This window comes from Phalacrocorax aristotelis, chromosome 6 (assembly GCF_949628215.1).
Source record: "Phalacrocorax aristotelis chromosome 6, bGulAri2.1, whole genome shotgun sequence".
Classification (NCBI taxonomy): domain Eukaryota; kingdom Metazoa; phylum Chordata; class Aves; order Suliformes; family Phalacrocoracidae; genus Phalacrocorax; species Phalacrocorax aristotelis.
In genome coordinates this window covers 14082239-14154178 of record NC_134281.1, presented here as the reverse complement: position 1 = coordinate 14154178, position 71940 = coordinate 14082239, and the positions used below count along the sequence as shown (strand labels likewise).

The 71940-nt window shown below is 46.9% G+C and overlaps 1 protein-coding gene and 1 long non-coding RNA gene across 2 annotated transcripts; one reads left to right on the top strand and one right to left on the bottom strand.

Moving 5' to 3' along the window:
- Positions 1-32306: 32306 nt before the first annotated feature.
- On the bottom strand, positions 32307-68889 carry LOC142058333 (uncharacterized). The gene is made up of 3 exons (XR_012660914.1): positions 68634-68889; positions 36930-37094; positions 32307-33592 (listed from the first exon to the last, which is right to left on the bottom strand). It is a non-coding gene; the product is annotated as an uncharacterized LOC142058333 (long non-coding RNA).
- DNAJB8 (DnaJ heat shock protein family (Hsp40) member B8) lies at positions 53791-54462 on the top strand. The gene has a single exon (XM_075095479.1). It carries the CDS (start codon positions 53791-53793, stop codon positions 54460-54462), a length of 672 nt encoding a protein of 223 aa, XP_074951580.1.
- Positions 68890-71940: the final 3051 nt, after the last annotated feature.

Below are 71940 nucleotides of genomic sequence, written 5' to 3'. Positions count from 1 at the left end.
TTAGTGCAAACACCCATTAAAAAAAAAAAAAGGCAGTTTATAGCATACCGTGCAAGCTTCATTTAAAAAGAAACATGTTCCTTTTCAGACAGATTTAAAACTGGGTTATAAGTAAACTCAGCCACTCTTCCTCCATTTTTGAATAGCTGAGATGAGGAGAGAACAGGAGAACTAACATAACTTTAAAATAATTTAGAATTATCAAGCTATTTGCTTTGGTTGCACATTACACACCTATTCAGACTTTGATGAGGGCTTACCTTGGTGTTGCCTCTCCGCAGGCATTTTGCCAGGTCAGTTCAATTCGCTCGCAGAATCAGGGCCATAACCCTTCAGCTTGTCAGGACGGGTGCTGCAATCCCCCCATTGCTGAGAGCAGCGTGCCTCTTCTGAGCGAGGTCTTCATTGGGTCCTGCAACATGGATAACAAATAATCCCGTGTTTGTCAGGTGGCACTAATCTGTGAAAGATCAAGCCATCTCTCTGCACCGTGTCTATCGTGTTTGTCTCCAGACATTTTGCATAGTGGAAGAAAAACAAACACCAGGGAATGGAAATGGAGCAAGTGTGTAAAGTTCAAGACAAAGTGTAAGCACAGAGCAGATATCGAGGCAACAAACTGGGGTTTATGGTCCTTTCACCACCACCAAACACTGGGGGACAGGTTTTTTGTGAGGGGGAACCCTGACATTACTTGCCTTTGGTTCCCCTTGTTGGGATTATTGTTTTAAGCTGTGCTTAATTGTCATGTCTCCACGGCCACATCAAAAGCCAAGAAGATTAGGTTACAGGGAGTGTTTGATGTCAAAATACAAAATAAAGAAAAGGAAAGCTGAAAAGATACCATATTTTCTATGATGTCTAGTGAGGTTTTTGCCTCAAATGTATTTTTTTCTTCTTACTTTGCAAAGGTTGCACTTTTAGTGATGAGATTTCATTTACTTACTTCCAAATGACTCCACTGCTTTCCTGCAACAGCTTGAAAGGGTTAATATCCCCGCTTTGATGGCAAACATGGTATAATTAACCCAAACTTCTTAAGTATCCTGGTGACCTGTAGATGGCCACATGAGAATTTTATTTACTGACTTGCCAAACGTTTATTGCTTATAGCAGGACAAGTGGGAAGCAGGCATTAATTTTGATGCTGTTATCTGTGACTGTGTGTAAACTTCAGAGCAGAGAGTGCCTATATGTCAACTGCAATTAAACATTTCCCTATTTTTTTAAATGAATTTCATGTTGGTGGAGGGGGTTGGACCGCTAGATTTGCAAACTGAAATCCTGCCCATCCACAGAGCAGGCATGACACAGCCAGACACAGGACAACTTCCCCTTACCTGCAGGCTGCAAAAGAAAACAGTCTGGCGCCGTGGAGCATTTGATCCTTGACTTCTCCACAGAGACGGTCAAATCAGTACCTACTGTGGCAGGGCACAGAGGGAGATTTCATGGTGTGACATCTCCCCTTGGAAACCAGCCTGAAAAGCACCAAAACTGAAGCCAAAAGTGCCTATCAGGTGAATATGTTCATTTATCACCAACCTGGACTGGATTAGAATGCGTGACCTAGAAATAAAATGCTTTGTTTAGCCCAACTCCCTGGGCCATCTGGTCCTCACAAGTAAACATTTCTAAGTGAGATTAAGTGACTGTTCTTTAAGCACGGTGATATGAGTGCAAACCAGGCTGCTCTGGATCTAACAGATCAAACCTCAGCATCAGGGCAGCCGGCTGGTGCCGATTCAGAAACACCATTTGCTTGAACAGCTTTGGGTGCAGTTCTCCATGGTGTCAGCTTTCCAGTCAATCCTGATTCAGTCTGATGTGTCCCTGTCAGATTCAGAGCTCATCCTAAATCCAGGGCTCAGACTGCACCAAGGTGCTGCCAGGAGGTTGAGAGCCCCATCAGAGGAAACTTATGGAGGAGACTGCAGTAAGAACTACACTGCATTTGCAGTAAGAACGCAGTTGCATTTTTGAGCACCAAAAGCTAGGCTGAGAAAAATGCAATCACAGGATAGGAGATATAGCAGAAAAAACATCCAGCAGGTAGTGACACAATAGAGAACTAACCCCTCCTCCAGGGAAAAGGCTTCAACATACCACTGAGGGAGGGAACTGCTACTGTTTGGTCTATAAAAACTGAATCGGGGAAGTATAACGTTAACCCAGCCTATGCAGCAATGCAAGGGAGAAAACAGCCACCTGCCTGTAACCTGCTCCCGTGCTGCTCTCTATGGTTCTGCACTCTGGGCGGCAGGGAGTTATTTGGAGGAAAGTCGGCTCTGGCTCAGGAGGGTTGAAAGCATGTGTAAATCATTTGGAGTTGGGCCTATCAATGCCAAAGTGTGAACATGGACCCTTGTTTCTCCTGAACACTTCAGTGCTTCACTGAAATCTTTCCCAGTGCTTTTATTTTCCTCTGGAGCTTGATTCTGCTCCTGCCTGCTGTGTGTCAGGCTGAGAGGCCAAGGCAGATTTCTCTACCTGGGACACAAGAGCATTACTTTGGTAGTTTTGGCAGTGATTTTTTATCTCTGATTCTTTCATTCACTCCCACCTGCCCACACTGGCATTCTGGTAGCAGGTTATACTGCTAGAGTGATTTCAGGGTGTCCCTGGAAATCCCTACTGGATTTTGCTGCAAAACTCAGATTAATTTACTGTCTCCTGTTGCATTTCATCCTGTCAGCTAGTTTTTTTCTCTTTTGTAGACCCCTGTAAAATTTGGAAGCATAAGCACCCCATTTTGAGAGTTAATCTCTTAGAAGAGAACTAGATGAACAAAAAGAAACAGACTAAAACCATTCATGTAACTTTTGGGCACTCTGGGCTGTGCACTATTTTCCTTTATCCAAGCATAACTCCCATCAACACAGGGAAGATGTTCTTCATGATGAAGCACATCTCAGGAGACAGACCACTGCCTGACTGGTGTCAGGAGTCTCCCCAATCCCTCACACACACACACTTTCTGATAACAAGTAAAGTTACAGCACTCCATGCCTCAGTTTCCCCTTGCAAAACAGGCATTAAAAAGACACACTGTGCCCTATCACCTATGTACAAGCGTTGACTCGCTCGAGTCTAGCAGACTTCTGGGCAAGTTCGAACAAATGTCATTATGTGGTGTGTACTGATAGGAACCAGGAAAGGGCACAGCACCCTTCTGTCGAGGTTAGAGGCTCCTCCCTGCCTTCGCTGCTGAGCTGTTGCACTACCGTTAGCCTCTCTGTACAGCTGTCTGTGGCAAAAATGACACACTGGAGGAATTAGTCATTGGAGTGTATCACCTGGCTGCTCCCAACTGCTGCACACACAGAGCGCTGCACGCACGCACACACACACACGCACGCACTGCCTCCAGCCCCAGCCCATTGTGAAGCAGCCCTTTCTCCATCTCCCATGCTGCCAGCCCCTGACCTTCCTTTCACATGCTCTAATGGTCACTAGAAAACTGTGAGAGAACACAGTTGCAGTATTAAGTAGTCCTAATTTGTCTCCAGGCCTTTCCCCTCCTCCCCCCATCTCAGTCTCTTGTGACTTAACGTTTAAACCAGCTGAAGTTTACAACAAATCAAAGCCTCCCTATAGGCCCAGATTGTCTAAATACGGAAAACAGGAAGTGAGTAACCTTCAACGGGAAATTGTTCATCCGATGGAGGCCAAGACCCAAGGCCTGTCGCTTTTCAGTCCTGCCCCAGTAGAGGCAGACACAGTGTGTACCGAACGGACACTCAGCATTTCGCAGGAGGGAGTGGTTCAGGGAAACTTTTGCTTCTCTTGCAGTCACATTGCGGCTGCTTCAGGAAAGGAGATGGTGCTTGTGCCCATGCAGAACAGTAGATGGGCAGTTTGGGAGGATTATTTTTAAGAAGATTTGGGGTGGGATGGAGCAGCAAACAAAGGTTGGGGGAGAAAACAGACAAGATGCATTAATCCAAACTAAAACAGCCTCTTGCTTCCTATGAAGGTAAAGATGGCAAGTGAGTACTGCACCAGCACAGGGCTGCTTCCAGCACACAAGGGCGGGAAGAGATTTTTAGCAACAGTCCACTTGGTGGTGAAAAGGAGAACACTTCATTTCCTAGGCAGAGAGAATAATAATTTATTTTTGTAGAATAACTTGCCTGCTTCCCTCCGCCAGGAAAGATCCAAATTGTTTTACCGGCTGTTTATCTAAGACTTATATCATTCACTACTGAATTGCAACCATTACTGGGGTGGAACATAGCAGCTGTTTAACAACTCAAAGCAATGCCTCTTTTTTACGGAAGGTCACATTAAGATCCTCTCTAACTGAAGGTGAACTTGTTGTTACGTGCCGCATCCACTGGAATAAAGTTTTGCTCACAATTACACTTCTGCCAGAATCACAAAACCCCCAAAGGAACTGGCACGCACAAAGACATCCAAGCATGCCTGAGTCCTTCCACTCCAACTCTGGACAGGGCTAATGAACCACGTACAACAAAGTGGCCCCAGGCTCATAGATAACTTTCTTCTGACTCTCTTGGAGCCTGTACCTATGCTCATATGCCAGTTTTGCTCTGTGCAGCTCATGGGATAAGCACCAGCAACCAAGCCTATGGTCTCTGATTTGAGAAATGGACAGAGAAAAAAAAGGCACAGTCTGATTTGGAGTTTGGCACCACTGTCAAGGAGATGTGGGTCGGTTGGTCTTGTCCTGGTTCCTTGCCCCAGGGCTGGGAGTGCTACAGATGAAGGGCACTTCTGGGGCAGATGTGCACACATGGGACAGCCAGCCTCCAGAGGACATTCATGCAGAAGGCACAGCTGGAATTAGACCTGCCTGACTGGGATGCGATACCTCTGCAAAGACTGGGACTTGAGAGAAATGTATAGCAATGGGTAACCATTGGGTCTTTTGAGGAGGAAAAGTTAGAGATGAAGCTTCAGTAAGATTGCTTTGCTACAGCATTTCAAATATTGCCGTAAATTTGCCTTTTAAAAATACATTTTAAATACCTTTTTTAGACAGAAATATTTTCCCTCTTGTTCCTACAGTCTTTTTCTGCAATGATTTCCCCAGATTTCTCATGGTTTATATATGTGAGTAAAACTGGACTTGTGGCATTTGCTTCACAGAGATTTTCCCTCTTGCATAAAGATGAAGTTTAGTTGGTTGTTTTGCTAGCAAACCAGCTGGCTGGGAGAAAGATGCTCTCAATCAAAAGGCCTCACTGCCTCTCTGGGGAAAACTCTGTCTTTTTTCCCATCACAACAGGTTTCCTCTTTGTACTCTGGTAGGCAGGTGTTGTCCCACTGGGATGTGGAAAAGGGCAGACTCTGATCCCATTAAAGATAGCCCCATTGGTAATAGATCAGAGGGGCATCCCTAGGTTGTGGGAGAGTATGCCTGTCTTGCTTCACTGGCTGGTGAATAATAGAGCCGGCTCTCGGTGATACTTGCAGGTTTCTTAACAAGAGTCCTGTTCTCCAGAGGGACAATGAAAGGGAAAGGAACCCAGAGGGTGACGGTGGCTGTGTCTGGCATTGCCAGAAACCACACCCAGTCCTGCAAATGATGGGAACAGAGATGATTCTCCTAACCAGGAAAGATGCAAATAAATGCTCTCCTGCTGCAATATCTGCTTGCTTTACTCTCTTTCCCCATCACTTCCACAGCAGGCTGATTTCAAGGGATGTGGAAATGAATTTTGCTCCAGTGGAAGGCAAGACAGATGATCCCAGTGATGGAAATAGTACTGTAACTTCTGGTCTCTGCCACCCCTTAGTGCTTCCATCCTGAGGGTAACAGCAGCTCTGTTCTGACTCTCTGGGAAGAAAGATTGGATATGTGGGCTAACAGAGGTCAGGCAGCTCCAACCACATCCCTGGCCTGGAAGAGATGACTAGGGAATAAGGGTTGTGGCTTGCTCAGTGGAGCCTGTCTGCCTGCAGTCCAGACATAGCATGGAGTAGCTTTTCTTCTGCTGATTCTGTGCTCACAAGAACTGAGATAGTAGCAGGGATCTACAGTGCATTTCCTTCCTCTGTGCTTTCTAAACTGATCTAGGAGGCAAGTCCACTATGCCTAGGAGCTACAGATTCCTGAGATCTAGAATGGGGTCTACATCTGCTTACCTTAGATGCTTAGTGCCTGTGCTGTTCAGTTAAGGCAGATTTTATCTTCCTCGTATAGGGTTGTGGCAATCCATTAGCCTGTATTAGTACAGACCTTGGACATGGTCACATCCCAAGAATGGAAACTTGAAGCTGGATACATGCAGCAGCCAAAATATGCAGCTTTGACTGCAAACCATACCATAGGCATGCTCTTAAACTATGCACTAGCACTGTGGGCCAGAGGCTTGTCCAAATGAAGCAACAGCTCTTAGAGACATTGCAGCCAAGCACAGGCTCCTTGAATTTCTTTTACTTTAGTGATATCCCTTAGGCCAGCATCACTCCAGCTCCAGCCAAGCTCTCCATGAGGGACCCACGCCTGCTCAGCAAAGGCCCTGCATCCTCAAAAGAGTTAACCCTGAGCTCCTGACTCAATGCAAAGGAATGCAGCCACCTCAGGTAGAGTCTTACTGGGGCCAGCCTTGAACACCACCTTCATGGGAGTCTGCACAACTCCGAACTGAACAGTGGCTGCACTGGTTGTGCAGGAACTGACAAGAACAGAGATGGCAGCAGCATATTATACAGCTGGCTGTATTTTAACATGGTCTTTTTACTTTCTTTTCCTATATTATTCCTTAGAGCTACATGGAAATTCTGCCTCCTTTGGCCTACACACCCTGCACCAGATATCTTTTAATCTGCACCCTCTTTCTTAGTGCTATCTTTCCAATGTTTTACTCTCCCGTTTACATCCTTGCTGAATTTAGCTCTGTGGCTCACAAACCAGCCAGAGCCCTTTACTTCTGCTGCACTAGGGCTTGGGAAGACTGGTCATTCTCCTTGTGAAGCCACCACTGCGGGCCGCTCCTCCACACGATCCAGCCCTGCCACTGCTAGCCCTGCCTGAAATCACCGCCCCTGCTCAGCATTCCTGCAAGCTGCTTTCACTTTTAGCCCCAATGCTGAACAAACCCAGCTCTCTCTTCATGTATGTATGTATTTATACACAGACTCCTCACCACAGAAAGAGACCTATTTTGCAAGGTTTAATATGCTCTGAGTTCTGCTGTGGACTCTTCCTCTTTTGTCGCAGCTGTGGTTTTAGGGCAGGCTTTGTGGGTTTGAGAGAGTCCTTGGATGCCTTGGGAAACATTCTGCAAAAGCGGACTTTCTCTCCATGCTTTCTGCACTCCAGCCACCAGGTCCTGAAATCTCCATGCACAGGATTTCCCCTATTTAGATGAACAAAAAAATCTACTTGCCTTTCAGGCATAGTTTCTGATTAATACTACTCATTTGTGTTCACAGTATCAGGCAAAGAAACAGGAGGGCCAGTGGACTCCCTCCTAAATCAGCAGCAGCTCTAACTGAGCCACAACACTGCATTGGGATGCTCCAAATGGGCTAAGAAACACCACCTCACAGCCATGGCAGCCTTAGGGTGACTGGTGTAAGATGCTTTGGCACAGCTCTGGAGAGAATAAGATCTTACCTGCTATCCTTAATGTGTCTGTCCATGACACAGGAGAAACAATACTACCTACCTTGTAGAAAATAAGGGAGAGCCTGCAAGCACCAAATAACTGTGAAGCAGAAACACTCTCTGCCTCTCCTGTGCTTGTCCTAGTTATTTATGAGAGAAAGTAACTCTATTTTAGGATTAGCCTAACACACCTGGGTACCACTTGCTTCTTTAGTGGCTCCAGCTCACAGTTTTGTGACAAGCTGGGTGCTTGACAGCAATATCCCTTTGAAATGCCATGTATACTCTTTAGAGTTTGGAAAAGCCTTGCTCCAGCACAAGGTAATTGACAATATGTATGAAGACAAACTTTCTGGGGCTGGCTGGGGGCAAGAAGGGGACAGCTTGGGTGGAAAAAATGCTTCAACCACAGCACAAGGCATGCCTGTTTTCCTAACCAGCTGAACAGCAACTTGGTCCTGTAGAGTTAGACCAACCTTGAGGTGACTCTGACAGGCAAAGCACAAATGCTGGGAAAAAAGAAAAAAACTCTCAAAGCAACAGAAATGTCTCACACAGTTTAAAAGCACAGTTGTTCAGCCCTGCCTATTGGTATGGGAAGCGGGAGCTGTGGCTCCTCAACATGGAGCTGGCAGGCAGCATAGGAAAGGAGAGGGAGGCGAGATATGTGGCTGAGGAATTTGCAGCCTTCAAGTTCCCTCTCTCCCACCACCTCCTCTCGCAGGAAATGAAAGAAACCTCTTTTGTGGAAGGAGGATGGTAGGTGTGTATGCGTGAGTGTGTGTTGGGGAGCAGCCTGGCCTCGCGGGCTCCTTCCCGGAGTGCAAGCCTGTGTGCAGGGCTGTGTGTTTGCACGCATGCGTGTGCACAGTTATGCTGAAGCACTCAGGGCCTGCCCAGGGCAGTTTCTCAGAAGTCTCCTCATGCGTGTCTGAAAAGGTGGATCAGGCAACGGAAGCGGCGAAACCACCAGCATGCCCAGGCCCCAAATGACTGCCTTTTCACTTTTTTTTTTTCCTTTTTTCTGTAAAGCAGCACCCCCACTTCTTCCTCCTTCCCTCCCCAGCTCTGCCCTGCTGAACCACAGCACCCGAACAGCAGATCCTGAAACTGAAGGAGAGCAAAGGGTGCAAAAATGTCCGTGGTTGCTGCAAAGAGCGATGCTGGGGGCTGTCATGGTTTTAGCTGACTTCACCCCACAGGGGTGGGGGGAAGTGAGCGAGTGGCCGCGTGGTGTTTAGTTGCTGAACCACGACAGGGCCCAAGGGTGGGAAAACTGGCTGCGGCCATGGCCATCTGCAGCCACTGCTGCCCTTGCTCAGGCCTGAGCATAGACCGGAGTGGGCAGCCAGCTGCCAGCTCTGGCGGGACCTGCATGATGCTGGTGAGGGAGAACCTGAGGAGGGAAGGCAGCCCCATGCTGCCCCTCAGAAACTTCCTTCCTCCCTGCCACCATCCTGCTGTCCAAGGAGCACAGCCCTCACCTCCATGGGGGTCGAGGACTGGGGGAACATGGTGGGAAGGAGAAAGGGAGCTGGCAGTGGGGTAAAAATGGCCAAATCACAGTGAGCCAGATGCCCTTTGTCAGGGTGAGTGGCACGGGCTGCTGGGCTCAGGCAGCCCTATTGTCTCACAAAGATGGTGGCCAGGCCCTCACCGATGACCCTGGCAGCCTCCTGGGTGCTGACACCACACAGGACAAGTTCACCTGTGACTCTCCTCCAAGGGGGTCTCTTTTAGCCTCTGTTTCTACAATAACAGGCACAAAAGAATGGGCTGTTTATCACCATCCCCACTCACCAAATTACAAGGCATTCCTGCATGGCCCAGTGGCTGCTCCTCAAGGTACCCAGGCAGGGTTTGTGGGAGGAAGAGAAAAAGCATGGCTGGAGATTCCACTTCTGTTTACACCTCTTCATTAGCAGCAAAAGTTTCCTCTCACCATGCTTGCTCCTGAGGCAGGTGCTAACAACAGGCCAAGCAGCGAGAGGGTGGCCAAGACGCCATCCTTCTTACGCCTAAAATGGTGGTCAGGACAGACCGCCTCAGCCCTGCAATGGCAGACAGGTCTCCACTGTCCCCCATGGGCTCACATGGCCCCAGTCCACAACCACACAGCATTGTGCCAGCCCCTGGCACCTTCCACTCAGGTAAACACAATGGATCCCTATCATGTGCCACAAATTTCCTCCTCTGAGTGTGGGGGAACACCCCATTTCCCAGCTAAGCCCCAGCAGCAGGAGTGCAGCCCCCCAGAGATATTGCTGTGGGCATGAGAGATAAAATGCATCAGAAAATAAAACCTGCTCAAAGCCATCATGGTAAAGGCAAACGCAGCTGAGAGGAAGGGTGGAAAAGCTGGGGACTGAGAGGAGTAAAGGAAAGGGCTGTCCAGAGAGTCCCATTGAGAAGGGATGCCAGGGTGTTATAAAGGCCCAAACACTAAAGACAGTTTTGGCACCGAGAGCCAACATCCACTTTCCTGAATAGCACTGAGCCCACGTTCAGACCTTCTAGTTTTCTGGATCAAAAATAAGCACTGCACAAATAATTTTTAAAAAAGACATAATTTTTACTTTGCAGGTTTTCTGTAGAACAAAAGGTATTGGGTCAAAGAAAGGAACTGCCTGAGAAGGTGGGAATCTCCCAAGCAGGAAGGACAAATTCAACATAGCCAAAAAAGGAATCACATAGTGCCAAAGGAAGAGGGTGAATGCTTTGAAGGGAATTAAGAAATTGAGCAAGTGAGGTGCCTTGTGAGGTGGTTCTGAAATCTACCTGTGTGTAAGGTAGATAGGGGTCCTTACAAGCACAATATGTAAAATGGGAGAGAAAAAGAAGAGTAAATAAATAAGAAGAATGCAAGAAATAAGAGTGTGCAAAGCCTACTCAGAGATCTAAGGATTAAAAAGAAAACCTTTAGTAGAAATGGAAAACAGGGAGGCAACCAAACAAGAATATTCAGTCAGTTAAGGCTTGCAGGGAAAAGATAAGGGCAGCAAAAATGCAGAATGAGTTAATTATAGCCAAAGGGATTAAGGAGAATAAGAGGCCTTTTACAAATATATCAGGGGAAACAGAAACACTAGGTAGAAGGTGGGTCTGTTAATGATAGGTCAGAGTAGGGAAGGAAAATAACGAAACAAGGGGACAAATCATGCCAACAACAGTGTGGACATCTTCCTGCTACCAACCCGTCTGAGACCTCCAAGCCAACATGACAGGCCCATTGACTGAGACTGGTTTCAACCCAGGGACTCCCCATCCACAAGGACAGATCTGAGCTGCCATCACAGTAAAGCTGGGCATGAAAATGTGCTAAGAGTCTCTTCATGCAGTGCCTGACACCTTCCCTGAAGAAATCAATATATTTTCAGTGATTTAATTGCCTCAGCCCGGCTTTTTGTGGTGTATGCTGGAGAAAGCACATACACCGAGGTTAGACTACACATGTGGTGCAATGGCCTTGGAAGAAGACCTGGTTAAAACGCACCAGTTGGTGATAGACTAATTTACCAACTAACTATGGGTTTCTCATCAACTCTTGTTCCTTGGCTTGGCTGCTTCTGCTCTGCCTGCCTCGCTCACCCCCCTGAGAGCAAAAAGAATAAAATGCAGTAAATCCTTTGGGGCTGGAAGCAAGTATTAGGACTTTGCAAACCTTGCATCTCATTGATTTGTAATCCATATTCTCACCTCCTAAGAAAATTTCTGCAAGAATTTTGAATATTTAAGACATGCACACATTCCTGCCGTCAGGATTTTGGCTTCCTCCCTCTCCAGAAACAAAGTTTGGCTCCAAATCCCAGGTTTCCCTCTCAGTTCCTATAAAAACAAGAGGCGCAGTCAGGAAAATTACAGACTATTTATGTTTGCTCAAAGTCAAAAAAGAACCATCAGGAGGTAGAAACTGTTTCACCCAGGTCTTTCACAGGAGGAAACCCATCGCTCTCCTGTCTGCCTGTGGGCGCGTTTTGCATACTGGAGGCTTTCCTTGAACAAGACCCCTCAGGCATCCAGCCCCCATCTGCCAGGGAGTCACACAGTGAAACAAAGGGCCAGCTCCTTTGTCCGAGGAGACAAGGTGCCAACCTGCCTGTCTCTGTTTACCAAAGGGAGGGATGTTAGCAGGGTGAGAATGGGGGGCTGGGACCATTGCTGGGGCAGGGGCCATTTGTCCTCTATTCCCGGCTCTCAGGCGCTTTCCCCTCCCTGCTGTCTCTGTCTGATTTTCATGTCTTGCCAGCCTGGCTTTTTGAAATGCTTTAGATAGTTATTTAGGAGACTGCTGATTAAAAAGAAATAGATAAAGAGGCTCTATTTCTGCAAGGAAAACCAGGGAACGGCCTCATAGCCCAAACTCCTGTGAGCTAATTCCCTACAGCTCCATCCAACAAAGATACAGGGTGCTTTGACCCATGGATAACCCCATGGCAAGGTGGATGCACACAAATAACGCGTACCTTGTCCTTTACTCTGTGCTTGCCTTTTCCTGTATACCTACCTGGTCTCTTACAGAGAGCAGACAGCAAGGAGATGCTTGGGGCTGACTCTTAGGACGGACCTGGCAGTTATATCCATAACAGCTGTGTCAGTAGCCTGTAGTTTGGGGATGACTGCTGGCAACTCACTGACAGTTTTCACCAGTATCATTTTCTGCCAGGACGTATTCTAGCACAGGGTTGATCCAGAATAATTCTGATCAGGCAGGGAGGTGGATGAACGCCCTGCACTCAGAGAAGCTTTCACCTAGAGTGCATCCCTGTGTATACCTGCTGCACATCCATGACAGCAGCATGCTCCCCCTCACAACCACAGGTTTGCACGCTTAACTGCATCAGAAATGGACAAACCCAGCCAGCAAAATGCATGGGATATCAACACTGGAGGCTTTCCTTCCATGCTCATCCTACTTACCTTGGCAAACACACAAATGACAAAAAACACTGTTGACCTTCCTCCCCTTTTACCTATGTTGCACATAACAGAGTGAAATCAGTGTGCTCTGTTTCCCTGATGCTTCTTTGCACTTTCAACCCAAGTATGTAAAACTGCACAAGGAAAGAGAGGTTAAAATAACAGCACTCCATAATAAAAGACAGGCAATATACTGTCCTTTATAGGTCTTCCCCTTACACCACTGGTTCTTTTACCAGTATGATCTCTGTTAGGTGTTAAGTTAGAGGGAGCCTCCAGGAAAATGCTGAGCAGGAGATTAGAAGAGCTATAATAAATAAAAATATATCCCATTGGTTTGTATTGCACCCTCAAGATGAGGAATGACACCGAGGTGATACTGAGCATTGCTTTCTCTAGGCAGGTATACATATGTTCTCGCATCTTTTGCTATATCTGCCCAGTAATATTCCAACAGGAGCCCTCATGCTTTCTCTGTCCACTCTGGTGCTTAGGGGCTCAAACAGGAGCAGCAGGATTGCAAGAGCAGTGCTGCTTCCCTGGGTCAGCCCCTCCCAGAGCAGGGACAGAGTTTGCTGGCTCTCCCAACTCACCCAGCCTGTTCCTCCCCTGCACAGAGGCTTGCTGCAGTAGACCTAACCTGCCCTTTATTTTTCTTCTCCTTCTGAGCACTCCTCCTATGCCTCCCAGCTGTCCAGAAGATGGTTTGTTAAATCCAGCCAGAGGAGAGGTGGTGTTGCAGGGAGGGAAAAGGAGGTAAAGCCCAAGCCAGGAAGCATCAGCACCAAAAGCAGCAGCCGTGGCGGAAGGCAGCGCTTTGAATGATCCCATGAATCAGCCATGACATTATCTACAGCAAAATGCTTGGGAAGAGGTTTCCCATGTCTTACCCTGACCTGGAAGGTTGAATCCACAGGGGCCTGAAGGGCATTTTGATTGCAAAAGACAAAGGCTAAATCAGAAGGAAATTATATTTTATTTAACCTCTGCATCGGGGTGGGGGCCTGAGGGGAGGGCAGAGGCAGGGGGATAATACAGGGGATTCAGAACAGATAACTCAGTAACATATGGGCTTTCACTAGGGCAGCATGTCCTACTGAAAAGCCAGTTTCCCTTGGTGTGCTGTCAGTCACTGCTGGGGGAGGGCAGAGCCCTGCACAAAGCCCATCCTGCTCCGGGTTGTGCTCTGTCATACTAAAATGCTGTTCAGTGCTTTTATGGAATTTCCTTTTGGGAAAGGGTTGCAATAATTGCCTCTCCTATTTACACAGTGGTTTCTAGACAACATGCCAGAGGCTGGAGCCCTTATGCAGGCAAATGTCCCAGGGACACCCTGACTTAGCTCAAAAGTCAGCTAAGGCTCTGAGTACTCAGCATGATGTAGGATCAGACTGCAGGACTGCAAACCTGTTGGTGCAGGGAGCGACTCTCCTGTAGGTGCCCCATTCCCAAAGTGTGGCTGGTGGCCATAAAAGAAATCAACATCAAAAGGGCTTTGGGGTGATGGTATGGGGTGGGCTTACCTCCTTGTTTACACGGCATTAGAGCTACAAAGGCTTTAAATGCTTTCCTGACATGACATTCCTGTAGGAAGTTGATGTAGATGTCCTGAGGACCCAGGTGATCTGGTGGGTGGGTGGGGAAGGACTATCTAGCAGGGAGGGACTGGGAGGGAAGGCAGGGGAATGCAACAGTGCCTCTAAGGGAAGGTGGGGCCCATACCACCCTGGGTGGTGGGCTTTATGCAATAACGCCCTGGAGGAGGGGTGGGAGCCATAGCTGTGCAGTACAACCTGTGGAGCCAGCAAGGTGAGGTCTGGGTGGTGGAGTCCACTCTAGTCTTCCTCTGAAGAGTCTGAGAGCCCTGATCTCAACACAGGGAAGATAACGTGTATATCTGAACATCTCCAGTTATTCTGTGAAGCTCAGCCTTTCCGTGGCTGTTCTCTCTCAGTTTTTAGCCAACAGCAGAGACACAAATAGGTGGATCAGAGAACAAGAGGTGTGAGAAATGGCAAAGGCCTTCACTCCAGACCATTTCCTTTGGGATTTCATCAGACCAAGTAGGCGTACAATGGCACTTTATCACTTCCTTTGGGAGGTAGTTTCCATGCCTCTTATGCACCCAGGAACAGGTTGTATTTTGCCAAATTTCTGTTTCACTGTAAGCAGAAAATAGTCATAGATGTCAATATAAATTTTTCCAAGTGCAAAGGACTCAAAAGTGACACCCCCTCCTGTCTTCCCACAGTACCAAAATATCACACGTCAAAGATCCCCCTGCTGAGAGCTGAATTCCCCCTTCACGCAAAGACTGAGGCTTGTTCCAAGCGTTTCTATTTCAGACTCTTGGTCTTTGACCAAATCATCACATTTCAGGCTTGTGCTGAAGACCTGAAGACCATATTTATTTGTACTCCCTTTGCACTTAGGGACCCAGCCACAGCCCCCTGTACTAGGGGATGTACAAAAGCAACATAAAACCTCTGCCTGTCCTAAGCACGTTCCCCCAGATATGCGTTTCCTTTGAGGTCCTGGATACTTTGGCGGCAGGTCGGGCACACACCAGTTCTCCAGCTCTTCTCTGTAGGGAACCTACAGCACAAATTGATCTGTGGGGAGCATGACCCAAAGTGTCAAAACAGAGCCTTTAACATTTTCCACTGCCACCAAACCTGTTTGACTGAATTGCAGGTTAAAAAGGCATTGTGTCCATAATTGTTGGGCTTTAGAGAGCATGTCTTTTCCTTTAATGAAATACCTTGCTCATTCCATTCGAGAAGGAACCAAAGACTTCTCAGGTTTATGATAAAGTTGTAAAACTTTTATTTACCCCATATTTCCTGCTGGGTTATTTACGAGGCATTTTGTCAGCTCTCATAAAACTGCCTAATAAAATACATTTTCTTAAAAAAAAAAAATTTGTGCAGAACATCTTGAGAGCAGCGAGGACAGAGTTAATGGGATACACACACGTTCCGACCCTGGGAGAAAACAAAACAGAACGAAAGCCAGGCATTGTTGTGCTGCATTAGTTAATAATAGCTTTAGAGCTAAAATCCTGCTCCCACTGATGTTACTGGAAGTTGGTCCTTAATAAAAAAATAATCAGAGAACCAGCTGCCATGAACTGCAGAGCCCCAAAATGAAATGCATCAAAGCACCCAGAGAACACACTTCTCCCACTGGGATTTCACAAGAAACACCAGCTCAATAACTTTTTCTTTAAAATATGGTGGCTGAGAGTTGTGTAACTTGGGGATGGATGCAATTTGTCACTCAGAGCTGGAAACCAAGGTTGGCTGATTGTTAATACAATAACTTTTACCTAGTTAAGGGTCAAAAGACAAGAAATGAAGCTCCTTGCTGTAAACCTGGAGGAAATATCATCTTGCTAGTTGCTGTCCAATTAACAGCCTGGGCACAAGAAAAGCATGACCCACCCACTTCAGCGCAGCTGGGGTACATTTGCCTCTCTTGGAGCACAGCTTTTCAGTTTTGTGTCACATGTTTACATCTGCTTAGTCCTCCGTGGTCTAAACTTTTGCTTCTTTTTCTAGCAGTGCTTATGTTCCCTAATCCCAGTGGGAACCTTGAAGCGCTAAGCTTGTTGTGCAGCATTACCCCTAACACCCTTCATTTCAACCCTTGCAGTTTCACTCCAGTCACGCTTACCACCTACAGGTAAGCGGGGCACAGGTAAAAAGTCCTTTCCATGTGGACAGATTGGCCTGGCTCACTCAGGAGCTCAGCAAAGGTATTCTAGCTTGGAGGCACCAGGAATATAAAGGAAACAAGAAAAAAATGAATAAAAGACAAAAGAAAAAAGAAAAGAGAGAACCAGGGATGGCTGTTTTTAAAACAAGAGCTAGATGCCGGGAAGCAGTAAGAGGTCTTTTGTTCTGTGTCTGTACAGCACTTAGCATAACACAGCCCCAAATTACAGCTGAGCTCCTTGGCCCTGCTGCTGTGCAAAAGTAAAGAAGCAGCAGCCCAGTACGGGAAACAGGCAATGAGCCAGGTTTGCAAAGGTATTTAAGTATGTAAAGACACAGGGGGATATTTATTTACGGATGTTGGTAGAGGTCCTATTTCCTATGGGAGCCAAGGGGCATTAGGCTCACAGCTCCAGTGCTTTATTAGTGCCACGAGGTGTTATCCGTGTCTTTAGGTACAGGTAGAGTTGGGTTTACCACTCCTCTCAATAAGACTTGTTTTTTAGAAGCCACTCTTATCATGGGTTTGGTCTCCTATGTGTCTGCAAAATGCCTTTTGCATTGCAAGGTCCTGCCTCAATCACACAACACATGACAGCATTTAGCAGTATGACAGGTCCGTGCTGCTTTGGGCATATGCAGGTCTTGGGATGTCCTTTCCTTTTGCACAGCTATGTTTCTCAAGGGAAGCAGGGTGGCTCAGGAGGTGTCTGGGTGACCCTGGGGCCTGGAGCTGGCCATAAAGCCCCTCTCAGCCTGCTGTTGGGGAAGGGAAGCAGGGGAAACTGCCAGCTAAACTGAGCAGGGGTGGTTCCCAGGAAAACAGAGAGCATGTACATGAAGTGGGAGGTACCAGACCTGAGCTTTAACAAGAAGTTCAGGAACTGGCTGTGATTTTAACAGACAGTTTATCTGAACTGGACCAAAATTCCTCCAGCTTAGCCCTGCCAGAAATGTCTGATACAACAGCAAATATGCTCTAAAACTGCTATATTCTCCTTAGGCTGAATTAAGTCCATTACACTAACCTGGCAAGCAAGTTCAAGTTGGACTACCTGGAACATTCATCAGTTGTCTAGAAATAAATGCAGAGGTACTCCAATGCAGGGAGTCTGGAGAGAAGAGGAGAAATGTGTCTAAAGGCTCTCTGGATGTGACTCTGAGTGTTGAGTAGGTGGAAATAGAGAAGGAAAGCCATTTCTACTCCAGATATCAAACAAGCTCTCAGGGAAATTCCTTCTACAGCTTAATTCATTCAAAAAGAAAACACCTTTTCCTCCCAGCTTTCAAGAGGTTTTGGCGTCCTTTACAAACAGTATGGTCAGTTGTTCCAGAATCAACAGTTTTGGTCAATGACTGACAAGGAAGGGCGGCTTTGCCTCAGTGCACCAGGGAGAATCCAGCAGACATGTGGCAGACACCTTATTTGTTCTTGTGGGACTAATGCTTTTGACTCAGTTTGCAAAGGATGAACTGGCAGGATCTTAGCATATTGCATGCTTTGACAAACCCCTAGTGATGAGAGAGCTGCTGACGTCCAGAGCAATCCAGCCCAGGGGGAAAGTTTCTCCCTGTTCCATCAGACAGTTGCTATTAATGGGGCAAATTCCAAAATTAAAACTACAAAAAACACCTCCCTGTGCTCCAGGCAGGCATCAGATCATATGGTGCTTAAGCTCAAAAGCTTGCATGGGCGTTGTCCTTAGGAGAAACATAAAAGGGGGCAGGTAGCGGAGATGTGCAATAGCCCACGCTGAGACCTCTGAAAAGCTGCCATTGATGGGAGTCCTTGTCAAATTACTCCAATCATGCGAGCAGACACTGAGGCTGATAGCTGCTTTTTTTTTCCCCCTCCTTTGCAACAGGCTGTGTTATTTCTCTTCCCCACTGCCAACTGGCATCAGTGACCAATTTATTCACACCAAACACGAAGATATGGGCTGTCTGAAGCCAGGCAGGATGCTCATCTAGGGAACGCTCTGGAGCTATTTAATAAAGTTTGGAGACCGGAGAAGCATCCAGGCTTTCCCACCATAGTAGGAGAAGATGAAATTCTTTAATTGTTTGTGTTTGAGTAAAACTCATATAAAAAGAGGATTTAGGATTCTGGGGAAGCTTTAGAGCTGAGTCTGACCTTAAGCTGTGTTTCTACACAGCACTGCATGCTCTCACACTGTGCTCCCAGCACCCACCCTGGGAACTCAGCCCTTACTCATGTCCCTCTTAGGCGCATAGAGGGATTCAGGGAAGCAACAGTTATTTTATCCTATAGTTAGTACAAGATCTTTTGGGGCCTGTGGTCCAGGCAACTTAAAAGAAGCTGTGCCTCTCATGGGCAGACAAACACGCAGACTCTCTGCATCCCATTACAGCTCAATTCTCCAGTTATGCAGAAGTCACAAAGTGGTTTGGATCCCAGACTACTTCTCCCATTGGGTTCTCTCCCTAACCCCAATTTGAGCGCATCTGCAACATTTAACCTATTATTCTTTCGATGTACTCCACACAGGCCTTATCACAGTGCTCAGACTTTTCCAAAGAGCAGTAAAAGGAATAGACAAATCAAGTTTAGCATGTGGATTTGGCTTTGAATGACAGAAATCTCATAGGACAAGCAATTTGCAAAGTTTTGTCCTCATTCAGGATTGAAGTTCTGTGAGCCTGGTAAATTGGCTGCTATTTGGACCTTAACAAGGTCCTACCTGCCTGAGATTCAACCCAGATTTGGAACTAGCAGTGACAGCATGAGATCTAGGAATACAGTCAGAGCAGCCAACAGACCAGATACAGATATGTACTGGAGATAACAGGTGAAGGATCTGCATCTGAATTTCCTAAACCACAGACAAGCTCATTAATGTTGTAGTCAGCCTGTGTGGATCTTTCAATCTTGATAAAAACAAACTGGTTTTGGGTGGTGGTGTTTTTTGGTTTGTTGTTGTTGGTTTTTTGTTTGGTTTTGTGTTTTTTCTTTTTTTTTTTTTTTTAATTGATAGCTAAGAGGACCACTGGGTCTGTTTTAATTTTTTTAAATCTTGAAAATCCTTACAGGGTGGAAACTCTGCCTTCCAGCGTTCTTCACCTCACATTCACAAGTCACTCATAGAGATTATGAGATGCCTTTCCCTTACAGGCTCCATGAATTTTGGTGTCATTGTAAATATTGTAGCTTTGGGTAGAGGATATTATAAAAGCTGTGGCACAAACACAGGCTTGAAGGTTCCAGATTCCTTTGGCTCAAAAGATGCCAAGGTGCTTTGCCTCAAATGCACAGAGTGGCTCTCACTGACAAGGAGACCATGTAATCAAACTGACAATAGAGGAAAAAGAAGTCATGACAGGACTGACTGGTTACCTCTTACTTCCCCAAATTATCCTATTTTTACCTACTATATAAGGAATAACTAAAGAGACTGGGGCACTTCAGTCTGAGAAGTAAACAAGTGAGCAGATATAATAGAGGTCTCTGAACTGCTGAGTGGCACTGGCAAAGGTGAAGCAGGAACAACCATTTACCACCTTTTCCAGCAGAGGTAGGGAGCAACTAGGGAAACTAGGAGGAGGCAGGGTCAGAACAAATAGAAGGCAGCATCTGGGCAGTGTATGCTACAGCCTGGCCCCACCAAGTCTCTGTTTTGAAAAATAATCCTAACGAGGGCTACCAGCCCTGGCGAGGGCCGGTTGAACAAGCACCAAATCTCTGCATGCTTAACTGAAGCGCAGGTCTGGTTAATAACAGGGAATCTTTGTGAGAGGTTGCCTCAACTGTGAGGAAGCCAGATGCTTTCAGTCAACCCTAAAAAAATAATTTTGGCCTTTTTGTGACGTACGAGTGGATTATGAGCCTTCAACAAATCGTGGATGGCAGCAATATTTAGCAGTCAGAGCATGGCATAGGTTGGTCGAAATTCTCATGCTGCAGTCCTGGTTTTACCACTATATTTACCAAAATAGTTTATTATATGGCATTACAAAAATCATCTAAGGTCTTGGCATATGAAGGGCATCAAACTAGCAACAGCCAGGGGCCTGTAGTCTAAAATTTGGCCTGACTTGTCAACCTCTAGATGAGAATGATAGCCTTTGCCTGCTGGTATCTGCAGAGGACAGGACTTCACCTAACACTGCAGTGGCTTAGGGGTGCCTAAGTATTAATTGTGCATATTTCAGTCAGACTGAGTAGATTAACCCCCAGCTTTCAGGGTAAATTGTCAATAGGCAAAACCATCTGCAAACTGAGAAATGCAAACAAGGAGGGGAAAAGTTCAGTTTTGCATTCTGAAAGAAAATGCAATTTTTTATTTTTTTTTTCTTGAGCTTTAGTGCCAGTCTTCTCTGATTCTACACCTTCTGGCACAGGAATGAAACCAGTCTAATCTCAGCAACCAGCTAAGGAATGCTTAGGCTTTCTGAAGTCCCTGCCTACTTGGTTAGCTGTATTTCTGAGACAGAGAAACAACAATCTTTCTACTTTTAACATCAATAACACCAGTTATTCTCCCAAAGAATTATTATCAACAATTCTTTTGCTATATTTGCAAAGAAGCAGGGCTATTCTTAGAGAAAACACTAAAAAAGCCATTTTATTTAGCTTTCTTGGCAGTTATACAAAAATGTAAGGAATGTAGTCAGTTGAAAACATCAAATCCCCAGCACGAGCCTATAAGAGCTTTCTAATGCATATTTACAGTATAGAAAGCAACCACTTTCCTGTTTTGTAGAACAAACAGGGAACCTCTTTTCCTCCTGGCTGTTCCTGAAGACCAAATATTAAGTTTGACATAGAATACTTTTAATGGTGCAGGTTGTAAAATTTAATGCCTAGAAAATGGGACTTTATACTACAGCCTTCTTTTCCTAAAAAGGAATTGGAGGCAAATTTTACTGCTGGTTTTAGGAAAGTTCTGAATTGGCAGCCCAGGGTATCTAAATACTCCTTTAGCCACAGCTTGGTTTGCCATAGGGAATAGCAGTGCTAACTTCTTCCATGCTGAGGCAAGAACACATACCCGAGAGACAGGGGGACTGCTCAGGTCCCACAGTACAGCTAGTGTGACAGGGGAAAAACACTGTATTCCCATAGGGACCCAGCTCAATGGTGGGACACTGGGATTTGGGAACACAAGCAGGAGACCACACCACTGTTCCCATACATGCAACAGCATCTCAGTACTTTGCGCCAGCCTCTGAATACCATCAGGAAAAATGTCTGTCTTAGGGGCATTACTTACTGCTTAGGAAGAAGGCTGTGTGGCACATCCAGGTCACAGCTTTCCCGATGATGCTGAAAACAAACAAACAAATGAAAGACATGGGTTACTGCTCCAGGTTTAGGGTGGTTAATGGGTTCAGCTTTTACCTGGTGAAAATGGACAATGTTACCAATATTACTTGTATTGCACAAAGTTAAAACATTTCCCAATGACCATGACAATTTATCCTTTAAAGAATAGTCTATTCCATAGGGAATTTAAGACACTCAGTTTTTTGGGATTTTGTAAACTAACTAGTATGGACAACATACTGCAAGGAGCAATCCTCCACAGGTAGGGATGCAGGTATTCAACTTCTCCCTCTTTTTCAGCTGTAACTGAAACCCCCCTCTATTTCACTCTTAAAGTTTGCCTGTGTTGGAGTCTGCCTGGTCTCCTGAGCCAGTTTGAAATTAAAGATCTAGAAAAGCTCCAGATCCCATTCCCCATACTTCAAATTATCTCAGATGTCCCAGGTTAGAGGGAGACAGGAGTCATACTCCTCTATCCCATGTCCTCTGAACTGTATCGCCATTTGTTGCTATTCTGTTGCTAGCAAGCCTGTTGTTTAAGATATGTTTTCAGTGGGTTCCTCCTGAACCTTCTCAGGGAGGTGATAAAACTGCCTTTGAAGCACTCCACAAGTTTTTGTTTTCATAATTAATATTCACTGGATTCATTGAATCTCTCCAGATTACTATTTCCCAATCTTCTTTTCCTGTCCGTATACAAGATAAAGACTGAAAAGGATAAAATCCTTCCTTGTCCTACACTGAATCAGTGGTCTAAACTGGAAATGAGTTTGGCTTCCTCTGCCCCAATACTACTGGCCACAGCCTTGAAAGTTTCAACCTCCTCGCAATCAAAAGGGCAGCCTCCCTCTCATCAGGCCTTCCAAATGTGCCACAGCCCCGACACTGTGGTGGGAAACAAGTATGTCATGCAATCATTTGTAGTGCAACATGCCAGGGTCTGACAAATTAACCCAATTGTGATGTCCTGCCACTCTGTTGTCATGTGCCACAAAGCAGCAGGAGGGCAGCTTGGCTCCCACTACCCTACCATGGCACAAGGCAATGCCAGGTTGGAATGAATCCTAAAATGGCCCATAATCACACTGCAGTGAAGCGACAAGGCCTACGGGAGTAACAGCTCCTTGTGGCAAATGATGCAACCCCAACCAGGATTTCTGTGGGCTTTTGTGATATGTACCATAACCATATGCTTCTCTTTCTACTTCAGAGTGATCAGAACAGAGCAAGACCTCATCTGGAGAAAACCAGGAAAAAAAAGGACCTCACTTGAAGTGAGCAAGGGGAAATGAGAGACTCGTTCAGGACTTTGGCTCCCATTTGCTGTCATGTAACAGTTTCATCATTGTAGGAAGTGTCAATAAGATACCAACAGGGTAAACAATTGTCAGACAGATTTTCACAGAGCCAGTTGACTGGACCATGGCTGCTTTGTACACAATGCCAATGCAGTGTCATTTCTAATGGAGGAATTTATACAGTGTAATTATGTCAGAATTTGCTCCAGGCTACACACTGTTGCATTATAAACCTGGCCATTGCCATGTGATTAGTCAGAGCTTTAAATAACACTGAAAGTAATTATATCAAGCAAGATGAAGAAAAGTGGTGCATTCCAGTGCTTGCCACATACCCGTCCCTGAAGGGGGTTACCTAATGATGATGTCCCCTTTATTGCTGGAAGTTTTGATACCTTAGGCCACATCCTGATCGCCTGACTCACAGTTTAAGGACCCTCTTAATTTGGCCCCTGTTATTACAGAGCAGAGGGGACTTTATGTGAGTTACGATAAGATTCCCAGATGATTTTATGTAGATGCATGTGATTGAAATGCAAAGAGCATGGAGGATGCCCCCGCAGAGTAGCACAAGGCCAAAGGGGCTTTGCATCACAGAGATCTTGCTGCATGCTTGTAGGCATAGATGAATGTCAGGCATCTTGTCACCAGTGGCCTGAGGGTTAAGGGCTTCTCCAGGGCTGGTAAGGCTGCAGAGAAAGGGCATGTTTTCCTCTTGATTGTGTCACTGGAGTAAGCAAGGATCGCCAAACCTGCATGAGCATAGTATCACATTGCAAGTGCTCTGCAGAAGTGAGGGGTCCATCCAGGGGGGACAGAAGAAGGATCTAAACGAGAAAGCGATCACTGGATTGAGGGTGAGCAGATTACAAGATTATGCGATGCTCCAATTTTGCTCTTCCCATCAGAAGAACCCTAATCAGCTGGCATCTTTAGATCCCCATTTCCCAGAGAAAAAAAAAAAGAACCCAGATCCTTTCCTTTCCAAGTCACGCTGAGCTTCAGTCCTGTGAGGGGGACAAAGCTGGCTGATATCTCCCTTACGCTGGCCCTGATCCCTCAGGGCTGTTACAAACTATTCCAGCTCATGGCAGCTCTCCTGAGGGGTGTTACAGTGGTTGGGAATTGCCATCATGCAGCATCTTTTAGCCTTGCACAGTCCTGCCTTCATTCCTTGCTCTGTGTCACATAGGGCATTTCCCCTTCACTTTACCTTCTCTTCCCAGTAAATGCTCAGCTGGACCTGAAGCAATACATAGAGGTTATACCTCTCAAGAGCTCATGGGATATGAGGCATCTGAGATGTTGCAGCCAAATCAGTTGGAAAGGCTGCTGTTGCTGGTGCTGTAGAAGGAGCTGAGACACTCAAGTGACTGTACAGACACTGTTTTAGAAACTGAGTGGATAATTGGTGAGAAATCCCCACTACTTCTGCTTCTACCTGGCCTGAAGAGCTACAGAGACCAACAGTGACTTGTGGTATTCTGGCATTTCTGCTTTGTCTGGGATGGGAATTAAACCAGGCGCTAGATCGACAATGGAAATAACAGAATGGCAGAGGATTAGCCAAATCTTTTAAAATCTCAACAAAAATAGTTCCCTTTGGTTTTATTAGCAGACATCCAGAATAGTTTTCCTTTGCTCTGGACTGATTCACCCTGTCCCTTCCTTTGACCTGATGAAACGGTGACTGAAGCCCTAGGATTTGCATCCTGTTTTAGCTGCAGCTGAGCTCCATGCAGAGGTGTCTGCCCACAGTGGCTTTTCATGGCTCCCATCCAGAGGTTGCCACCTCTTCTGATTGTCCAGCATAACTATTTGTGTTGTCAATTATTTGTGTCTTCACTTCCCCAGCTCTGTCAAAATAGTACAGCTTACAGAAGACCTAAATTAAATCTTCTTTAAAATACAGAGGCCACATAGGTTCTCACTGGGATGGGTCTAAGCAGAGGACTGCTGTTAAACAGTATGTTCAGGTCAATGCCTTGAGCAAGAACGAGGACAAACATCCATACCAGATATATAAGGTACCAGCATTAAAGAAATGGGGCTGGAGGCAGCAGCTCTGCAGCATCCCTAGTAAACCTCTCTGCTGAGCACTGTTGGCCTACATGGTCTCCCTCTTTTCCAGTCCTTTTCTCACTTGACTCTGTAAAGAATTACCTCAACACGTTGAGCTGGCATAAAACTAATCCAGCCAAAAATTACTTTCTTTTTGCTGTTTAGCATCCTGAGCAGGTTCAGAACAGGACCCAGTGAGCCTCAGAGCCAGCATGAGGGTGGAGGCTGCTGTGCACACACAAGGTGTGTCTCTCTAGGTCTTAGTCTCAAAATCTGCATTGGCAAGCTACTGTGAAAACAAAAGATGCTGTGGGCAATAGGGTGGGAATTGAAGAGGTAAATTTGAGTTTCAAATGAAAGCAGGGGGTGGGGTGAAGAATTAAGGTCAGTGAGAAGAGAGATGCATTTTTTGTACAGAGCACCTGTGTTTATAAGACAGGATTTCTCCTGAGTTCCTTGAAGTCTGATAATTTTACATCCACTTCTGGATGGTAATTCCTAGCCACTTTAGGTCATGTCATCAACTATTCTAATGGAGCCAACCTTGTAAAACTGCTGCTGTATTTATCAAAAGTACAGTCACATATGTGCACACACTGTGTGTACCAATTGTAAAAAAGGAAGTAAAAACAAATACCCTGATCAAATTTTCCATCTGAGATGCTTTGTCTCAGTGTAAGTAGTTCAAAAGTATATAAAAAAACAACTATTAGGTGATAAGTAAACTGATATGTGGTTGGTTGGCTTGCTGTGATTTACCTTCAGTGCCACCCTGGTCTGAAAGACCTGGACATTCACCTGGACTTGGTTTTCATTTTGAAATGGAGAGGGGTTTTGACAGCGGGGTGCTTTTTGCTAAGGGCTCCCTGTTGTTTGTTCACAAGTTTATTGTATGAGTGGAAATATCACTTAGCACTCCGCTAGGGATGTGGGAGCACATGAGAGCCAGTTTTACTAGAGCTAGCTGTGGTGTGCTGCTCTGACCATTGGAACGGTGAACTAGCAGCTCTGGTCGATAGTGGCTGAGCATTTGGTTGGCTCCTTACCAAAGCAGAGCGTTGAAAGGTGGTGTCGGCTTAATACTGCCAGTGACCCAGGGTGTCCACCCCATCTCACCTGACAAACAGGGTAAACCAAGCAGGGTTTCACCCTCAGCTGCTTATCTGCTCCACCTCACAGCATTGATAGTCATGGTAGGTGGGGGATGCTCCAGTCCCAAACAGTGCTTATGGCTCTGGGGGCCTTTGGGCTGGTCCAATCCCTGTTCTGAGATAGCTCGAGGAAGATTTCAAGGATCTTCCCACTTGTTCCAGCTCCCCTGCTAAAGGAGAAAGAGAAGTAACTTTTCTTACGTCTTCAAGCTTCTATTAATAGTTGCAGAAGTCGCTGTGCTATGGCAGCCTAGGGCAAGGCAAAATCTCACTGTGCAAGACCTTATACTTGCAAAAGCAAGCAGAACAAAAGACAAGCCAAAAACGTGTGTGAGTACAGATGCCCCATGTTACAGCCCTCTATTCCTCTTCAAAACACCTCAGCAAGGTATTGGTGACCATGGGTCCCAGACAAGAGGGGGAGGTTTTGCCCTAGGGAGTGACCCAAAGACCTGAGAATACTGTGTCCAGCCCTGGAGGGCTGCTGGGCTCTCACTGAACCTCTGAGTCCCTCTGGTTCCTCCAGCAGTGTATGACCCTGACACAGCTTTGCAGGTGAGTGAGCAAGGCCAACCAGCCTCCAGGTCTGGGATGTGCCAAATTATTTTGGTCCCTTTGCCATGGAGTTGGAAGGAACAGATCCCAGCAAAGCTGAAGGATTCATGGGCTGTCAGAAGCATCAGCTGGTGCCAGATGGGCACTTAGGGACTTTAAGCCTCAGAGGTAATAAGACCCCCATCATGGATTGCAAGACAGTTGTGAAGCCCCAGAGAAGTGGATTCAGCTGAATATGGGACACAGTTTGCCTTTTGCTTGCGCTTCTTTAGTTATCTCTGTTACCTCTCCAACACCAAATTTTTTGTATTGCAGAGATGCCAGTGATTTTTGGAAGAAGAAGGAGCCAGCACTTTTGAGGTTGGGATCTTATGTGTGCCCAGCTCCTGCCCAACAGCCACCTGCACCACAACCATCAAATTCAGGGGGGGCTGCAGGTGGCATTGAGCATCCTCATGGAGACTGCATGCCAGTGAGGGGACAGAGCTGGTCCCTGCACCAGATCTGAGCAAGAAAAAAGAAATGGAGAAAAAGAATTGCTATAATCTCCTATACTAAAAAGGTCTAAAAGGTACATTGAAGCAGCTTTGCACATCCTCTTGAGCTTTTCTGAAATAAAATTTGTGGGTTTGAGTCTTAAAATGAGAATCACCATCTGTGATGAACGAGATGTTGGGATGAAGTGGGGTGGACAAGTGGAAGGGATGTGCTGAAAAGAAGATGAGAGCAAGGAAAAGGCAGACCAGAGAAAAATGAAGAAAGATTGATGGAAGGAGAAGGCCATGGTACAGCAAAGAAACCCTTGCAGTGACAGCATCCTGGGAGCTGCAGCCAGCCAGCGTGGCTCGCTCCCGGCCTCCAGCCTGGTCCAACTGCAACAACATCTGTTACACTTGAGCTCTGCTCAGTTAGTGGCATGTTTGTTTAATTGTGGGCCTGGTTTGTTATTTTGCTTCCCATTAGGAAGCTGAAGAAAGGAGGAGGAGGGTGTTTTCATTCTGGGGAGCATTTTGCCAGGACAATGAGGTTTTTTTCCATAGCACTGGGTAGTCAGAACTAGCTGTACTGCTCCTCGCAAAAAGGCAGACGCCTCCAAAGCCCATTGTTCAACCTGATGCATTAAGGGCTCACACTTGTAATTTTGGCGCTGATCCCCCTCTCCCATTGTATGAGCAGAATGGGCTGAAAAAGGAGAGTCTGTCCTCTTTATCTGGCAGCAAGAAAAGGAGGCAGCAGTGGTGGCAGTGGCTCTTCTGCCTGCCAAGGTTTTTGCTGTCCTGCGGCAGTGGTGGGAAGGGAGTAGAGTGGCTTTGAAAAATTCCCTGGTCACTCCCAGGAAAGTCACCCAACTTTCACTCTCCGCTGTAGCTCCTTGGCTTCCCTCCAATTTTCCCAAATTCATCACTGAGTATTTTGGAGAAATATAACTTCCTCCTGCCTAACTGCTCAGGCTTTTTTTGTTTTAATAAAAAATAGAATTGTTGAAAGGGGAATTTTCTAGTGCTGGACTGACAGCCCTGAAGACCAGTACCCTCTGCTTCTCCATGCACTGCAATCAGAGCATGGCAGGAACAAAATCCCATGTCACCATCCCCTACCAGCCAGGCATTTTGTCTCTGACCTGGAAGGGACCAAGGCAGTGCTGTCAGAGGGCTTCCATGACATGAACATCTCCTTCCTATGCCTTTGGCTTTGTCCAAGCCACCAGAAAGTCTTTGGACCCTGTTGTGCTTGTCTTGCTCAAAGGCAGGACAGATGACCATTCTGACTCAGCACCAAGCACAGACCTATGTAATGGTCTGACATGAGGAAGCATGTCCTAGCAGCAACAGGGACAAAAGAGTCTCAGGAAGGCAATGGGTTGACAAGGTTTTGTACAGTACAGTTCTCATGCTCCTTCATAATTTCTCAAAACTAGAGACTCCAACTCAAACCACTGGACCCAGACTTTGTAGCTACTGCAGCAACATGCTGAACTCACAAGGAACAATTCAGACATCTGTTTCAAAAGCAAAAGAAAAAACCCTTTCCTTAAAATTATGGATGGATTAAAAAAAATGAGCTGAACATCAGAAGCTTAAATATAAACTTAAATTAGTAAACAGGCAATACAAACAGAGCCCTGACTTTGCAAACATTTACATATGCAAGAATTCTGGGCACTCTGAGCTCCAGGGGAAGGATCATGTGTCTAAACATACTTATGCAGACCAGCGTCTGCCAGGAGTCTGCCAGGACTGGGGCCTGACTCTGTAAATGCTTCGGGGTGTGCGCTGTCCTCTCTTACTGCTGTACAGCAGGGAACCACTGCTGAACTCCAGCAAGAGCCCGCGTCTCACCAGAACCTCATTAGCAGAAATAAAATGCCTTGGATCTTAAGCAAGCTGGACAGAAACATCAGAAAAACCCAGGAAAATTGTACAGTTAAGTTAGGAGAGAGATGCAGATTCTGAAGATGACTAAAAAAATGGTTCCCACCTTCAGTTTTTGCAGATTCCAGAGTGTTCAGCCCTGCTTTGGCAGGGCCACACTGCACTGGACACAGTGCCCAGCCCATCCTCCAAAGGATGACCCAGCCATGCCTGAGTGCAATGTATGGACCTCAAACCTCACCCCCAGGCCTGTTGGCTCCATGTTACCTTCAGAAAAGGACTTTCCTTGGCTGCAGTTGCAGGACTGCAGGTGATCCCCTGGCTGAAACCTGCACTCCAGTCATACCCAGGAGGCCCTCTGTGCCAGCAGCATTCTAAGCTTAATGTTTTGGGTGAGCTGCTCCAGCCAGTAGAGGTTCGGGCAAAGGAGTGTTGCCCCTTTACATGGCTCTGGGAGAGCAGGGTCTGACCTGGGGAGCGAAAGGGGTACACTTTAATGGAATTCTTCCCCCTGCACCTCAAGGGCGCTTACACGGTGTGAAATCATGGTTGGATGTCTACACAGCTAGAAGTCTTGCTGCCAAATATTAAGACTTACTTTACTGAGCTAATTCCACCCACCTTCAACTCTAATTAGATGCCTTGACCGTTAGAAACTACAGCTTCCGGTCCCTCAGATCAAGAAATATCCACAGGCAATGGAGGACTTGTGAGGTTTGCATGTTTCTAAGGGCATCTCTGCTGGCTTCAGCTACAATTTAACAGCCATGCTGGCAGGGCAGGACTCTGTCTTCCTTCCAAACATGTGCCTTTTACATTGCAATCACCATCTCGCCATGCCTGTCTCAGTGCACAGCCTCGAGGGAGAGGAGGCATCACCATACTTACCTTCACAGAGCAGCAAGTCCTCCTCAATCACCGTTGACCTCCACAGGCATCAGCCAGGTGAAAACAGCAAGCATCTTTTCCTTCCTGGAGCCACACACGGACAGACTGACCTGATACAAAACTCCCCTCTGCAGGGCAGAAATCCAGACTTAGCTTTTGCCAGCCATGGCTCACTTGATTTTCTGTACAATGTGAGATATAGTTTGCTAATCCATTCCAAGGTGGTGGAAGTCTGTGGGTGCTGCCTGCATGGAAGCTTTAAGCCATGGAAAATAAACTTATTTGGGATCTGGTACTAAAATGACTTTATGGGACACGCTGCAGCTCCCAGCTGCTTGGGCATCAGCTTCAATCTCAGCTGGTGACAAGAGGACCATTGGCACAACAACCCGTGGTCAGAGACTTGAGAGCACTGTAACTTAACTTGATTTTAAGGTCTGCATGGAGCAAATATTAAAGCGAGGTCTCCATGCTGCGGGGCTGACTGAGTAGGGAGACTCGGTTACAGAGCAACTGTCCATTAGCACAGGAGGCAGTGCAGATGCTATCTAGCTGCAGTATTATCTCTTGCTGTTCTAACTTAGCTTTGGACAGTTAAGATCTTGATGATATTATGAGCAGGGCTAGGGGCAAACTGTGGCCACAGCCAGATTAATAGTGCACACAGGGCCTTACTTGGGAAGCACTGCCTGTTAATACAGTCGCTCGCTGCTATTGCTGCTCCTCTCCTGGACTTTCCTATTCCTGCTCTGCAGTGCAGTGCCCCATAACTGTACCAGACCAATCACTTCCAAACCAGCACACTGAAATAAGGTGAAATGAAATAAAACCACTAAGGAAAACACATTGCCAAGTTACATCCCCAGCTGTAGCAAGCAAGAGACACAGACACGTTCACTGCTTTGCCGGGCAAAATGTGTGATGGCAGGATCACCTCTTCTGTGTTCAACCCCGTGCCTCCCAGCAAAGTATTTACCACCCTCCAGCCGATGGGCGTGATGTTTGCTTAAGCTCAGGCTGGTTTCACATTTTCGCAGTGATATGATAATTGCGTTTAGATAGCCCTGTCTCTCTCTGCTGGGCTTTTCACAGGCTCTCCTGGACCCCAGCAGGGCTAATTTAAAAGCGGCTCTGCTCTCAATGACATGCCGCAATGTTTTAAAAAAGAAACAACCAGCAGTGGCTCTCTGGAAAAATAACAAAGGGACCCAATTACAAGCAAATGTGTTGAAGGGTCCCAGGGCCGTCTGTGGGCAAATTAGGGCCAATTAAAGGTCAAAATGATTTAAGGTATAAGGACAAGAGAGAGAAGGGAAACAATTGGTCAGATTCCTGTACAGAATAAGCATCTGCTGCTCAGATTGAATATGTTTTAGCACCCAAACAATGGATAAACTTCAAAGTTAGGGTTATGTCTGATTTTTAAGGTGGGTAATTAATACTTTCTGTTCCAGCCATGCATGGGAAAGTGCTTGATGTGCTCACAGTCAGCAGTCCACCTCCAGTGAGCCCTGCTGGGACCTGGCACAAGGCAGCCCGTGTGGCCCCCGTGCGAGCTTCAGCCCTGTGGTAGTGGCAAGCAGACAAGTTTTATTGTCACCCACAAGCTGTGCAGAGGGTATGCACTGGTTATCACTGCTGAGGAGCAGAGGGGTCTCAATGTAACACTGGCTGTTCCAGCTCCTCAATGTCCAAGTGATGACTGGGAGGGCTGAACAGCAATCCAATCAGGTTCACTCAACTCAGCCCAAAGTTGGGCATTTTCTTTGGAAAAGTGCTTCATGCACTGGAGAGTCGGATTTCTTCCCAGGAGAAATGGTGACCTGACATGCTGTGTGACAGCCCTATCCTGTCCCTCTGTCTTCCCTCCTGCCACACCCCTACAGCTCTGACCTCTGCCTGGATTCCCATCAGCTCCACGACTTGCTGGCCCATCTGAGGGCAAGCTGGCCATGGTTGTTTTGGGCAGATGCACTGCTGAGCCTTTACACACACCTTCCTGCAAAGGTAGCTTAAAAGGCAGGAAAGGACATACCCCTGTGGTTCAGAGGCTGAGGGGTAATGCTTGACCACATAATTTTTTTGTTTTTTCAGCATCGGTAGAGAAGACTCTTTGGACTGATGGTTTGGAAACGTTTAAACAGCCATACTCAACTGAGGCTCACAATCCTCCTGTATGAAACCATCTTCCCTCTGGCTACCCAGGCATCGAAGCAAAGGGAAAAGCAACTTCCCCCTGACCCAGTGGCAGAGCCTCCCTAAGACCTCAGCTCCCATGCCCTCACAGACAAGATCACCGTCACCAGCCTGAGAAAGCTGAAACCTCATCCAGAAATGGGCCAGTACATAAATCTGTAAATGGGCTGGGGACTTCACACCAAGTTTCTTTCCAGAATCAGTCCCTCTGCCTGCAGCCAGCACAAATATGCTAGCAATGTTGCAACAAAGACAACATGATAAATACTTTCACCAGATCTATTTAAAACCAGAGAACATGTTCAGTGTGCTGTTTTCTGTTGAATTTCAAATGAACATTATGGAGGAGAGAACTTTCTCATTGTCATTTTTATTCAGAAACAACGAAGCCTGGAGAAGGTTTGAACTCCTGGTTGCTCTTCTGCACCTCCTCTGGTTCACTAGGGGTGGTTTAATGTGAATGCTTGAGATCCAAAACGAGGAGCACTCTGACTGGTTCAGGAAGGAAGGATGGCAGGGAGTGGCTGCACCCTGGTGAAATGAAGTGGGCATCTTAGGGTTTGGGGGAACAAACCCATGCAGGAGGACCTAGGTCTCATTTCAGATTCATCCGCCTGTCACTGTCACATTTTAGTAATGGACAGAAATTTAAAGACATGAAGCTATTTTTTTTGTTCTTTTTCTTTTTTTTTTTTTTTTTTTTCCCTCCACACAAACCAGAAGGGCTATTTAAAAAACAAGTAGTCTGGATTTAGATTTTCTACATCCCCAGGGTAAGAAGCAGTGAAATTCAGGGGAAAGTCTCAGGGCAAAAGAAGTCCTGACATAACATTTTGAATAGCCCATGCTGCTGGTTGCCTTTTTATAAGAAAGCAAATAAAACCATTCAGGGAGAAATGGCACCACCAATGCTTTTACCCAATTATTCATCATCCCGTGATATCCTCATCATCCCTTACTGAACTGTTTGGTAACAGCTGATTATTGGTGACACATTTCCATGCAGACTTGCTTAAAAAAACCATAAACAAACCTAAATAAAAAAGCAGTTTAAACCCATCTTACAAATGGCCCTGAAACATCTAACCCTGTCCCATCTCATCCTGCCCCCTTTCTACCACCTCCAGCTGGAAAGAGACCATAAAACAGTTTTGTGCAGTCACATGTAAATCCCCTGTCTCTGTTAAAGCAAGAGATTAGCCTGTTAACAAAGTTACCTTGTCACCTACCCTGCTTAATCCTTGCATTTCAAAGTGTAATTTTATTGAGCGCCTTGGAGGTGAAATCTGGTGTGTGTTATTTATTTATTTATGCAGTTTAATCGTTCCCTACTTTTTTTTTAATTCACCTGGAGCTCAAAAGACTTTTTTTTTCCTTGCTGAAACGAGCGACTTTCAGAAAGGCGGTGCCTCTGTCGTTTGTATTCATTTTAACGTACTTTTTTAACCCTTCAGGGGCTGAGGTAGTGCAATGACACTCTCCGCTTTCTCCCCACACCTTCCCGAGACAACAGTCAGACAGTCTCCACACAGTGTCGTATGGCTAGTGGTGCAGCCGAGTATCCTGGCCATAAATCTGTCAATACAAAGAGAACAACACACACAAAAAAAATGTGGTTCAAACCAAGAAATGTAGCATAATTACAGGTTCATTACTGCAAACAAAAGCATCCCCCATTCCCACCCCTTTGGCAGGGACGGGAGCAATTCAAACAGGCTCATTATGTAGTTACCTAGCCAGGGTCAGAGCCTCCTGAATAGCTGCTGCGGCTCTGCTTATTATCCGGCCCTGGACACCGGGAATGCGCCTGTTCAAGCTGCAGAGGTGCAAGAGTGCTGGGAGCAGCGAGGCTCCAGTTCTGCTCTCCCCTCCCTTCCTACCTATTTTTACCTCTGTCCTCAGAAGATCTGCCTTTGTACCAGCTTTCAGGCATGTTTAGCATGGCAAAAGGTGCCAGGTTGATGGAGACTGAAGTCTTGTGCTTATCTGTCCAGTGGGTACAGCATGGGAAGGGGGACAACAGTTTTGTCTTCACTGCCTGCTCCACTGTCCCTCCAAAACCACCTGCCACAAGGCTTGATGCTGGCTGGCCGAGGCACATGGGTCCCACAGCCCATCCAGCAAACACATCTTTTATTGGAAACAGCTCACATTTAACCTGGGCTGGAAAATTCACAACTTCCCAACTCATCCTGTATTTCCTAGAAGTTTCAGGGAATTCACAACACAACAAACTTGCATGCTGCCTTGGGCCAGCAGGCAAAACTCATGTCCAGGACATCTCCTCCAGCCCTGTGCAAGCCCATGGTCCATCCCATCCCTCCTTCCCCACACTCCGCTGCTGGCAGATGCACAAGCAGCCCAGGGATGCAGCTGGTGCTTTTTGGACATTTCCAGCCTGGGCTCCCTTTCTCACCGGGCTGGGAAGTGGTGTGAAGTCCCCTTCGACACCACGTGCCCCTTCCAGAGCCACAGCTTCCCTCTCCAGTGGCCGAAGAATTGAGGAACTCCAAACGGCACCACCGAATATTCAGGGAACCTGACAGGCCCCTTCCCCTCTGCCTACAGCGGTGGTGAGTGCCGCTTGTGCGCCCACGCTGAGCCTGCCTCAATCTATAACCCAAATGTCAAAACATTTCCTCTTGCAGCCCCTTTCAGCTTTGGTAGCCCTGATCCTGGGGTCCTAGTCACGCTGCTTTTGGGGTCTATGTCACCAAGCCATTACTGTCACCGCCCCACTGTGCGCAGATAAGAATAGGCTGCTTCTTCTGACTCATTTAGCTAAAACAATGGAGCCACCAGAGGCCAAATTAATCCCTGGTGACTTCAGCAGAGTTACACCAGGCTAAATTTGGTCCCAAGTGTACAATTAGCACAGAGGAAAGAACAGTGTCATGACAGTCTCTTGGCTTTTCATCCAGGCTCCCTTCACCAGGCTTGCCCTCTCTGCTGAGTGCCTGGGTGCTCTCTCTCGGCCATCTCACTGCTCATGTCTTGCCATTTCTGGGCACCAGGAAGGGCACCCTGCAAGGGAAAGGGCAATGCATCACCAGCAGTTTTTGCCTGGGGAAGGGCAGATCCTGTTTCCCTTGGCGGGGGGAGGAAGAACAAGCTGGTCCTACCTGCCTTGGGCTTGCAAGGAAATGAAACACATTCCCTGGGGAGACGTGCCTGCAGGCATCCCTCCAGCACTGGGCATCCTCCAGATGCCTTCAACTGGCTGAAAGCCTCTCTCAGGTCTAGTCTCCAGATGCCTTTACAGGCATGCACAGGCCTTTAAGCTCAGCTCTGACCAGCCTTTCATCATCATCAGTTTTGCGGCAAACAGCTTCCCTCTAGTAATAGCTAAGCCACTGAGCTACACTTTTTCAGCATATTTGTATTTCAAACACTGAGAAAATATGTTGAAAATCATACAGGAATTTTCTTTAGTGACTCTTCTCTTGGCCAACCAGGCACTCCAGGAAGGGGAGGCATTGCCCATCTGCTCCTGCAGCCACACAGAAGTGCTGCACCCGAAAAATAGAAGGGGCAGAAATAAATTAAAAAAAAAAAAAAAGATAAAAGAAACAAGCAGCTAACCAGATCTTTTTAAACTCCAGAAACACTTCCTCAAAAAATGGTTTTGTGTGTCAGGCATGAGCAGAGCCTGGATTGCAGAGCTACTTCCACTCACCACTTGGCAGAAAGGTGTGGGCAAAGCCATGCTGGCAACAGCCTGATGTAGGACTGGGGCTTTGCTCTAAGCCTAAGAAAACTCCTGCTAACCTCAGAGAGTGCATGTGTGTCAGAAAAAAAATGAAGCAATGAAAAAGCATCAAATAATTAAAAAAAAAGAAAAAGGGGAACAAAGAGTGGAGTGTGGGACTGGAAAAGGTCTGTGCTTGGTGCCTCCTCCCCGTGTCCCCCTGCCCTCTCTGGCTCCACGACCCAGAGCCTTTTCAAACATACAGATTTCTCATTCCTTTAACAATTCTTCAAAGGCTCTAGGATTCAAGGGAACTTCCTGTTTCATCACAAAAACCTTGCTTTCTTTTAATTTTCCAGACTATTAAACCGCATGTTAATGAAGCAATGTTTGCCACGTGTCCGACAACCCTGCCTGCTGCCTGACATTAAAGTTACGCCACTCAAGGTGTTTTGGTCCTTACATCCCTCTTCTGACCCCTGAGTTTACTGCAGAACAAAGTCTTGTTAAGCTCGATGCTGGAAAATATATTTCCTCCCTCACATGCCCATAACAGTTGTTTTAGCATTGCATGGGGTTGCATGTATTATTTTGTTATTATAGGGTTGCTGGTGACAACTGATCTGCACACACTGCTTTGTTATTGTAGGGTGGCTTTAAAATCCTAGGCTCCTGGTCTTAGTTTCATTTATTTATTTTAGGAAAAGGTAGTTTTAAGGGTTGAAAAATAAACATCTTTAAAGACATACCAAGACACTGCGAAGAGATGGCGTGGAGAGGAAATCCTGTCAAACGTGGGGCCTCGTCTGCCTGAGCTGCACCCCTTGAGCATGGCCGTGTCCTCGCCTCCTGCTCTCCTGCAGCCCACAGCCTCCCAGCAGCAATGACTGACTTTTGATACTTGGCATTTTTGCAGTGCATATTAATGTCGCTGTGAAAACAGCACGGCATTAACAATTCTCAAAGCCTTGCATTACTGTAAAAATCTGCACCAGACGTGGGGTTTAAAAGTTCAGATAAAGGAAGAGGTGGAAGGAGAAGAAAAGAGGGGGGAGGAGAGAGAGGAGTGAAGCGCTGACTTGAACGATGGCACATGGTGATGGCTTTCAGTGTGATGGGCAGGCATCGTCTCTGGGCAGCATCCCCAGCTGCTCTTCTCCAGCCACTAGTGGGTTACCAGACAGCAGAAAGGACTTTGGAAATCACAAAAATTTATCCTAGTACCTGGTTCAACTACAGCATCCCCAAAGCCTCCTAAATGTGCTCATTTAGGACCTGTGGTGGAGTCCAGTGCCTGACACACCTCAAGGGCAGAGCACAGCAGTGATGGTACAGGGGCCCAGAGCCTCGCCTTGTCCAGGAGTCATGTCTGGGGCTTGTTTTCCTCATCTGCTAAAGGAAGGAAGAAACATGAGTTTGGGCAATACTGGGAAGGAGCAGAAACACGCAACAACGCACACTTCCCAGCAGAACATCCACAGCTCTGTTGTGAAAGGGGAGACCAAGAAGACAATGACATTAAGGGGAGAGACTCCTGTCAAGCTAAGTAATTAAGTCCTAGGGTACATAATTGATGCACTTTTGATGTGGACCCTAAATAATTTACAAGGCTGGTGTGTAACCTGACGTGCAGCTCTGGCATTACAACAGTGAGGGACAAGCATCCCCCGTGGCAGGGTGAATTGAGTGGGGCACCTCTGGCATGAGTCACACCGCCCAGGGACATGTGCACGGAGGCTTGGCTGAGTCGGGGGGCTCCTTCTGCCTGCTCCTAGCCTTACCCAGCTGCTGTAAGTGGGTTGCTCGCCACTGAGCCATCCCACTTGCCTGGCATTATGCTTTGGTGGACAAGAGTAGCTCTACCACCCACAAAAGAGGTTCACATGGCAGGACAGGGCAGTGCAAGAGGCAGATGCTGTTGTTTCTCTGTCGAGATTTTTCAACCAACTTCAAGAGAACCCAGCCTCAGCTGAATCCTAAACATCAGCACGAGCTATCTAGCACCATCTGTAACACACCCATAGGTTTTTTCCACCATCAGGGAGTCAAACTGTGGCTTGCCTGCAGTGTATGCACACATGCTCTTCTGAATACAGGCGTCCCTGGCCAGTGCTGCTTGGGAAGAGCTCTTTTAAACTGCTTCTCTCCCTGCAGCTATCCTGATCTGTGCCCTTAACCAGGAGAGATGGAGCAATCAATATACAAACGAACTGCTGGGCAAAACAAGGCCACTGGGGATGGGTCTGAGCCATGGAGATGGTCCCCAGGGGTTTGCTGCGTGGGATGAGGTAGAGGACACCAACCCTGCAGCTGATCACACTATCCCATAAGAAAGACATCAATCTCGAGGGCTTTTTCCACTGTCAGTCATCCACAATGCTCTTTCCTGCTCCATCAGCTGCAGAAGTCAAATGGCATTGTACATTCCTATTCTGGTCTTGGTTCCCACCCCCCACCCCCCTTTCTTTGGTCTTTTTACACTCCATCATCAAGAAAAGCTGATTCTGCCCTTCTTATGCCTTCGTACCACTGTGACACCTGCCTTTCAGGTGCACCAGGCATACCACGAATCTCCTGGGTACTGCCAGCCATGAAGTAGGGTGACAAGGCACTCCGAGCATGGAGCAGGAACACAACTCAGGGCTGTTGTTGCGCAGACCACAGTGACCAGCATGCTGGCTCCACACTGAAAAATACCACCATCCTTCCTAGATGCCCCCCACTCCCAGTGTTTTGACAGTCAGCTTGGGCCGAGTGTATTAGCAGAGTCACCCAGAGCCCCCCCCAGCTCCCCACCACCCCATGCCCACCCCAGGCATGCGCCGTCTGCCTGACACTGCCTACAAACTCTATTAGCTTTGTAATTAAAAACAGCTGTAATCTGATCAGGTGGAGATCACGGTTACAAAATGAAGGAAGCCATTAGCAGGAAATGTTGTGGTTCAGGCAGACATCAAATCAGTTTAAAGAGATTGGATTTCATTGTTTTTATACAGTTACTCCATTACTATAATGCACTGGGTCCATTTAACCGGCTGGCTCGGAGGAGTGCTCATAAGGCAGTAGTGACATCTATGTGAAATGAATGGCATAAACGGCAAACTCCAAGGAGATAGCAGTGAATTTACACCCCTCGCACTGCAGTGAATATTAATGCACCATGAGCTGCCAGAGCTGGGTTTGTTAGAGGTCTGGTTTTCTCTCCTTTTTCTCAAGCCCCTATCAGTGTTGTTGGCACCTCTGGGGGCTGGGAAAGGCTCCCCAGTAGGGATCAGATCCAAGGACCTTTCCTCTTCCCCCCCAGCCACAAACGAAACCACGGGTCCAGTTTCTCAGTAGCAAGGTGGAGTGAGAACTGAAACCACAGCAGCCACATCGCTTCGCTTCCTCCCGGCCTCTTTGCCCCTGTGTAAACACCAGCCAGTTAAGACAAATGCTGGAGAGTAAAATATTTAGCTTCTCATATGGGATGTTGCCCTTTTTCTCTATTCCGCCCCCCCCCCCAAAAAAAAAAAAAAGGGGGGGAAGCAACCTCTGTTTGAAAGCATCAGACTCTGACCCAAGTGCTGACAGCACAGTGAGGTGCATGACGTGACCCAAAATCATTGCCATCAGGAGGGGCTTTTTGCAAAAGCTGCTGGATCCTGCTTTTAATTCAGTCCTGCCCTGAAGCCTATAGCCAAGATATGGCCTCAGGTACCTGTAGGAAAACCTACAACAACAGGTTTCTTGCTCTGAAAAAAGCTACCTGTGGTACCACAAGGGTTCATTTACCTGCTCTGTGTCTTGCAACCTCCTTCCTGCAGGAAAATGGGCAAGGATCCTTCATCAAGCAGCTTGGAAAGGGCTCTAAGATGAGGAGGGTTTTAAGGAAATGCAAACACGATGAGAGCTGTCTGCCAGGAAGGGAACTGTGAGGGTCTCGTGGTCCTGCCTGAGCAGTAAAAGGACTCTCCAGGCAATACAGAATACGAACACTGCCCTCCCCCTCCCTTTGCCAATCTTCTAATCAGAAAAGGAGATAAAAGGGGGCCTGCAGACAAATGCTCAGGCTGCCTCCTACCCACCACGCCGATCTGAGCTTGTAGAGCCCCCTGCTCCAGGCAAAACCCTTTTGGTTATCGCTAAGTCCCTCTTGGCTAGAAAATTACTCTGTCATCTTCATACTAATCCTGTTCCCATACAAACAGGCAACCTCCTTCCTTCCTTGCCACTGCTTATCCCATCCACCTCCTGTCCTCCCCCTCTCCCTTCTCACCCCAAACTGTATCAAATGCATCAAAGCTCAAGTAAATTATATTGCCTTTGACCTTCTGGCAGCAAGTTCAGCCACAGTGCATTAAAAGAGCAGAGGCTGAGGTTTCATGGTCAGCAAAGGCAAATGCAGAGAAGGAACTGCAGGCCTCGTCACTGCATTGCTTCTGCCTTTAGAAGCAGTTTTCAGCCAAGTTCAGTGGCACTCGAGGCTGAGGTTTGGGGTTCAGGCTGTATGGGAAAGAGGGGAGAAGCTGTGAAGCTAGGAAGTGATTTCTGAGCAGTCCCTGCAGCCGCCCGCTTGTCCTGGCAGGTTGGTCTGATCCAGCACTGTGGTTGCCATCACCTCCCACTAACCATCTCTGGAGATAATGGGCTGGATGGAGGTTGCAGGGGCGCTTGGGAGGCAGCAAGGGCCACAGCTGGGCTGGCTGAATCTCTGCAAGCCTCTGCATGTGTGCATGCTCACCTGCTGGGGTCTGCAGCCCATGCAGGCCTGCTCACAACCTCTCGAAACATTCCCTGCCCTGACTGGTTTCCCCAGGCATGGGCTGCGCTTTGAGTTCGTTACACTACATGTGCAACCTGGGCAACTTCATGTGGTTTTGGGTTTGGTTGCAAATGATGCCCATACCTTTACCAATGACAGCTGCATAGGCTGTGGCTTGCTGCAGGGAGGAGGCATGGAGCTGGCAAGACTCAGCAGTTGTGGAGATGTTTTGGGGCAACATTGTGTGCTCAAGCTGGATAAGACTACCAGTGCTCCCAGTTTTCTGCCAGTTGTCCCTGATGTGTCTGATGTCATGATGCAGAGGGTGTACAGCCTTAGTAGCAGCAACCTTGGCACCCCGTGTGCAGGGACCCAAATCAAGAAAGGGAATGAAACTGGAGGAAAGTGCCTTCTGTGGCACAAAAGTGCTTCTCTGGCTCTTACACACTGGCTCCAAACAGGATGATGGATCTAAACTGATGGTAAAACACCCTGTTGTCCTTAGAGAAAGAGAGTTGTACAGTGACTGGCCATCACCTCACAGCACTGAGACAGTTTATGCTTTTGCATTTTGGCTGCAGGGCTGTTTCTGCCGTGGCTCTGGGCATCGTGCAGTATTTGGAGTACCCTCCTCTGAAATCACTGCGACAGCCATGCCAATACCCAAAGAGGCAGCATTGAATCTGGAGCCTGTGAAACCATTGCCAGAAAAATAAATATTCGGGAATATTTTTAGCCTGCTCTTGTTCAGAGAGAATTTCTTTGTGTCCTTCTGAGGAGCTTGCCCGATCTTTCATCGGCTAGTTTTTCTCATTAGCCGGCATAAGCTTTGTTCTTATTTAATAAAGATTAGGATCTGCTGCCTCCAGCCCTCTCTTTTTGCTCCTCCGTCAGGCCCGTGGGGGCTCAGGCTGCAGCGACATGTTTGATGTCAGGCTGCGGAAGTTGAAATGCAGGACAGAAGCTGGCTGGGGTCTCGCATTTGCTTCCCCAAAAAAGGCCCGTCCCACATTGCTTTGCCCTGGCACTGCTGCCCTCTGCAGAGAGCTGCCCCGTGGGGGGGAGAGGGAAAGCGGATGGGACAGAGCGATTGGAAACCACTGCCTGGATCGTCCAGAAGTTTCCAGGCTCAGCTGGCTTGAAGCATTGCAAAGGTCTTGGTCTGAGCTGTCAACACACAGTGTGGGGGAAAAACAGGAGGTGGCTGATACAGGCAAGCGTAGACTGTGCATGAGCCTAATAAAACAGGAGATGTGCCACAGATGGGGGAACAGCTTCTTCCAGCTTCAGAGGTCAGAGAGATGTAATGGATCATCCTTTAGATATCATTGGATTCTCCTAGTTAGCCAAGAAAATAACTTATTTTCTTTCTTGAGCTGAGTCATTCCTCGGAAAGGAATGGGTTCCAAACAACAGGTATGAACCAGAATGAATTTTATGAACTCCCAGAAGAAGGCAGTGGGGTATTCTGAGCTTCGAAAGTCTGATCTCTGCTGCCAGCCCCCAGTGCTGCTCTGGTAGGAGCATCACCGCATCCAGCCGGGACAGAGGTTGCTGTGTGCCAGTGTGGACAGCTGCAGAGCGCTGCGGGGGGGCAGGACCTGGTGCCACATCCCTGTGACAGGTATGGTGAAGGGCCAAAAGGGGCTGGGTTGTGGCTGAGATGAAGGCGGGACTGTGTCCCAACTCAAGCACCCATATATCACTTCTCACATATTCTCTCCACTGCCAACTGCACGGACCAGCCAGGTCATTGCTCTGCATCTCAATTTAGCCATCTGGAGCAAGACTGTATTTACCTCTTAAGAAACGCTGTGGTTTTTTACTTGTGGTAACATATATAATTAGATCTATACAGATCCAGTACTATTAATGTTGCTATTTGTTGATGTACTTCTTTCTTAGAGATTTCACTTTTGTTTGTTTAAAGAAAATATCTTTAAACATTCACCCTTGGTAAGAAGGCTCCCATTTCTGGCAGGAGAGCCTGTTTTGCATATGCGTAACTTTGAAGGGGATGAATAACTTCATGGCCAATAACATTTATAGCTTTGCCTTGTGCAGGGAGATAAGGGCAGAGGAACGCAGGGCTCCGGGGCAGGAGCTGTTTGCTGAGAGGGGCCGGGAAGGAATCCAGTCCCCACCCTGCCAGAGCCTTACCTGCGCCCAGGTGCACGCTGGCCATGGAGCATATCCCCACCAGCTGAGCACCAGCCGCTGCGTAAGGCTAGATACCAAACCTCCTAGCTCACTCCAGCATAGCTAGAAGGGGAGGAGGAAAGGGGCACAGGGGAGGAACAGCAGGGAAGGCAAATTTTAGAAATACTTCTTAAACAGTCACAGTTGTAAATGAAATCACCCTCACCATGTTTGTGTCACTTGTGTTTTCTGCCTGGGGTTATGTGAGAGCACAAGTTTTCCTGGCACAACTACGCTTGGAAAATCAGCTTCCAATCCATATATGATAGTATTCATGGAAACCACAATTCTAATTTACATGCACCGATTTCCCTGCCAGAAACCGTGCTGCCGACCAACCCAGGGATAAAAATGCTGCCCTGTGACTTTCCTGCCCAATCACGACCAACCAATGCACTTCAAAACTCAAATATTTTCCAGGGAATGTTTGCAACCCACAGTTTAAAAAAAAAAAATCTTCCTCAAAATCATGCAGTGGCTCAGCATCATGACTGCATTCAGGGAGGTTTCCTTATAGGTATTTCCCAAGCCAGATATCTACCCCACCAAAGTAAAAACAAACAAACCCTTGAGAACTAAATCTTTCAAATACACCATTTCTTAAGTATTCTTCATTGACAATTTCTCCATTGTTTTCTCCAGTGCTTTACACCATGCTATGAAGATATACTCATAGGTCACCAACGCACAGGGAGGAACGTGGCCCTTTTAAACCCCCTCTGCCCTGGCCAAAGCCAGGGAGGAGTTCTCCTTCCTCTCCCTATGCTAAGCTCAGCCCACGGACCTGCTTCCTCCACTCCAGCCGCTGTTGTGCTCAGTGCAATGGAGCAAAGGTTGGGGAAGTGGAGAAAGAGTCCTTAATAAAGATAAAATCTATTTCTAATGTCTATAAAAACCAAAACCAAATTCCCAGTTACTTCAACGTGAGCTGTGGAGATGGGGTAATGGAGAATGGAGTTATTTATTAATAGAAGGGCATTTCAATAGAGATTGGAGGAGGTGATATGGACCAAATGGAGGCATTTACAGAAATAATACTCAGGAGGTTTTACCCAGCTTGGCCAGGTGTCTCACCATATCCTGGGGGTGGTTGTCTCCCATTCCACAAAAGCGTGTTTCTGAGGAGCTGCATGCTCACAAAGCCCTGCCAGCACTCAACCCATTTCCCCCAGACCTGCCTCTCATTTTGACTTGGATGTGTATCCAGAAGAAGAAGTGTAGAAGGGTGATATTTTTCCAGGGGTCCTGTTCTTGCTGGATTTTTTGGGAAACAGTGTAATGCTGATACACCCCACAGCTCAGACCCTCCCGCCCTGCACCCAGCCCAGGGCAGAAGAGAGCTGCAGCCCGCTCCAGCATGCTCCCTGCCTTCACTCCCTGGCTGTGCTTTTAAACCTCCAAGGCCAGGAGAATCAAAAATTGCATGAGACACCACTCCGATTCCTACCACAGCCTCCCGCAAAATGCAAAATTTGTTTCCCTAAATTCCTCGCTGACTCCTTTTTAACAAACACCTCTGCCCTCGGTTGGCAACCAAGCAGTGCCGAAATTCCCACCTGCCTCTCCCTTGCAGCCCCTTCTGGAGGGACTCATTAGCCATGCAAATCAAAAATGCTCTGAGAGCCTGACAGCCGATTCCCTCCCTGCACCGGCAAGGAATGACAATTCACGGGGGTCTTCAGGGAGCCGGGATGCAGGGAGGGAGGGGCACGGCGCGGCGTGGCTGCGTATGGCAATCAAGCTTTCCCACCGCCACCCGTCCCCGGGGAGCATCCCCGCTCCTGTTGTGGAGAAGCAGCAGCGTCTCTCCCTCCACCTTGTTAATCCCTTCACTTTGCTCCCGCGCTCAGCTCCCCACCACCCTGAACCCACGGGAGCCCTGGGAAAGCAGCGCCTGGTCCTTGCTGCCCCTTCTCCCCTCTGCCTTGCTGCAAAGCAGAGCGGGGAGGGGAGGGAGGAGAAGGGGAAACATGCATTTCCTTAATTGATTTTGGTGAAAAAGGCAGGCAGCCGCCGCACTGTCAAATTAATTAGTTCCAGAGCTATTTGCAGTTATGAGCCACGTAAGATTAGTGGTCATTGCGTTTTGGTGCTAGGGAATGATGGGGGGAAGATGATTTTGTAAGCTTTTCTTGCTCTTGAAGCCTTCCTTAAAAACAACAGAAGAAAATAAAGGAGAAAAGTCCCCCAGCTGCCAGCACTGCAGCACAGGGGATGGGGGCAAAATGGTTATTTTGGCCCACCTGGCATTATCTGTCCCACACAGAACAGAGTGGGTACTGTGCTGTGCTGCAGCTCTGGCCAGGCTCTCTCCTCCTGGCAAGGGCTGATGGGGTCCTGGGGGTCACCCTGCTGCTGGCCCCACCGAAACACGGTGGCAACACCAGCTCCCACATCCCCACCAAGGTGTGAAGCCGTGTGGCCAGACACACCAGGTATCACCTCTGGAGATGCTTGGCCCCTTTTGTCCCCTCTTGCCCTGGCTCCTCAGGGAGGCAAAGTGGGCTGAAGGCTGGAAGAGAGGCTTTGAAAGCCCCAGGTGCAGCTCACGGGGCTCAGATCCCCGATTAGATGGGAAAGCCTGCTGCAACCTGATAACACAGCAGCATCTGACAGGGAGGCTCCAGCAGCTCTCCCCGAGTCGAGCAGTGCCTATTGTTTCAGGAGATATTACCCTGCACACATGCTTACATCTGGATATTGATAAGCATGCCTGTTTATGCATAAACACAGTACAACATGCAGCCACATACCTCTGCATTCCTCCTCCCCTCCCTCCTTTCCCTCCTTCCCCCCCCCCCCCCATTCCTTTATCTCCTTTTTATCTACTCTTGCCTGTTAAATGTTATCTCTGCTCCTTGTTCAGAGCCGAGTCCAGGGAAAGGGCAGTTAAGGTGGGTCACACAAACGGGGTGCTGAGGAATGGCAAATATTTTGGGTGAATTTGCAAAGTTCTTGAGGGTCTGGGTGGGGGGAAGCAAGGGAAGATGGTCCTGTCATACCGAATCACTGCCAAACAGACTTCAGCCAGGATAGGAAAACACAGCATGGTTTGGCCAATACATGCATCGTGTTCCTCACTCTGCCTAGGACTCTGCAGGACCACTGCCTCTGGGCACACACCACGAGCCTTGTCTGCCCAGCCATGCACAGAGGCAGTCTGCTGTAACCCTGCACACTCAGCCCTACAGCCGCACACGTTTTCATGGGATCAATGCCATATTTACTACAAGTCTGACTGAAACGAAAAACAGCAGAAGTGCAGTTTTTATAGTGATTAAAAATTATTTTTAAAAGTATAACCTCCTCCTTCCCTGTTGGTCATTCAGAAAAAGAGGGTCTGCAAAATGAGCAACTGCCAGCTGTACCCCCAATGCAACCCTGAGCACCTACGTTGCCCCAAGGGACTGGTGCCGCGTGGCCGCCTCCGAGACAAAATGCTGATGAAACTGCCTTCCCCAGGCTTGGATCCTGGGAGAGAGAAAACCTTGAGCAATGACACCTGGGTAGCCTGACTCACTTTCTCCAGAAAAACGTGACAGCAGCTCAAGGACTCAGCTTTGCTGAGAGGCCAGCATGCATTTTTGCAAGCACTGCTGTTGGCTCCCCATGCCGGACCCTGAAAGCGAACGCCAGCACCCAAAGGAGCGCTCAGTGCTGTCTCACACATGCCATTGTAGTTGGGCCAGTGCACAGGGGACCGCAGGGCTCTGCTTTCTGAAAAGCAGGCTGGGGCTTACCCTGAGCCAGCCAAAGCACAACCTGCCCCGAGCACTGACTCCTATGCGCTTGTGCAAGGACAGGAAGCCAGGAGGTCTGCAGCAACCACCTACCAAACCCACCCCCTCCACACTTACTGCACACTGGGTGCTTGGTCCACTGGACTGAGGACAAAGGCATACCATGGCATCTTCTGGTGCCTGCCCAGGATTTGTCCCCAGCTCTCCTTGCTCAGACAGTGGTCATAAGCTCTGCTCCTGGCAGGATGGCAGGTTGGCACTGGCTGCTGCATCCCCATCTTGGCTCCAGTTAGGGCTTGCACACCAAATGCTACATCCTTGACATGGGCTGGACCAATCCTTGAAGCAGGCTGGTTTCCAGCTCTCCATCTTTCTAGGAAAAGGGGGAAAACCACATAATGCCAAAGGTGCTTACACCTAAGCAATTTATTTAAGGAACTTTGTCCTGATCAAACCCAGTGACAGCCATGATCCAGTTGAGAAACCTTATCACAACTCACCCAGAAACAACCCGGCACATTAAGCACTCCTCAGCCCTCTGCTCATAGGGGTCACCCAGCTCCCTGGTGAGGGACACAAGTTGGATAAGTGGAAAACTGGGGGAGGGACCTGTGCACTTGTTGAAATCATCATCATTCCCACTGTGGCAGTCTCTACCACAGCTCAAAGGCAATGCTGCTTTGACTGACTCCATGTGTGTGACCAGTTCACTCAGGCAGTTCATGCTGTCCACACACAAGAACACCAGTAAGACCATAAAGCCCCTTTGCAGGCACCAAGCAAAGACACTTGGACCTCAGTTAAATGCAAATTGCTCTGCAGCTAGGGGGGACTGTCCCATCTCCCAGGGGGTGCAACATCATCTTCAAGACCTCTGTTTGTCCCCTCACTGCAGTCAGATAGGGGCAAATGCTACTTCAGCACTACCACTGGTTTCTGGGCTGAAGCAGTGGCAGATGGTCAATGCCTGTACCTAAGCAGCAGAACCCCAGTGTGCACAGAATGAATGGCCTCCCTGGTCAGTATGTACGTGCATTTCCAAGCATGTGTGTGCACACAGACCGTCTTGGGAGACAGGGCAGAAGGGCTCTTCGGAGAGCGTGGGTTTGAGCAATGGGAGCAAGGGCAACATGTGAGCCCAAGGCAGTGTGGCTGCACTGCTCACAAGCTGTCTGGAATGAGACTGTGTACTGAATTTATGAGCTCTTAAGTCACCAAATTTAAAATTTACATTCTCCAGTCTTTTAATCTCAGCAATAAACTTGGACTAAATCTTTGCTGAGGCAGTGTGGAAGTTTCACTATTCCTGGCAGGCCCATGTACGAGGTGCCCATAGGCAGGACCAGATCATGTTTCTTGATGGCTTCAATGTGGAGCCTTTTCTCCAGTTCCCTGCTCCCAGTCAAGTCATCAGTAACCAATCAGTCCCCCACCTGCTACCTTGATTACCCAGAGCCCCTTCTTGGACATAGGTATAACACACTGACAAATACTGGAGGACAAACACTTACAGTGGTCCCCTACAATCCTACCTACCTTCTAGAGAAAGGGTCTGCTTCTTTTAGTCAGGGGTCTTCAGGTCTATGTGCACATCGCCAGGACCCTCACCTACGTTTTCTACCACTTAGGACTCTCCACCCCTTGCAAACCAACCCCACTAGTGTGTTTTTACCCACCTAGAGTTGCTTTACTTCAGAGGTCCACATCAGAAGAACCATCTCCAGGAGGTTTCCTGCTGGAGTGGTGGCTCTCAACAGGAAATGGTCTCCAAAGTGTGCACCTCCTTTGCAAACTGAGACCGAAAATTGAGATGGAATTGGCACTGACAAACCTAGCAAAGGAGGCAGGCCCTCCCCACTTGGATGAACCCCACGCTTTCAGAAGAGGGTGGCATCATTTCTGCAGAATGCTTGAGTGGCCTCAAATAACACACTGAACTGTCAGGCACAAACCCAAGCAATGGCATGAGCCAGCACTGAAATAATGAGAAGCTGATCTACAGCTTTTCCCCTCTGGTTTATTAAATGAATGTTCTGCATACCACTTCCCACTGACTGGAGACAGAGAGAAAATCCCAGGACAGTAACTCATCATCCTTTCTTCCCCTGAGAAGATTCACGGCTGTGGCTATGTATGGATGTTGTGAAGTGATAAAGTTGCTGCGGCTTCACGAGTTACCACACATCAGCTGAGCCGTGCTGCCTAACCGCGTGTACTCCCTGCAATGGGGTGGTAAAACATGTTCGCTCACGATGGGGCTGGAGCAGGTACACTGTCAGCGGGCTCCAGATAAGCATGCTCTGCTGATAAGCAGGGCCTCATTAAGCCCCAGGACTCAACGGCTTGCAATGCAGTCCTTGGCCCAGAAGTTCCTCCCCTTTTCAAGTTGCAGACCTCAGTCTTGGAACTGGCAAAGGGAAAACACTCTGGCAAAGAGGACAATATTGAATTTATTCCTGCACATAGCATGGAGAGGAAGGAGGGTCAGGGACCATGGTGAAGAGCATAAATAGAAGGACCAGCCAACCATGTTGCTAAGTACAACCTCGGTGTAGTCATGCTTGGATGAGGATAGTGCAGATGATACAAGGATATGTCCCAGGCAATGAAACCAAAGTGCTCTGAATTCTGCTGGGGTCACAGTCCATGAACACAAGTTACAGCACTGTTTGGGATTTCCAAGACCAGAGCAAGGCCTTGCCCTGAGCATGGGGCATGATCTAACAAAAAAACCAAAAAATGTTGCCCCTCCGCCCTTGGCTCCAATAAGCAGGGCCAGGCCTTCTCTTTGGCTTCATACCTCCAAGAAGTGTGGTTTTGTGAGGTTCCTGCCTCTTGCTACCACCCAGAAGCTGGGTGTCTTCTTGCCTGAACCTTGGTTCAGTCTCAAGCCCCAGCCTGAGGCTCAGAAAAGCCCATTACAGACCCAGCTCTCTGGATCCTCCTTCAGCTCTGCCTCCAGCCTTTGGGGGTCCCTCCCAGCCAGCACTCCCCAGATCTTCCCCATTTCCCATCCCTCAGCAGACCTCCATGCTGAGCCTGACATACAAGTGCACAGGACATACCGACCCTGCCTTCTGCCCATGGAGGTGGGAATCCATGTCATTTAAGCCTTTTCTGCTCAACATTCACAGCTGCAAAAACAGCAGGCAAACTCCTGACCTTCCAAACCACAACGCACCTACCCCCTCTCTCCTCTAGTCCACCCAGACTCTCTTGGGGTGGTAGCTACACCTGTTTAGGACAGGTTCTCCTTATCAAGACATTGCCCTTATATTTCGAGAGGTGAGGAGACATTCTTTGGGGCAAATTTTCTATTTATTTTTTATCCATCTTCTGAAGACAGCCAGGTCTGTCTGGTCCCCCCATAGGAGGTCAACCTAACACACCCATCCCCAGCTATGCTCCTGGGGAACATGGCTTGAGCGGTGATGAGTGCAGCAACCCCTCCAATGGGTCTGCCCCAGGGGGAGGCATCCAATGACAGTTTGACTGGCGGGGTGAACTGCAACTCATGTTTGTTTGGATAATCAAAGGACTTGGAACAAATGTCTCCCACTCATGTTGGTTTAGATAAAAGGACTCCAGCCTTGTCACAGGATCAATGGGGCTGGTGAGAAACCACTTGTGTAGACCCTCTCTGCCCTCAGACCCTTTGAAAACAGAAGATAACATAATAATAATAACAATGACAACAACAACAATAATAATTTAGGTTGGAAAATACCTTTAAGATCACTGAGTCCAATCGTTAACCTAGCACTAACCCATGTCCCTGAGCACCACATCTACATGTCTTTTAAATACCTCCTGGGATGGCAACCCAACCGCTTCCCAGGGGACCCTGTTCCAGTGCTTGATAACCCTTTCAGTGAAGAAAATTTTCAGAATATCCAATCTAATAATAATAGTAATAATAACAGAAAAAAGTTTTCACAACTCAGAGACACTCAATCCTTTCTGGACCAGGGTGCACTGGGGTGACAAAAGCAATGTCAGGGATTGGGGCTGCAAGTTTGGGGTCACCTGTGGTCTGGGTGGCCAAAAGCTTGGGGCGTTTTGCTGCTTGGTGTCTTGTGTTTTGCTTCCTATCCTGTCCAGGCTGACAACCCCTGCCCTTGCAGACCTACGCCTGGCTGTGAGGGAAGAGCAGGCTGGACATGGCAGTGCCTGGAGCAGGGGAGTGGGGAGGACAGGGACCACTGCATCCGCATCCATCTGGCATACTGAAGCAGCAAATGAAGGAAAAGGAAGAAGGGGGTGGGTAGAAGAGAAAATCCCAAAGATCCTCGGATAATAAGCACCATTAAGGTTAGTCTGTCTCATGATTGTTTCTTATTAAAAAGAGACTGTACTTTATCTGTGCAGGATATGCTGTTTGGATGAGGGAATTAGCAGAGTGACTGCCTCCATATCATCTAATTAGCAAAAATGTTGATAAGCAGATACAATCACATATGATTAGGATCCTTTTAAAAAGCCACTCCATTAATTAAATAGACAGAAAGGCCGCCTCCAGCCCTCGCGTGCCACTGATTAGAATACAAATATTTACACTAATCTCACCTCCATCAGCCATGGGACACTTTTGAGTATTTTTAGTGACATCAGATTACTATTGATTTTCATCCCCAATGTCAGACCATTTTGTTAGTATCTGAAAGTGCTGCCTTCAGTTTCGGATGCTTTAAATCATGTTAAGGGTTTATCTTAATGACGCTGCTGATAACCACTGTTCAGGTCACTCGTACTTTCTCTTCAAAGAACACAGTCTGGGCTGGTTTTTATTGTTTGTACTTGAGATTTAAGATACGAAAAACATTTCTCATTTCAAAGCCTTGGTTTCCAGGGATGGGGCTGCCAGGCTAGTTTGGGTCTAGTTACTTCATGTGTGCATGTCTCTCATTTCCCGTGCTCCCTGCCTCTCCTCGACCCTTTCTTTTTTCCTTGCAAACACTTTTGGCTCACAGCAGTGGTCTCTCTTGAATGGCTGCTAATCTCTGACGCCTGCTGCAGGCAGCAGACAGACAGGCAGTGAGCGTCGCCCATTTGGGGATGACAGGAGAAAACCACTCCCTACTTTTCAGATGGGTAGGATGCACTAAATCCAAGGCAGATAATCCAGTGCGGCAGCCAGTCTGAGATGGGCTCTCATCAAAAGCAAGTACAGGAGGAGACACTTTGCAAAGACACAGCCCAAGGTACAGTAACCTCCTTCCTTCCATGCACAGCCCTGCTCCCTACAGAAGATAACTGGTCTGGGACCCTCCTACAGCTTCTCTGATGTCCCATTTTCCCTTCTAGATAACAGAGAGTAGGAACAGCAATTGCTCTTGAAATTTCTGCCAAGCGTCTGTAAATGAACCACAATGGCAGTGGCTAGGAGCTGTTGGCACCTTTCAGTGGGTTGTGGGTGATAAGCTTGGGTCACCTTCAAGTCCAATGGACAACCATTAAAAAAAACCCAAACCACTACTCAGATAAATGAGTCCCCTTGGTGAAGATTTCAAGCAAAGCACCACAGTGTGTGCAAGCCATGAAGCCTTGGGTCTACCCTCAGTGTGGAAGAATACTTTGGGAATGCAAAGAGCCCTCTGAGTTCAAATGGGAAGCAGCAGCTTGAAAAAACATTCATGTGGCACAACCGCCCTGTAAGTAAAGACCTCCTCTGTGCGAAAGGAGGCAAAAGCCAAAATCTCCCTGAGGTGAGCCCATGGGACCATGAGCTCCTTCATTGCCTTACAATTCCTTCAGCTCCAGCCTCCAGACCAGCACTGAGCTGCGTTACAGCAACTTTTGCCACCAGAATATGACAAGTATCTCAGTACTACTGTCCCATTACTGACCAGTGAGAAAACCAGCAAAACAAAGCCCTTCCCCAACACACATCAGCTCAATTGCCTCTCTTCCTTCCTCTGTCACATTGCTTTCTACAGGCTGACATGGCTGTCCCTTGGCTTCATGGCCCCACACGTACAATGTATGTTAGGACAGCAGCCAGCTCATACGCTGCACATATGGTCTTTCGTCTGGCCGGCTCTTGACTCCTTCCCAAAGTGTGGGATAATGGAAACGAGGGCAGTGATCTGCAACGCATGCTGCCATTAGTAGGTGTTTACGACACTGTGTTACAGACAGATGAGTTCTCATTACTGGCACTTCCTTGGAGATCTCCTTCATGCAGTTCTCTGAGAGGATATTGCATTTCCCACAGGAATGGCAAATCCAGGGAACATAAACATGCAGGATAACCTAATCCCAGACTGGATCATCAAAGTTCAGCTCCTCAGGCTGAACTTGCCTATGTTGAGTTCATGGGACATCCCTGTTACACATGCATACACCTTGGGACGGATGTCCAAAAAAGCATGTAGAAAAGAGGCTAAGGTTGTTAATGACTTCACTCATTTTGGTACCAACATGAGAGCTAAGCTCTTCTGGAAGTGTTAGAGTTGGCTATAAATTCAGAAGAGATCATGACGGTCATCTAATCATGATTTTAGGAAAAGGGCCCACACTGGGTTTAAAAACAGCCACATGAGGAGGTTCCAATGATTCATCACCTTCATAATGAAAGATGTACAATGTATTTTGAGTTTAAATTTGGCTAATGACACCTTCCAACTGCTTTGTCCGGGAGCCTGAAGATCCCCATACCATTGAATTTCTGTTCCCATGCAGGTTCTTACAGACTATGATGAAGCTGGCATTGAACTTTCTTTTAATACCAAGATGCTTTCCCTGAGTATCTCACTCCAGAGCATATTTTCCAAACCCTTAATCACATTTTATGGCTCTTCCCTGAGCCTTCTCCAATTTATCAACACTCTTGCCAAACTGCAAACAGCTTTCCTATAGCTGCTGCTATAGGGTAACATGCCCCATAGGGGTAATATGAACTCATTACACCACGCTTCCCTGGACTGCACACAAAACCACACTGAGTATCTGAGAATTCCACCTTTGGGCAGGTACAGGCAAAAAAAATAACATCTGACAAAGTCATACGTCACAGCTGTGACATCACAGGTACATCAGGCAACTACAATGGCACATGTGTGGTCTATGTTTAAAAATATAAGGCCGGTGACAACCAGTTCCACCCTAGAATGAAGTCAGGTCAACTGAGCAATGATTGGCTGACCCCCCTCTGAGATCACAATCTCACAATTTTTGAAGAACAGGCTTAAAAAGAAAGGATACCGTCAAGCAGCACTGTGTGGACTCATGATGCAAAAGGACAAAGCAGATCGAGGGATGAACTGAGCATCTACCCACCCCTGAGAACTGCAGCAGCATTAGGTGTCCAGGAGTCTTTGCATGCTGGTCATCCCTGGGCTTCACATTCTTGGTGAGAGAGAGGTACCAGGCAACTTCCAAACAGCCCTACCTTTCCTTTGAGATGGCGGATTATTACAAAGTCCTTGGACTGCAAAAAAGTGCCTCACAGGATGATATTAAGAAATCCTACCACAAACTGGCACTCAGATGGCATCCTGATAAGAATCCCAACAACAAGGAGGAAGCTGAAAAGAAATTCAAAGCAGTCACTGCAGCATATGCGGTTTTGTCCGACCCTCAGAAACGATCACTCTATGACAGGTCTGTTAAGGAGAGCAGATCCCACAGAGGAAGAAGTGCCACAGGGGGTCATAACAGCTCCTTTGATTGTCCTTACTTATTCCATGACCTTGAGGTCTTTAGGGGAGTCTTTGGAGGGATGGATCCCTTTGAACATGTTTTTTGGGACACCTTTGACAACATCAGAAACAATGGTGAAAACTGGCACAGGACAAGTGGAAGAGGAAGAAGCTCCAGCCTGTTTTCTGATTTTATGGAGTCATTTATGCCATGGAATTCATTCAGCCCCAGTGAGCAGTCCACATCCTCTTTTGGTGGGGACACAGCTGGGCCACACAGTGTCAGATCAGTGTTAACCACTACTGAAGTGATCAATGGCAAGAGGATCACCACCCGGAAAATCATCGAGAACGGGCAGGAGATAACAGAAGTGGAAGAAGATGGCCAGCTGAGGTCTGTGAAAATAAACAGGAGAGACCACCGGAAATTATAATGCCCCCCAGCACAAGCATTAAGTGCAAGCTGTGGGATGTGCTCTTATTGCTCAATGGATGGGATCTACTACAAGCAGTATTAATAAACACTGAGTTCATGACACAACCGATGCAGACTTCTCAATGGCTGGGGACAAATACTTCACAGGTAAAGATGTGAAGTGATGCTAAACTACGGAGTGGGACTCTACTAACTGTGTAAGGTGATAGATGGTGCTCATTCAGTAAATTGGTATAGTAGATATACGTGAAAGCAACCATGCCAGTTTGCCAAAGAGACCAAGTTGATTAATACAGCAAGAGGACACAGGCTGGTTGGTTGATGGACAGGTAAAAGAGCTCTATGACAAGCTGTAGGTCCTCTTCCCACTCCTTGAAATGCCAATCTTGAAGTCTACTAGCTGGAAGAATAAAGACTTTTGTGACCCTCATACACAGCCCTGACACTGAGTGAAGAACATTCTACCTTTGGTCTATGACTAGACACATATTAATTGAAAAAAATTTTTGTACACAGGTAAGAAGGTGGGGGAAGTTCAGTGGGGCCTGCAGAGCCTAGAGGAGAGGGACTGGCATAGGAAAAACCAAAGGAAGGAAGAAAAAGTCATTCCTCAAACTGTAGAAGAAAATGGGGTCTTTCTTGAGAATGCCCTGCAAATTATGACCAGAGACCTTGATGGAAGCACTGTGTATCTCAGGGGCCGAAAGTGGGCAGGGAGAAGGTGAATTTGGCTCTTGGACTGGGACAACCTATAGTCCCTTTCTGCCTGGAGTCGTTCAAAGAAAAAGAGCTAAATTCAAACCATGAGCAAATAGATTCCAGGGGGCTGAGTTTAGCTCCCTCTTTGTGCAAAGTTGGATGTGGGGACTTAGATGGTACTTTACCATCCTTATTGTCTTGCTCACAGCTGCAAGAGCCAGTTCACAATGCATTTCATGTGCAGTCCGCCAGCATGCTGCTTTCATCCTCCACTGAGCTAAAGAACACACTCCCCACGTTTCCACCCTCCCCTGTGCTGACATGAATGGCTGAGCCTTGTTTCTTGCTTGGCCAGATCACCTTAGGCATTTAAAATCTTACACGACTCTTATTTTTGGTCCCACGCTACATCCCCTTGAGTTTCCCAGCTTGTCCTACCCACTGATGTCTCCCTGGAGACTGGAACTAGTGTTCAAGGACATTTTCACTCTAATCCAGATTGCAATTGCTGCCTGCATTTGGGCAGGTCTTTGCATCTGTTTCCTCTGCTGTAAAATGGGAATAACAGACTCCCATACTTTGAAGGAGACTGTGAGGTAGTGATATTAGTAAAAGACTACAAACATTAAGCAGTAAGTTAAATCAGCCAGAATACTGCCACCCTTAATCAAAACCTTTTACTTTTGAAAAGGAAAATGTAGCTTAAATCACCTTCCTTAGCAACTGATGCCATGCACAACTTGGAAAAACAGACCAAAACTGTGTTTGTTACGTTAAGGGCTGCTAAGTCCCTGTGAGTCCCTCTCCCAGTAAGAAAAAGACATAGCACTGGGAGGCAAGTAGAAGTCTAAACACATGCTGGGTTCACAGACGGAGGCCAGCAGTGATGGGAACAGGAGAAACCTTGATACAGAGACAAACTGCATCTGCTAATACTCCACAGTTTGGGAGCCACCAGCAGTCCTGCAGGCATTGGGAGTCTAAGGATTGCAAAGATTTAAGGGGCTTGGTACAGAAAGACTATTTTGGTCAGAACAAACACAAGTAAGTATTTCTACCGATATTCTCTCTGCGGATACCATGTTCATATGAGATATCTTCCTGGATTTATCTTAAGCTACTTCAGAGGAAGTCCAAGGTGTAAAAAAACCAAAACCAAAACCAACAAAACAAACAAACAAACACACCACCCAAAAAAAACCCAACCAACCAACAAACAAACAAAAAAACCCCAAACTCCACATTTTGGTCTTTAATCAAAATAACATGTTTTGAAGTCTGGACCAGAGTTAAATTCCCATCTCCTCAAACTTTTCAGCTTGCTAGGGCTAAAAATTTGCTTCCATCTCATCTCTAACAGGATATTTTTATGTATGCACATCGATATTTCTTGATCTGAGACAAAGAAATGCTGATCTATGCACATCTTATACCTGTCCTGCCTTGGGTCAGCAATTCCCTGCCTTATATCAGTATGTAAGGTAACATCTAAGAGCAAGCACTTCCTTTTCCCATCCTTGGGTCAGAGTGTTTCCGTTGCCACTTGTAGCAGCAGAGAGCTCCTGGGGCAGCTCTGGCAGCTGCATGTACCAAAACCTGCTGTTAGGAACCCAGGAACATGGATTGGGAAGGGACCCAGCTCACCCAGTAAGTGTGCAGTCCAGGAGGACCTGCAGATCCTCTTCCACACCTCCCTGTGCACTGCAGGCCACAAAACACCTCACAGCACTTTCTGTGAGCAAAAGAGCTGAGTTTAAAAAAAAAGGTAAGAGAGAAGGTCAGACTGCATTAGAAAAGTCCCGCATTCCTGCAATAGCAAGAAATCTGCCAGGTGTGCCCAAACCACCCATGGAAACAGGTTGCATCTCTGTTACAGAGAAAGATAAATGAACCCCAGCAAACCTTGCCTCGGAAGAAAACCCTTGCCTGTCCCAGGACATGGGAACAGACTAACACTGAGCCTGCCAGCGAAACACTAACACCTTCAAGGAAGTTTTTAAGGCTTTTTCTCATGCCATTTAGCAGCTTCAGCACCGGAGGAGGCAGCACCAGATGTCCAGCCACAGCACAAGCCGGGAGCCTTTGCCTTGCCCAGTTCCAGTTCTCTGTTCCTCTTCCAGAAATGCATCCTCCCTCTAAAAAGCTGTATTTTGGGACTTTGCCTGGTCAGTGGTGTGTCTTTCAGGTGTGCTTATGGCCGAAGGCACTTGCATGCACTTACACGTGCAGTCAATCCATCACAGGTACCAGTGGCAGAGCCTTTTGCTCAGCTGCCAATGGAAACCCAGCCCCTCATCCTTTCAGCCACTGCCGGACATGATGGGCTCATTTGGAACACCAGCTCTACTTTAACCCATCACACTGGGGGGCAGTTCGAAGCCCTGGTTTGACTGCAGCACCAAACCCAAGCGCATGGCCCCGGCTGGCCTGCAGCACCAGGAAGAGCAGGGAGTGAAGGCGGCTTGAGCGCTGCCGCCAAGCCCGGCCGGCAGCCTGCATGGAGAGGCTGAGTCATTATTTTATTAGCAGGCCCCACAACTACTTTAATGTGGGCTTAGGCTGCAAAAACAAAAACATACATAAAAGCATTTGGAATTACTTCATAAAATACTAAATCACAATATTAACTGACTGACCTTTGCTCTATGCAGACCTGCTAATTTTAGCAATTACAGCCAACAACTTGAACATATCAAGTGGGCAACTGTTTAACAATAATGACATCTGCTTGGAAAATCCAATTATGTCTAAACATCTTTAAATCCCCACTAGGGGATACCTGCTTTCTCTTTGCAACTGTTAGTCTCTGCCTAATAGGATTTTAAACAAGCAGCCTGCTGCACACTGTGGTGGCAGTGGCCCCTCTCCCTGGAGTGGCAACAACAGGACTGCCATCCATTTAAGCAGGGATTGAGAGTGTCTCCTCGGACAGTGATGGAAGTGGTTTGGTTTTTTGACAGCCTAATCTGATAGATGGGTGCATTAGCTGGATCCCTTTGCTCCCCTGCCCCCTTCGCAGATACTGCTCCCCTCCGCAGCCCCCAAGGTTGCATGTGCTGGACACAGCCAGGGCTGATTTCTGCAGGCCATTTCTTGGGAAGGACCTTGCTACCAAGATGGGCTTTGCAGCCGTCAGTGCCTTTTGTGGGGCAACAGATATGAGATTTCCTCCTTCAACCTCCTCAGACTCAAACTAGTTTTGTTTTCTGGGGTGAATTGTTTCTTTCCTCTCTTTTCTCCCTTCTTTCCTTCTCTACCTCCAGGAACTTAAATCCCTCCCCCCACTCCCAGCTTTGTGGGTGAAACTCCAACACTGATGTCTGTTCCTCTCTATAATGGGAACCTCTAAAAGACAGCAGCCACACAGTGGCTTTAGCAACCATCTTTCAGGGCTGTAGGTTTTTCTTGTAAAGAAAAGTGACTTTAGAAGTAAACAGGACCAGTAAGGAAGAGTGAGTACAATGAGACCACTCAACTCTCAATAAAGCACCCAATGCAGACCAGGATCCTCCACCATAAAATCAAAGGTCCTTATTCAGCCTGCAGTGAGGTTGCCTCAGACCCCTGAGCTCCACTGATCTGGCAGCAGTTTCCACTCCATGGACCCACTCCTGATCACTCAGCACCCTTGGCTGTGAGGCTTTTGTCAGATATTTGAACTGAGATACAAAACCAGAATATTTCCGTCCCTTCTCCTCCCTCCCTCTCCCTCCCCGGCCAGCCTGGCTCTTTTCTGATGGAGCGTGCAGCAAAATCACAATCACATGTTTGCAGCGGTAGGAGGCCATTGGCATGGAAGTGGCTGTGATGTCACTACAAACATTTCCACCCTATCCCATTTCTCCAGAACAGTCTCCGTTTTTATGACCCCATCCTGAGATCTGCAGGAAATCAAATTGTCCTGATTCTATTTTGAGCGTTGGTGTCATGGCATCAATATATAACGATGTGGTGTCAAGCCGGAGAGGCTCAAGCACTCTGCCGTGGTGTCACAGCCGGTTTGTTTTGTGCAGCTTTACAGACTGGATCGCAGCCCTGAGGATGCCATGCTTGCCGTGCTGGGACCGCTTGGGAAACGTATGCTGTACTAATGGGATGAGCTGCAGGGGCAGGACACAGGGCAGGTCTGGCTTCCATCCATCGGCAGCTCCCACACCCTCTTAGAGGTTACCAGCTGGGGCACAATGATACCAGAGGGCAGAGTAATTGTGCAGGCATGTGATATGCAGTCCCTACAGAAAGGTGTGTTGGGTGCCAACCAGACCCCAGGAGCTGCATTTGAGAGATGAGAAGAGCATGGTTGCAAGGCACTTGTGCAGGGCAAGGGGAGATGCAAGCAAGGGAGAGAGAGAGACTTGGGGACAGACAAACACTGGCAACGAGCCTGGGGCAAGAATCCAAGCAGCAATCTGACCAAAACAGGGAGAAGCAGCACCCAACAGATACAAATACTTGTCTAAACTAGGATTACCGTCTAAGCAGAATGAACCATAGGTTAGACCTCCCCAACTAGCCATCTGAGATTCAAACAGGGGTTTAGATCTCACTGTGCTCATGAAACACTTCTCTGATGCTTTCCACCAATACGTGAAACCCTGTAGACTGGAGGTCTCCCTTGTACCTATGTCTCACAGGAAAGAATCAGGCCTTGAGATATCTCTTGGCAATTAAGCTCCAGTGGTGTCCCTACCTGACTTATCTCCTGCACCCAAATCTTATCTTCTCTTCAAAGATCATCAGATCTAACACATGGCATACAGAGAACACGCCTGGACTGAGGTCTCCAACAGAAGCAACAACAATCTGCAGCAATATTTTATCTGTCCTGGAAGAACTTGAGAAAGCCTTGCAGAGTCCCCTGGAGCAGAGCAGGAAAAAGCACTGGTTTGGCTAAAATAGCAGTAGGAGAGACATGGTGGTGACCCATAGCTCCTAAAAAGCAAGAGAATATGGACTGCTTTTCAGAAAGTGTAGCGGGAACTTCTGTATTATTTCTCTTAATGTAAGGGTCAGGACAACCCTCTATATTTAAAGATTTTTGCAGAAGGGTGCAGGTTCGAACCCTATGTTAAAATCACACCTCCAGGAGAAGCATCTTTTGTGGGCTATGTTACTGAAAGTTAAAACCTCTTTGCAAAGGCAAAAGAGAGCCTAGTGACAGAGTCTGAGTATCTCAAGGCTCATATGAAGCATACCAAGTGCTCATGTGTGTTTGGTCTCCACAGTACCAGAAAATACGCATGCTACAACCCCAGAAAGGAAAGGATATTAATCCTTGAGGCACTTTGTTTCTGATGAGACTCCACCCTCTCAGCTGAACCTCACCAAGACTGAATGTGACCTTTTATTTACCTTTAGCCATAACTGCTGAACTCACTGCATCCGAAGGAGCCAGCGCAGAGACCAGACAACCGCTTTCTAAACTCCTGTATGGAGAACATTAGTAACTGGAGATAGCGGTCCGGCAGACTTGCAGCCTGAGACAACGCGTCAGTTCCCATGAAATTGCTGGGTCATTAGTCATCTCCTCTCTGCAGCTTTCATTTTCAAGTCCTCCTTTATCTTTGGCTATGATTAGCACTCAATTGCATTCACCTTTGGTCACCCTCCAAAAAAGCACCAGGCAAAGGAGCTCATTGGACTTGAATACCACCCACTTCTGAACCATTCAAGAAAGTTCTTTACCGTTTGACTTCAGTATCTGCTTTCCCATCTTCCATGGGGCTATGCCCTGTAACTCACTCTTTGTGGCTGGCAGAACTTTGCGCCCTTCCCTCCCCAGACTCAGACCTCCCTGGTGCCATTACAGACAGCTCCTCACGTTCCCATGCCCTTGATACCCTTTCTAGCTTCTCTGTTTCCCCACTTTACCCTGAATTCCTCTCACCTCCTTCCAATGCCTTCCAGGAGCTGCTTTCTTTCCTTCCTTCTGCTGCTTGCTAATGCTTTTCTTCCCACTTTGGACACTGCACCCCTCTAAATAAATAGTTGCTTGAATTGCTCAGCTAAGAACCTGGTCTCTTCCCATCACCCATGACACGAGGAAAACCCTCAATGGTGTTTAAACAGCCGCAAAATGAGGCCCAGCAGCACCAGGTGACTTGGCAAGAAGTGACATGGGTGTTACAGAGATACACTCCAGCGTGGTCAGAATGAGAAGCCCATGTGGGGTGATACCATTTTTTTAAAAAGTCTTATTTTTTTATTTTATTTTTCTCTCTCGTGGTTCCTCCTGCTTCCGGAATGAACAGGGGTTTTTATTGCTGGGGTTAAAAAACACAAATTTGCATTACATCCTGGCTCCTGCTGTAATACTTCAGTCTTGTTTCTCTCTCGTCCCCTCTCCAGAACAACTGATGCTATCACAGCCTGATTTAATTTCAAAGACGGATTGTGATTTGGCAGTCGGGGGAAAAAAAAAAAAGCCAAGCTAATCAAAAGTCACCATCTGCTGCGTTGCCATGGGGATATTCCTCCCCAATAAATGTGCTCTTTGCCAAAATCACAGATAACAGCACTATAAAGGGTGGGAGGTGGAGGGGGGGGAATCAAAGAAAGAAGTTCCGACACTAGGGGGGAAAAACGAAAGAGAGGAACGAAGGAGAAAGAGAGACAGAGAAGAAGTAGGAGAGAAAGGAGCATAGACTACTGAGGAAAAATGACAGACTGACCAACTAGGGAGAAGGAGGAAGAAATCATAGAGACTAACAAGCAGCTGAGGATGACAAAGTGATGGAGGAAGACAGACAACTGGAAAGGAGGAAAGAGGAGAGAGACCTTGAGACACTCTGCTGCATAAGATACCAAAACAAAACAAGCAGAGATAAGAGAATTGCCCTCAAAGCTTCATCTCAAGGGAAGGGGAGAAAACTGAAGCATCAGTGAGAACTCCCAGGGATGTTGGTCTAAGCTAAGGAAAAGATCTTACTTCTATTCACATCACAGTTACCGAAAATAAATCCCTGGAAGGGACAGACGGTGACATGTGGGGATGACCAGGGTCGGGTTGCTGGTGATCCAGCAGCCTGGATGCTGCCAGGGCCCCATGGTGAGCTGAAAGGGTTTGTCATACTGCAACACAGCACCAGGACCTGGTGGGTTAAAATACAAATTACCTGGAACTGAGCATTTTCAAGCTGTCCTGTTTGAGATGGCAGAAGGGGCAGGGGCCAATAATTCAACAGCCACTGTTGCTTTTTATTTCCCCTTGTGATACTGGAAAGCAGTTTGGGATATGGAATATAAGGGCAAAGAGTGCAACTGTGCAGGGGTTCATGACTGTCCCCAGTGCTCAGAGGGGACTGACCAGGCTCCTGCAGAACCATGCACCCCAGGCATGGGCACCGGGCAAGGCAGTTGGCCAAAGAGAAATGGGGTCACCTAACATGAAATGACTAAAAGCTGTGAAATTTTAGGTCACAATGTGCTGGCTGCCCCCTGACCCTGCTTAGAGTGTGCTTGTGTGTGTTGAGTGCCCCTATTAACCCCCAGCAGTTGACGGAGATATGGGAGACATCCCACCCTCCTCCCCAGTCCTAGTGGGAGCTAAGCAAAGGGGTCCTCTAGCACCTAGCACTTAGATTTTCCCTTTGCTCCCACTTCCTCCCTGCATCAAGAAGTGCTGTAAAAATCACAAGTCTTAAAACACAATGTTGGGTGTTTTTCTCTGTATAATAAATTCAGAGCACTGAGGTCACACTTCCATCCTTCTCTGCTCAACTGTATAAACTTTTTTTTTTGAAGGAAAGCTAAAGTGCCTCCCATCACACAGCTCCAGGAGCTAGGGTTTAGGAGTGTATGCTAGCGTATGTCCCACAAGAGCATTAATGTCAGCTGAATCTATGTACATGGGAAGAGATAGGCAGTTGGAGTGAATTAATTTAAAAATTAGAATGGGAGCTATTGAGTAATACTTTTCAGAGTAGCTTTAGCGAAGACCAAAGACATTGGGTCTTCTGAGCTCAAATGGTCTCACCTACATGAATGGAGCCAGATGGGCTGTCAGAGCAGCAGAGTTTCTGTACTCCAGATCCCATCCTCCCCCCATACCACTACCTCCAAGACCCCCAAAACACATCTCCTGAGCCAGGCAAGATCTAGGGAAGCAGAGATGGCCATGGCAGTAATGGGGCTCCTTCAGACCCAAGATCCTCCCTCTGTTGGCAAGGTGGAACTCACCCATGGCTGGGGCTGAAAGAAGGTCTAAGGGGTTATCTAAAAGCCTCTTTATCCTCTGCAGATGCAGGGTGGTGCCCCTGAGGAGTCTTTTAGGCTGTTCTCCATATGGGATGGCTCTAGCACTTGGGCCAAGGATAGCCCCAACCTGTGTCACCCCCCTGACAGGGTCCCTGCACAGGGAGGATGGAAGAGATCAGCTGAGAGTGAACAGACCTAAGGATGGGAGAGAGAAGACATTGATGTGGGAACTGGAGAACCTGAGGGAAAAAAGAAAAAAAGAAAAACTCAAATAATGCAAGTGGGAGAAGGAGGGAAAGCTCTCTGGAACAGGGGCTGCAGGGAGGGCTTGTGGAAGAGACAGGCAGAAGATAAAGCTGCACAAAATGGAGAAATGCTTCTGGATAGTGTAAGCATCAGGTGCACAAGCACCCACATTTACATCCTGCTAGCATGGAGGGTAGGACATGGGGTTAGGTGGCAGAGGGATGAGACTAGGAAAAACTCTAGGAGGAAAGGGCCCTTAAAAACAATCTGGTGCATGGACATGAAAGGCTGAAACTCCAACAGCACCATGCGAGGGATGCCCCATTGGCAGTGCCACAAGGCAATAGCCACAGCACCCACTGGGAGAGCCGAGAGGACCCGAAAGGGAGCTGGGGCAACACCACTGACTGCTGGTGTCAGAGGCAATTGGGGAGGGTTTCTGTGGGGAGCCACACTGGAAAGGGGTTTCTAGCATGTACAATGTAAGAGAATGCACAAAGGGCTGACACTCATGGGACGTCATCTGACCAGTCTGCAGCACCCAGCCCCAGTGCCCAGGCATTCCTAACAGTGAGTGGAGAGTGCTGCTGGGCAGGAATGATGCACAAGCAACCTCCCTTGGATCCACTGTCCCCACCTTGGCATAGACAGGCAGTGCAACATTGGGCTGCCATCCCCAGTGGAGCAGGGACTTGTCCTAGGTCAGCTCTCCTGGGGAAAATGAGTGGTAGGGATGGGGACATTAGCAAAGCAAAGGGCTAAACCAAGGAGCATCATGAAGAACGGAGCCCCCATCATCATCCTGCTTCCACCATGTCTTGCTTCCGCATCCTGCCTCCCCCTTTCCTCTCACTAGACTGTTAGAATGTTTTAGTGTGGAAAGGAGGGGGAGTTCCAGCAAGAGAAGGGACAAAAATAGGGAAACAATGAAAATTTGTTTAAAATTAGAGAATTTTGTTAAACAAAACCTTTTGCTATGCAGACAGCCTATTGTTACTACCACTTTTCTCCCCCCCTCTCCAGTTAAACAGCAAATTATACTTATCAAAGAAAAGAAGGTAAAGAGAAATCTGAAAGGCTGTGAGAAACCTTTAATTATTAGTATAGTGGCATGAAAAGCTGTTGAGCCCCTTAGAAACGTACATGGCCAATTATCAAAAAATATAAGAGATGCAGAAAGAAAGGTTTGTCTAATAAGTATGAATCGCAGGGCCATTTAGAACATCAGTGTTAAAGCATTAGAGTTAAATGGAAAAGTAAAAAGGGGCTGATGGTTTTAACTATTTCACAGGAGGACAAGAGGTTGATACTGATAAGACAAGCAGTATAGTGAAGTTAATTATCTGCGGCCCTTGGTGCACAAAGCTTTTTGAGCTGGTGATTAATAGAGATAAACCATTCAAACTCCACATTTCTAAGGTGAATGAAGATGGCAGAGGAACCGCACAGCCCCAGCATACTAACTACTCTGACAGCAATGGGCCTTGCTGCTGTGGAGTGTTCTGGGCATGTTTATCGCACCCAATCTGCTCGCCCTCTTCTAACATTAGGGAGGTTTGGGAGGTACAGAGAAGGGGTGGCCAAACGTCCCAAGCACATCTGGGTGTTTGCTTCATTGGAGATGGCTGGGGCATCTTCCCTTTAACTAATAAAAATAATCTTTGCAAAATGCTCCCGTGTTACCTCTCAGAGTAATGCAGTCTGGGAGATGCTTATATGCAAGTATTTAACACCATGCTGATCCTTCTTGCACTGTATTAGCTGTTTGCCCCAGGCCTGCTTGCTGCTAGGTTTGTGTAAAGGACCTCTCCTTCAGCTCCTCACCCCACCCCGCAGCTCAGGTAGAAGTATTGCAACCTCCCTGGACCAGGGGTCAGTGGAGTAGATAGGGGTTAAAAGTGCTTGAAGAAAGCACACGTCCTAGATATGAATTCTGTTTTATAATCATGGAGTACCTGCATGGAGGATGGGAATAAATTAAGTGGTCTGGCGCTTTTGTGGGAACTGGGAAACAAAGATGTGAATGCAGGACTGATTCAGCTCTTCATCTTTCTGAGACAGATAAATCAGGCACCATAAGGGTTATCATGCGTGAGTCTGGCAGATAAGACCTAAAAAATGGAGAGCCTGGATGGACAATCAAGAGAGGCAGATCCTGCTCTTACAAGATTTCCAGCCAGATCACCAGACCAAAGCAATTTAGACACGCTCCTATGACACTCCTAACTCTCCAACCTCTGGGATTTGGGTCAGACATTTCTCCAAATCTCTGGAACTGAAAAATTCCCAGGAGATTTCTGATACTTCCTGCTGGGCCCCACTAGATGCTGCAAATGCTCATTTTCTTCTTCTGATGTTTCAGTGTTTCTGTCTAGAGCCCAGCTAGAACAATGAAGTTCAGAGACAGCAGCGAAAATAAAAGTAATCAGAAAAAACGGACTCCATTTCTAAGCTTCACAAACTACTTGGTGCATAGGTTTCCAGTTCAATTTGAATTCTAGGATGACTTTGGGGTCGGCTGTTATTTTCTCCGAAGTGGTTCCCTTGTCCTTGATAAGTTTGGAAAGGCATCTAAACTTCAGCATCTGCAAACAAAAGAATCTTATATTTTTGGCCAAACTAAATTGAATAAATTTTGTGTTTGTTAATTGCATCCAGGCCAACCTTGCGCAGGGCCAAGTTTCAGCCCAGTGGGATTTGCACATGGCCTGGATACAAGCTATTGTAAATGGGGATCCCTGAAGGAAAAGCTGACAGATGGTGATTCTAAAAATGTTTGTCAGAGCCAGCCTTTGTGACACAGAAATCCCATAGCCAAGGGGGTCCCTGAGTTGGAGAGATGGTTCTGAACTATACAGAAGGCCAGGAGAGTTTGTTGGTACTGGAGAAGTCTGACTGGGCCTCTTCTCATTGCCTGCCAAACCAGTTTCCATTAGAGCCCCCCTCTCTAAGATCTGGTTATTTGGACAAAATGGAAATTGGATCAATGCTGCACCTGATTTTCCAACTACATATTCCAAAACCACTCTGATTTTCATGCTATAAAATGGGACCAAGATGGACATAGCTTCTCTGAGCTGCATGGAAACCGTTCTCAGCCAGTCCCACGAGCAGGGTTACAGTCTGACTTGTGCATCAGCACTTCGGTGATGGGATGAACACCAAAATTCATTGGCCCATATCCCTATTAGTACCACTTTTCTTCTAACTAAATGTCTGGATTAAAAGTCTGGACCAGGAAAGGTCCCATCCAGTGCACATAAGCAATATGCAAGGAAAAATTTCTCCTTGTCATTTTCAGGTCAAGCACTGCAGATCCAAATTATTCCAAGCAAGGATGATAAGATCCAGAAACTAATTTCCAAGTTGGCCTCATTCATAACAGCAGCATCCCGAGACACCAACAGCTTTGCCAAAGGGGTCTGCAGCAAACATCAAGTTTTTGCAGTTAAGATTCACCCTTGGAAACAACAGGTCTCTCCCTTCCCTTGCTCATCCTCATTAGTGTCAAGTTTTGGCAGTTGCCAAACAAATGGGTTTCAGTAACTCAATGCAAAGCAGTGGGAAAGGAGTTAAAACAGGGTAATGCACCATGAGCCATCTCTGCCCAATAACTCCCCAGGTGGTGGGTGGGAGGCTGGAGCATACCTGGACCAAGTCCGGGGCACAGCAGAGCCCAGTTTTTCAAACAGCCTAGTCACCTGGGGGAGAGGGGAGCTGGCTCCAGGATGGCAGCAGTGGCTCCAGGAGAGGTTACAAGGCCCTTGCAATCAAGTTCAAATTACATATCAGACACATGCTCCCATGAGCAGACTCCTGACACCAGCTGCTTATTTTTAGACTGGAAAAGCCTTTTAGCCTTTTCTTACCAACACAGGTGGTGAGGCTGGTGCATGCAGACCACCAGCAGCACCAGCAGCCCCATGGCCATCCCTGAAGGGGCAGCACCAACAACCCTCCAAGCACTTTGTGCCATCCCTTTCCCCTCATGGTGGAAAAGGATCAAAGCAGTTTGGTTGTATTGCAGCAGAGAGGACCATGCGAAGCTCTCCCGACACCCTTGCATGGCAGGCGCGAGGACCCAATGCTGTGCTGCAGCACTCCTTGCCCCGCTGCATTGACCAGCCTTGTTTACTCTCTGCTGAGTGCGTCAGCCATGATTTTTGGCAATGCCAGTTTGGAAATTTCAGGAAAAGAATATAACATCTCAGGAATTTCTTGTGCTTCCTTCTAAGAAAAATCCCACCTTTTCTGCATTGCTCTCTTCATTATTAAAGGTGTAACCAAACTAGTACACAAGTCCAGGCACCCTGTTAGCTCCTTCAGCAACTGGACAAATAATTTGGATCTAATTGTTTATTTAATGAATTTTGCTTTCTCCCTGCAAACAGCAAGTAAAGAGTCTGCAATGGTTTTGGATACATTTTTTTTAATTTTCTGCAACTAATTTTCATCACTTGCATCACTCATTGCAGCATTTATCATCTGAAAACTGAAATTTAAATCCTTCATCTGGCTCTGAGTGAACATAGTTGTCACGTGCTTGTTTATACCCACTTAAGTGGTCAAAAAGTTTAGAAAAACACATTAAAGAGTTTGGAACTGGCCCCCACCCCTCAACATTCTGTATCATTAGCCTATTTTATCTGTTGCCAGTCATGGCAATGCATAAATATATACATGCATATGTATGTTTATGCCAGGATATTAATGGAAAGTCAATATAAAGAGGGAACAGGCAGAGCAAATACATTTACCATAATTTCATGTCAGATGACTGCTTTATGAAAATGCGCATTCTTTCTCTTACATCCCTGCAATTATAGATGGGAAACACAAGCAACAAGAACTTATCTAAAAGATACCCTTCACAGGGACAGAAAAAGCAAAGTTCACAAAATATTTCAGACATGAAGATAAACATATTTAGAAAAAAAGAAAAGTGAAATGAACGCTTCAAATCCCTAAGTTTAAACAACAGATGACATTAAACAAGAAAACCAATCTTTCCCTCTCAGGGGAACTCACCTTTTTGAACTCTAACTGCAACACAAGGCTCTGCTCAGTCCTTTGGCTCCTGCCATCTTGCAAGATCCTGCAAAAGAGCTTATTTTCTAAAAATCAGTGTGAATTAACTGGGGGTAAAGGGGGTGTTTCTCCAGCAAAAATATCAAATAAACAGGGCTTCTTCTAGAAGTTTAAATTTTATTTGATCCTCTTTCTGCATAAGTCATCTATTCTGGAGACTTTTACAAGGAAGGCTAGAGATATGTGCAGCCCTACAGTGACCGTCACTGCTGTGTCCAGGCTGCACATGTTTGGACTTTGCACAGGGCCTGATCCAGCAGCAGAGAAGGGCACCCACACAGCAGGGGCTTAGCAGGGAACAGGGCTTAGCAGCAGTTTATGCAGGGCTGGCACAGCATGGGATGGGGGGCCCTGAAGGAGCTTAGTCCCGCTAGGAGCAGAGTCGCTTCTGCACAGGTGTTGCAAAAAAATATGCCTAAAAGTTTGAGGGATGTATCCAGGCCAGAGCATTTTATATGGAGTAAGAATAAAAAAGAGCCAGGATTTTGGCAGAGAAGTAACGGAAGAGCATAGGCAGAGCCAGTCTAAATGTCCAGTAGAGCCATTTTGCCCCAAATACCAACAAGATTTTTATCAAGGATAACACAAGCCCTCAAAAAAAAAATCCAGTGTTGCAAGTTTGTTCCTATCTACCTGACTGCTTGGTTATACCCTTCAGGCAGGACACAGCTCCTGAACAAACTCTTACCTCACCTATCATTTTTTTTGGTGGGCTTAGCTTGATCACACTATTGCAAAGGTAATTTATTAGCTCTTCTCCCTGCTTTACACCTCTTGCCCTGAATCTTTGCTCTGTTATGGTTGATAGCACTCCCAAGGCAGCCATGAAAAATATCCCAATTGGTTGTGCCGTCCCATTATGGGAAGGGCTTGCTCTTCCATGGCCATATCTGGAGAGGAAATGATATAACACAGTGGTGACGTCTCTGTGAAGATAAAGTGTTGCTCAGAGTAAAATCAGGCTCCTTCATGTTTCTTCTATTTATCTCCCATGCCAGCCATTTGTTAGGAATTTATACGTGGTCTTTAGTCACTGTTGACTCACCTTCTCTCATTTGCTTTTAATCACTCTTCTTACAGCACAGGAAAGGTGAAACCCTGCTCACACCTAAAGCAAGATTGGTTAGGAGAGGAAACTGAGTAGGAAAACACTGGGCACATCTTCCTCCTGCAAGCCATAGTTCATGCATGCTCCTTAGTGGGACTGGAGACATGTAAGATAGTATCCATCCCCCCTCTTCCATCTCGTTTTTCTAATGACTAGTTTATGGTAGTGCAACAGGGGCTTTCCAGTTTTTCGAAGCAGAATAGTCCCGAAGTACTAAAGCAGTCTGGAGAAACCCTCCCTAAGTGTGTTTTTGTTATGATAAAACCCCTTGATTCAAAGGAACGACCTGGGCACCCAAAGGGCAGCTTTTGAGCACCCTGACTCATGCCAATGCCAGCAAACAGTGTGGTTTCCTAGTACCTTTCAGGATGAAAGGCTTTCAGAGGACAATTCAGAGATGTTTTTGGAAGTTATGGAATGCTGTAAATTAGCCAGCAAAGACAAAACATGCAAAAAGCCTATTCCATTAGGTAGTCTCTGCTATGGAGTCTTCTTTTCTGAGTTGTATTTTAGTGCAACTACTGAAGATAATTCACTATAAAGCCCTAATAAATTTGCTGAATGGCATTTTTTATTTTACATAGGAACCATGTAGCCATATGCTCAACTCCACTCCTTTTCACAAAAGTCAAGTTAGGCACGTACTTGGCATCTCCAGACTCTGGTTCTGAATTCAGACATGACAAAATACAAATGTGCATGTAACTGCACAAAAGGGTAAGCGGCTGCTGGAAAGAAGGAAGGTGGACATCAAACAGATGATATGGTTACTTGGCAAAAGCTGAGAGACATCCTGGTGAATTTTTACATACAGAGAAAAAGAAACTTTAGTCAGAACTCACTGGGATATTTTAATAAAAAGAATAAAGTTTAGAAATGGGAGAACTTTAAAACAGCAACTCTAACTTTTTTCTGGCAGAGGTGAGACTGACCGTTATTGGGGGCAGGTTGCAAAACACACAGATTGGGAAGATGTGGATCGCAGCACAAATGGTTTTCAAGTTAATGGCAGGTTTCAGATTATAATAGAGACTCACTTAACCACTATTTGGGAGGGATTTGATGGGATCACCTCAAATTGTAATGATTAACTGCTTGATCAATTCTGAAGCACCTAAAGAAAAATTATTTTTTGCTCCAGGTCTTCATTTTCTGTGATGAAATTAGAATGAACAGATTTCTCCTGTTTCACAATAGTGTTTCTGTTCCTAAAAACCAAAGTATCTTTTCAGCCTGTAATAAAGCTAATTTGGTTCTTTCTATAATGCCATGAACTTGCATTGAGTCACACAAAATGGATGAATTTGATCATATCTGCTTGGTGCCCACAACTACTCTCTCTCTCTTTCACACATGCACTCATAAATACTATTTTTACCTATATGTGTGCATACACATATACACAAACATATGTGTACATACACAAACATATGTATGTATACAAGTATAACATCTTGCGTGCCCAAACCAAGTAGGTGGCTCATTGAATTTTAATAGTTTCTGCTTGCAAAGTTTTCCCATAAAATCCAACAATACATTTCAGAATAAGAGAAAAAAGGAGAGACAAAAGAGAGAGAGAGAAACCAGCACTGCTGAATGTATATTGAGCCTGGACTACTTCATTTCTGTGTGTTGAAACTAATTTGTTGCATTATGTTTCTATCTCTTGCATGTCCACATCGCCACAAGGTCTTATTTTTACAAAACAGACCCATCATTCTTTCCCACAGGATGAAAACATGGTTAAATACTTGCTGTAAAAAAACCATTATGTGATGTGCTAGCCAAATGATACACTAATACTCCGACGTAAGTGCTTTTTTGGCAGCTACTCAAAGGAGCAAAAATTACATCGTTTTCAACCCCAGTGATGATAAGATTACACAAAAGAAAGCAAAATATACAAAACGGGTTGATGATAAATATTGTACAATAAATGGAGAATAAGCCGGTTTTCTTGCTGTCACACCCTTTGCAGTTTTCTGCAATTTTTCCATCGCTTGAGGCAGCCACACCAATTATTTCCATCGTATTGGGTATCCCCTGAAAAATACCTGACAAAAATAAGGATTTGAAAGATTCCTTTTCAGGAACTTCCTCCACCAACTATTTCCTCCTTTTCAAATGGGGCTTTCAGAA

What these genes read in the sequence shown, in the direction of transcription:
- DNAJB8 (XM_075095479.1), top strand. Translation starts at nt 53,791, where the DNA reads ATGGCGGATTATTACAAAGTCCTTGGACTGCAAAAAAGTGCCTCACAG.